Source organism: Euprymna scolopes, chromosome 19, assembly GCF_053919585.1.
Source record: "Euprymna scolopes isolate OS-2025 chromosome 19, ASM5391958v1, whole genome shotgun sequence".
Lineage (NCBI taxonomy): Eukaryota > Metazoa > Mollusca > Cephalopoda > Sepiida > Sepiolidae > Euprymna > Euprymna scolopes.
The window spans coordinates 130,991,075-131,063,163 of record NC_136500.1 but is presented as its reverse complement, the minus strand read 5'-3'; the positions used below and the strand labels follow the sequence as shown (position 1 = coordinate 131,063,163).

Genomic DNA, 72,089 nt, shown 5'->3' with positions numbered 1-72,089 from the left:
AGAATAGAATGTAAAGATAATGTCGTAATCTCTATGTACTACTAACAGAAAACGGATTTCTTCACCTTTATCAGAAACATTATTCATTCGTTTGAAATGAGGATTGAAAGACAAAATGCATCTTAAATACCTTTTTTACTCTCATTGGTTTGTTTTGCATTATATAAATATGGGGTGAGGCAATGCTTTTTTCAAATTTCAATTTTAGATTCGGGGAGGACGCATATGTGTGTGTTTTTAAAAAGAAACCCACTGCATATCTATCAGCCTATGGTACACTAACATATATTGTGTGGGGTTTTAACAGTATTTTGTATAGTTATTTAGTTTTAACTCATTTTCCCAAACTTACTTCTTCAACACAGTCCGCCACCATTTGCATTTTTAAAATACATCAGTAAACACTGTATGTTTTTCGAGCCGAATAAGCACTTCACCTCAACTAAGAACACTAAAAAATAATCCAATTAGGTAGAAAAGTAACTTATCTTGCATTTGATAACATTTATTTGTTATATATTTCGTTTCTTTTTACAACTTTTTCGAATCTATGTGTATAGTAATGCAAACTATTTGTAATATTAAAAATTATTTGCACTACAAAAATTGGAATTAAAAATATTTGCAATGTTAAATATATATTTGTAATATAAAAAATATGTTCAAATATTAAAAAATGTGTGTAATATTAAAAAGTATTTGCAATATTAAAAAGGATTTTGATATATTTAAAATATTTGCAATAATAAAACATATTCGCAATATTAAAAACTATTTTCAATATTTAAAAAATATTAGCAGAATAAAAAATATTAAAAATATTAAAAATATTGTAATATTAAAGAAATATTGCAATATTTAAGAATTATTAGCAATATTAAAAAATAATCTTTGCAATATTAAAAAATATTGTCAATATTAAAAAATATTAGCAATATTTTTAAAAAATTTCAATATTAAAAATATTTTCAATATTATAAAAAATTTTTGCCATATTAAAAACAAGATTTGCAATAATAAAAAACTTTGCAATATTAAAAAATTTTCCAATATTAAAAAATATTTCCAATATTAAAAAATATTTGTGATATTATGTTTTGCAATATTAAAATAATTGCAATTTAAAATAATTACAATATATAAAAAAAATATTTACAATATTTAAAACTGTTTGCCATAGTAAAAATAATTGCAATATTTAATAAAAAATTAAAAATATTAGAAATTAAAAATTATTTGCAATATATAAACATTTTTTGCTATATTAAAAAAGATTTGTAATATTAAGAAAATATTTGCAATATTAAAAAATTATCAATATTTAAAAAATATCTACAATATTTAAAAACATTGTCAATATTAAAAAATATTTGCAACATTAAATTAATCATTTGCAATTAAAACAAATGTTTGCAATATGAAAAAAAACTATGCAATATGAGAAATAATTTTACCAAGAAGGTATACTTTTGTTTCATGTACGTCCCAAAAGCAACATCGTTATTCATTTTAGGTAAATAAAGGGATATGCTACAACAGAACACGGACCACTAATTTGTTTTTTCGGGGTAATCGAGGTCGCCAACAACGAATCTGATAATCAAACCCGTTGCAAATTTACAGATTGCATAGTATTAATCCCTGAACCCAGGGACTATTTTCCGCCATTTTACAGCTTTTGTTTACACTACGCACAAGTGCGCGGTAACATAAACAACATCTATTGAATGTACCTTCATGTAGCAAACTGCCTTTTCCCATTGTGTACAAATATTTTGTGGAACATTTAAAATTATTTGAAAAAGAAGAAAAGCACTCCAAGTTGGGGGTAATGTCGGAAAGGCATTTTTTTTTTTCAGAACAGAATTTTCAATTTTTTTTTTCCATTAGTGGATAATTTAAAATTCGAAGAAAAAATTGTCTTAAACAAAATTTAAAAAAAATGCATTATATCTATTTTGGGGGGACGAACCCATCTCCTCCTTACTACGTTGACATCAACTGCATCAGTGTCGTAAACATTCAACATGTACGGTAGATGTATCAGAACCGGCCATTAAAAATGTCGTATATGTACTTGAATAAATCAACTTACTATATTTCGAAGCTTATAATTACTTGAAAAATGTAATTCTAACCCTAATTTTTTTTTTAATAAAGGAGCAAAGACGAAATTTTTAAAAAATAACAAGTTTAATAGCAAATTATGCAATATCTGTTTTTTAATTAGTTTTCTTTAAAAAAGATTTAAAGAAAATCAACGAAATTTTACTTACTTCGATTATAAAATATATATATAAATTCCAAAAAATCACTTGCATATAAAAAAATACTATTCAATGTGTACTTCCATTGTTCATTGTTAAGAATTTATCCATATTTATACTTATATTCCATGTCCTTTTTAAATAAAATACTTTTTTAAACAAGGATTAAAACAAAAAACGCGAACTCTTTTTTGACTGTTCAAATAAAGGGAAACAAATCTCTGATTTTTTTCGCGATTATTTTACTTGTAAACACCATAATTAATATCTCTTTTTATTGCGTGCTGTTAACTAAAATTAGTATTTGGGGGCCTCCGTAGCTGAAAGAAAGCACACATTCACTTATAAGTTTTGCCATTAAACTAGAAACCAAGTGGGCCGATTTTTAAAAGAATTCTCATAATGAAATACACGAATTTTTGATTATTATATTTTATTTCTACTTTATCGAGTTAATCTTCTATTCTTTTTTTTTTTTTTTAATATCTTAAAAAAGAAAGCATTGAATGAAATAGAAAAAATCTAAGTGTCCGGTATTTACTTGACGATATAAGTATAACATGAGCTTTCATTAAAAAAAAAAAAAAAAAAAAATCAACGTGGTTTTAAAAAAAAGGTTTTACACTTTGGACTTTACAGGAAAATTAAAAAAACACTTCTTTTTTTTATTTAAATTAAAATATTTTATTTATTGATCTTTTATCTTCAATTTGTGATATATAAAATTTTGGTGAGTAAATTAATTATTTAAATTTTAATAGACATTTCAAAATGGGGGGGGTGAATTAAAAACAAAGTTTGTCTAAAATATTATATGTAGTTTATTGGAAAGAGCAGAAAATTTCACATTGACCCTGAAAATATCGTAAAAATAAAATCAATAGAAAAATGTTGATAGATTTTTAAAGTTTAAAAATTGAAAAAAATTTCACTTGTAAAATTCAATTGATTTCATACGTAAAAAAAAAAAAAAAAATGGCTTGTTGAACGCGCACCGCACCGCACCGGCGCACACCGGCACTTTGTAAACACTGTTTGTTTTTTTTAAATAATATTTCTATTATTTTTTAAACAACTTTAATAGTTTATTTTGGAAGAATATTCCATACAGAAAATAAACAACCCACTTTTAAAAGAGAAATTACGATTTTTTGTATATTTTTTTTTTTGCAGTTTTCTGTTAGGGGTGTTGAAAACTCCCCCAAAATTGGTGCGTTTACCGTTGATGGGTTCAATTTTTCTGTATAGAGCAATTACATAAACCATTTTTCTTGAGATACGTCTATGAGAGTGGGTGGATTGTTTTTTAATAATACACGTCAATATCTGCAACAGAGAGATGAAACCTTCAGGTCATGAATGCATGTTCAGTCATAATTACAATGCAATTTTCACCCCTCTGATTCATTTGGACAGCATGAAAATGGATGTCTTTCACACTTTATATGATTAAAGACATTAAACTTAATACAAAATTTAATGATATGTCCTAGGTGGTTCAGAAATTTCGTGAAAATAGTGAATAATTCCACCCCATCTTTCCAAGCTTATAACTCCTCGAAAAATGTAATTCAAGCCCTAATTTTTTTTTCAATTAAAGGAGCAAGGACCAAGGTGTCATTAAAATAATAATAATAAAAAAATACAACGTGTTTAAAAAAAAAAAAGAAAAGGTTTTAAACTTCGGAATTTACAGGTAAATTTCTAAAAAAACACTACTTTTTTTGTTTTAAATTTGAATATATTATTTATTGACCTTTTCTCTTCAATTTGTGATATATAAGACTTTGGTACATAAATCAATTATTTACTTTTTAATAGACATTTCAAAATGGGAGGCGTGAATTATTCGACCTCCTGTCTTTCCAAGCTTATAACTCCTCGAAAAATGTAATTCAAGCCCTAATTTTTTTTCAATTAAATGAGCAAGGGCCAAGGTTTCATTAAAAAAAAAAAGCAGAAAAAACATCTAACGTGGTTAAAAAAAAGGTTTTAAACTTCAAACTTTACAGGTAAATTTCTAAAAAAAAACACTACGTTTTTTTTTGTTTTAAATTTGAATATATTATTTATTGCTCTTTTATCTTCAATTTGTGAGTAAATTAATTATTTACTTTTCGGTGAGTAAATTAATTATTTACTTTTTAATAGACACTTGAAAATCGGGGGGGGGGGCGTGAATTTAAAAAAAAAAACGTTTGTCTAAAATATTATAATCGGTTTATTGGATAGAGCATAAAATTTCACATTGACCCTGAAAATATCGTAAAAATAGAATCAATAGAAAAATTTTGATAGATTTTTAAAGTTTAAAAATTGAAAAATATTGAGTTTGGAAAATTCATTACTGTTTAAAAACTATATATATATTTCTATTACTTTTAAAACAACTTTAATAGTTTATTTTGGAAGTATAATCCATAAAGAAAATAAACAACCCACTTTTAACAGAGAAATTACTAGATTTTTATATTTTATTCGCAGTTTCGTGTCAGGGGTGTCAAAAATTCCTACAAAAATTACACATATCATATGTCCTAAGGTTGCTTATTATGCAGACAATCAAATTCCGTGGAAGGAATAAATTAATATACACTGTGGTTTGAATACTGAAAGAGATGTCAACGGAGATAACTAGTGTAAACATAGCAAAAAAAAAAAGCATATTTTGAAAGATATAATTTGGGACGCTGAAATAATCAGTAGTAGTACAATGAAAGACCGTTAAACGTAAAAATAAAAAAATGATTACATACAAGAAAAAAATTTTTTTTATTTTATTTTAAGTAATCAGTCAGCGTCAGGATGATTAAAATTTTTTTGGGTTTGTATTACTGTACACATAGATCCGAAGAAGTTGTCAAAAAACAAATATATAACAAATAAATATTATCAAAGGCAAGATAAGTTACTTTTCTACCTAACTGGATATATTTTTTGTGTTTTTATTCAATGTAGCATATTTATTCAGCTCGAAAAACATGCAGTGTTTACCGATGTATTGGACAATTCAAAATGGCGGCCGACTCTCTCTTAAACACGGTAAGTTCGAGAAAAGGTGTTATAAATAATAAACTAGACAAAATACTATTAAAAAAAAAACACCGAATATATGTCAACCTATGTCACGGTAATATATATTGAGCGAATTTCTAACAGTATTTTGTCTAGTTTGCCACCATTTTGAATTTTCCAATACATCGGTAAACACTGCATGTTTTTCGAGCTGAATAAACATATTACATTGAATAAAAACACGAAAATTATATCCAGTTTGGTAGAAAAGTAACTTACCTTGCCTTTGATAACATTTATTTTTTATATATTTGTTTTTTTGACAACTTTTTCGAATCTATGTGTACAGTAATACAACCCCAATTTTTTGAAAGATATTTTGAAATATTTAAACCATCAATGATTAAAGTTTAATTCATTTTTTTTTTTTTTTTTTACTATTCTGTAGTTTCATTTTGCAAGGTATAATTTGGGACGCATAATAATTTACGTACACAAAACAACGAAAATAGAAAACTTTTTTTTTGTAAATTTTGAATATTTAAACCGTCAATGTAATTTTCTTTAAACGAAAATAAAAAATTAAAAAAAATAAGAAATTTGTTTTTCTTTATTTTAGGTAATCAATCATTTCTGTCTATGATTAAAGTAGAAAAAAATAACAACGTTCAAAGATTCTGTACAAGGTAAAGTATTCGGGTTGGAGGGGTCTCTTAAATAAGAGAAGCATTTTTCTTTGGCTAATTGGACAACAACTTCTTGATTAATTAACAAGTTTATTTAATTTTTGTTGTTAATTAATTAACATCGTTTCATTGTAACAGGTTGTTTACTTTTGTTTTGTGTACGTTAATTAATAAGTTTATTTTTTTACTTAACATTGTTATATTTTTAAGTTCGTTGACTAACTTCGCTAACTTATTTCCTTTTCATAAATTGCTTCAGCAATTTCCGGAACTCGGCTACAGTAATCGTGTCATCTTTTTTTTTTTTTTTTTCATTTAACATTCTTTCATTGGGTAAATATTCAGATACGTTACAACAGAACACCGACTACTCTAATTTGGGTTTTAGGGGTAATCGAGGTCGCTGACAACGAATCTGATACTCAAACCGGGGGTAAATTTACCGTTTGCATGGTATTAACCCCTGAACCCAGGAACTACTTTCCGCGATTTTACAGCTTCCGTTTACGCTGCGCACGCGCGGCAGCATAAACGACGGCTTCTTCACCTAGCAAACTGCCTTCTCACATGAAGTACCAATCTTCCGCGGAAAATTTAAAATTAGCTGAAAAAGAAATAAAACAAGAAAATGAAAACACACCAAGTTGGGGAGGTGAAGGGGATAAATTGTTTTTTTTTTTCCTGGAACATAGAATTTTCAAATTTTCAAAAAGTACATTATAGCACATTTTGGGTGGAAAAAATTACGGACTGATATTTTTTAGTGACTTACAATTAAAGAAAAAGAACAACAAATTGAGGAACCTTTTTTTTTTTTTTTTTTCTCACGTAGTTTATAATGCGGTTTACAAAAACATAAGCACCATTAGCACCAAATATTTTTATGTTTTGTTGGGGATTTATAGAACTTATGTGGCTTAATAGGCGCTTCTCTGCAGTTTAGTTAGCCGTTTTTCCGTATGTAGCAACACACACCGACATTTATCGATTAGAACACCATTTAACATTTTTCGAAGATTTTACTGTTTACATTGGGGACGCGAGCGGGGGGGGGCACACCTGCCCCCTCGCGCCCCCAATGTAAACAGTAAAATCCTCGAAAAATGTTAAATAGTGTTCTAATCGGTAAATGTCGGTGCGTTACCTTTTGAAAATTCTATATTCCAGGAAAAAAAACAAAAACAATTAAATTACCCCCCCCCCCCCCGCCTCTCCTCTTATTTTTGATATGTTTATGCTGGTTATCTCCCTTAGATTTGATGATCCGTTGACGTAAGCGCCAGTTTATTTACGTATTTACATAGAGACAAATAAAGCGTGTTAATGTTCAGGGGAAGTCTCTGTTCAAAAGGACCGGTGAACCTGGTGACTCGGTTCCTTATGTAGAATGTTCCGGGTTGGTTACCTATCTCCACATAACACTTAATATCATTAAAGACATTAAATCATAAAACTTAATGTCATTAAATACATTTTAACGGCCCTCGCACTGAATATCATTAAAGACATTTGGGATTTAGGCTTAGAAATCTGAAATTGTTAGAGATGGATGCCGATCTTGGACAAACAATTTTACACAGTAATATTTGTTCTTTATTATGAAATCAATAACTAGAAGATGTCTATAGATTGAATGATATATTTTAAGCAGATGCATTTTATTTAAAACAGACTATTTCACTCCTGTTTATGTTAAATCATGTAGATTCCAAAACGAACATTTCACAACTATTATATCTTAGTTTTATCCCTTAAACAGTTATCTCCCTTGGCCAGACATTTCTCTTATAGAGTTTACCCTGACTCGACACCGGCACGTTAACCTGCGTTTTGTCCCCTAATTTTAGCTGCCTTTCTAGCCCCACATTGGCGGTAAAATTTGACATTAAGACCTGTCTCACGTTCGTATATAACAAAATATTTGTTTGTACATATCGGTGTGCTAAAAACAAATCTGCGAACTGTTTCGTTGCAAAAAAATACTTTTCATGATATTAAGAAATTACTTCTTCGAAAAGTGGGTGATTACTTTTCGATGTAAATCTAACTTAAAATGAGCACCTGAATGGCGACCTGAGTGCATAAGAGTGCATTTTTTGCGTGTTTATTGGCTAAAATGTTTTTTCGATTTCTTTTTCTGTTTTCATCTTTCAATAAAGACACAAGAAAATTAAAAAAATAAAGAAAAATCGGTATTTTTTTTACTTTAAGGCTTATCTCACATTTGGATAGTAAAAAAAAAGTGTTTTTTTTTTTGTAGTTTTCGGTGTGCTTTAAAAGAATATGGTAACCGTTTCCGTCGCAAATTTACCGTTTGCATGGTATTAACCCCTTAACTCTGGGACTATTTTCCATTTCACTGCCCAGCTTTCGTTTACGCTACACACGAGCATAAAAAAGGCTGTTAAATGTGCACTCAGCGAAAATTTTAAATTAAACGAAAAACAAGTAGTTTTCCAAATATGAAGCCATGTAATTCTATGTTATCATGGGTGGCCATTTTTGTATATGCAAGCGCATTAACCCCTGAACTCTGGGACTATTTTCCATTTAACAGCCTAGCCTTCGTTTATGCTCGCGCATAAATGAAGGCCGTTAAATTTGCACTCGGGTACCAAACTGCCTTGTCACAGTGTAGTATTGGTGAAAAATTAAAATTAGACGAAAAACAAGTAATTTTCCAAATATTAAACCATGTAATTCTATATGTTATCATGGGTGGCCATTTTGTACGCACGAGCATGCACATATAATCGATGCATAGCATAAACAAAGGCTGGGCTGTGAAATGGAAAATAGTCCCAGAGTTAAGGGGTTAATACCATACAAACGGTAAATTTGCGACGAAAACAGTTACCATATTCTTTTAAAGCGCACCAAAAACTACAAAAAACTCTTTTTCTTCTATACGAATCTGCGACAAGTCTTAGAGTAAAATAATACCGATTTTTCTTTATTGTTAAATTTCCTTGTGTCTTTATTCGAAGATAAAAACAGAAAAAAGAAATCGAAAAAACATTTTAGCCAATAAACACTAAAAAAAATGCCCCCTCTCTCAGGTGGCCAGAAAGTGGCACCCATTTTAAGTTAAATTTACATGGAAAAGTGATCACTCATTTTTCGAAAAAGTAATTTCTTCATATCATGAAAACTGTCTTTTTTTTGCGACGGAAACGGTTTGCAGATTTGTGTTTAGCACACCAAACTCTACAAAAAACATAGTTTGTTATATACGAACGTGAGACGGGTCTTCAAGTAAAATAATACCCACATGGCTCGTTTTTATCTTCTATTATCCTTCACCATTTTAAGCCATCTCGGTAAGAAACATTATTTATCCCCTTCTTAAAGACACTTTTTAATACCTTAATGTTATTTTTTGATATTATTTTATTTTAACTTCGAACTTTGTTTATTTTCATTATCCATGTGTCTACAAAACAGAGGCTTCCCAGACAGGCAGATAACAAGTGGAATGCACTTCAACCATCAGAACTACAAACCCTACCAACCGTGGACGTGTTTACACAGTGCTTAGTGGATTACAGTTTTCCCACACAGAGATAAGAACTTATCCATCTTGTAAACAGATACAACTCCAACAATAGTGGTGCCCACACCGTTCGTTTTATTCTATCAGTTTTCCTTTAGACTTTGCCTTATTACGGGCGACCTTTTCGTTCTCCCCTTCATCGATGGCAGACAACACGTCGAATCACACAAGGTCTCATGCTTCTCGCTCCTCACAGTACTCCAGCAGTTCATCATCAGCTGCCGCTGCTGCTATTGCTCAAGTGAAGGCTGAGGTGGCCAAAGCATGTCTAGCCCTCATCGACAAAAAACTCAAAATAAGGATGGAGTTGGAAAAGGTGCAGCTTGAAAAGGAAACAGCTGCCATTATGGCTGAGGTGGAGGTACTCAGGGAAGCTGCTGACGAGTTAAACGAGCGGTCTAGCTGCCACCATTTGAACCTTGACCTGATACCTACTGACCCTAACACAAGAGTCAAGGAGTACCTAGCTGACCAGACAAAGCAGCCTTAAGAGGAGATTATTGGACTCCAACCACTTTGAGAATACAAATATGACCAGTATAAACCTGGCGACCAGTCACCTCCCTTCAGACTGAGGAGCTCAGAAGGACCCACGCAATCACCTTTCACCCACCCACTTCACATGTGGAAGGCACCAAACCATCCAACAACTGGAACTTCACTGATAACAGAGATGCTTATCAGTCCCAATATATGTCAGACCTTAGGAGGTACCTTACCTCGCATTAACTGATTACTACTGAACCGCCAGTCTTCAATGATAGACCCAAGGACTATCGAACTTGGAAACGGCCTTCCCAAAGTGCCGTGAAACACCTCAGTCTCACATGTAGTGAGAAAATAGACCTTCTCATAAAGTGGCTTGGTAAAGAGTCAGGAGATTAAGATCAGCCCACCCAAATCATCCAGAGAACGGACTTAGGAGAATATGGGGCCGACTTGAAGAATGCTATGGTGCCCCCAAGATGACAGATGATGCTCTCATAAACGAGTGGATTATTTTCTGGGGCTGTCTAACAGTGATTCTGTGAGACTAAGAGCATCTGGTGATCTAGCTACTGAACTCCTATTGGCTAAGGAAGATTGAGACCTTCCTGGATACGCTTCTCTGGACACCGCACAAGGACTTCATCCCTTAATTGCCCAATTTCCATTCTCACTTCAAGATAGATGGTTATCTGCTGGCTCCGAGTACAAAGAGCGCCACCAAGTCATGTTCTCTTCATTCAAAGTGTTTGTGAACTTTGTCAGACAGCAAGCTAAGAATAGAAATGATCCGAGTTTTAGGATTAACCCACCGGTGGAGAGGTTCCCTCCACAAGAACACAAACACAGAGCAATATCTGTGAACAAAGCTGAAGTGTTCCCTACAGTTTCCAACTTTGAGAGTCGACAAAACAAGAATGAGCACATACCCATGCAATATTGCCCACTGCAAATGTCTTCCATCCATTGTTAAAATGCTGCGTCTTTCGAGAGAAACCCTTTAAAGACTGTGAAATGTTCATAAGAGAAAATGGCATCTGCTTCAAATGTTGCTCATCTACAGCACATACATCCAGGTTCTGCAGAGCTAACTTTTAATGCAAGGAGTGTGACAGCAAAGACCACAACACTGCTCTTCATCCTGGGCCACCTCCATGGATCGTCGAGGTGAGACCTACTACAAAGCACGGTGAGGAGGACGACTCCTCGGCAGCAGTCAGATTCGTCTCACAATGCACACAGGTTTGTGGTAGCAACCTGTCAGAAAGGTCGTGTTCTAAGATTTGCTTGGTGAATGTTTACCCAACCTACCAACCAGATAAGATGGTAAAGATGTATGCCATCATAGACAAACAAAGCAACCGGTCCTCGGCACGCTCAGAATTCTTTGACACCTTCAAGAGTGACGGACCGAGTTTCCCTTACTCCCTGAAAACCTGTGCCAGAGCAATACAGGCCACAGGAAGAAGAGCAATAGGCTTCCAAGTTGAATCCCTAGATGGAAAAACCAGCATCCTACTTCCCAGCCTGGTCGAGTGTGATGAAATACCTAATGATAGGTCCAGCATCCCAACCCCTGAGGCAGCATTCCACCATCCACACCTTAAAAGGATAGCTCACCTCATCCCCACCATGGAGCCTAAAACTCCTATCATGCTCCTTCTCAGACAAGACATCTTAAGAATCCACAAAGTGCGTCAACAAATAAACGGACCCCACGATGCTCCATATGCCCTCCACCTAGCCTTTGTGAGCCATGTCCAAATAACCTTGAGGCTAGAGAAAGGTACAGCACCAGTGATAGATCATACCCTACCGAAATGGAAGGTTACCCATTTCGACAGACAAAGGACGATGAAAAGGTAGCACCTTCTATTGAGGATGTCACCTTCCTCAACGTCATAGAAAGGGGGGCTGAAAAAGACAAAAACAACAGTTGGATTGCTCCACTACCTCAATAATAAGAAACTAGCAAAAAGACAATTTTTTACATTGAAGCGCAGCCTCGACAAGAAACCAGAGACACAGAGACACTTTTTTTCATTCATGGATAAGCTGCTTTAGAATGGTCATGCTGAGGCAGCCCCCCCCCCCCGCTTAGAGACGAAAAGGAATGCTGGTACCTACCCATCTTTAGTGCATACCATCCTAAAAACCTGGGAAAATCAGAGTTGTCTTCAACACCAGCGCCAAATATAATGGCGTGTCTTTGAACAATGTGCTGTTGAGCAGACCCGACCTTGACAACACTCTGATTGGAGTCCTCACTCGCTTCTGCAAAGAAATTGTTGCCGTCACTGCAGACATCGAACAGATGTTTCATTGTTTCCTAGTGAAAGAAGAACGTAGGAACTTCCTAAGATTCCTCTGGTACTGTGAAAACGACCCAACCCAAGGGATCGCCGAATACTGAATGAGAATTCACGTCTTCGGCAACAGCCGATCTCCAGCTGTAGCTATCTATTGCCTCAGGTAAGAAAGAAATTAGCCTAACTCTGATCCGGCAGTTGAGTAATTAGTCAATCGGAATTTTCACATCAAAGATTGTTTGAAATTGCCCCCTACAGTTGAGGCTACAGTCTCCTTACTCCGAAGAACATGTGACATCCTGGCCGAATCTAACTTAAGGCTACCCAAAATAGCCTCCAACAAAGGAGTTATGGCAGCAATCCCAACTGAAGACCACGCAAATAACCTAAAGGACTTTGATTTGAGCAAGGAAGAACCACCCATGCAGCGTAGTCTTGGTCTGGAGTGGCACCTTAAAACTGACACCTTCACATTCAGGGTACCTGTGATACAAAGGCCCTTTACTCACAGGGGTGTTTTATTAACACTCAATAGTCTATATGACCCCTTGGGATTTGTTGTCCCCGTCACCATTCATTGAAAATTTATTTTGAGAGAGCCGACCAATGAAAACAGCGACTGGGACTCCCATCTTCCTCAAGAAATGCACAGAACCTGGGCTTCATGGAGAGACTCATTGGAGGCATTAAATGAAATTCAGATCCCCAGGGTCTTCACAACCATGCCACCCTGAAAAGCGGTACGTAAAGAGTTGCACATCTTTTCCAATGTATCAACCAAGGCCATCGCCGAAGTGGCCTACCTCAAGGTCACTGACAACAACGGAAACTACCAAGTTGGCTTTGTCATGGGAAAGGCTAAACTTGTCCCATGACACGAACATTCAGTTCCCAGATTAGAACTCTGTGCCGCCCTCCTGCCAATCGAACTGAGTGAGCTAATTTTGTCAGAGATAGACCTGCAGCTCCAATCCACCACCTTTTACACGAACAGCAAAGTAGTCCTGGGTTACATTCACAATGAAACCAGGCGTTTTGACATGTACATTAGCAATCGTTTGTTACATATACGTAGATCCTCTCACCCTAATCAGTGGAGATACATACGCACTGATCAGAATCCAGCTGACCTCGGCACCCGCTCCATACCTGCATCTCACTTCCAGAGAACCACTTGGCTCAACAGACCCGAATTTCCCATATCTGGATGTGAAAACAACCCAGAATAAGTCAACTATGACTTAATTAACCCTAGCACACACATGGAGATCCGTCCACAAGTGCTCACCCTAACCATATCTTCTGCAAACATGTGGCTGGGATCCCTATTCTTCGAGAGATTTTCTACTTGGTCGTCAATAACCAAGCCCCTAGCCGATCTCATACACATTGCCCACACCTTTTGCAAAGCCCAAGTCGCTGCTAACAGTGAATGTAGAGGATGTCACCACTGTCGAAGGACTCGCAAGTGCGAAAACATCATCATTCGTACCATATAAGAAGAAACATATGCCAAAGACTCTTGCATCTAGTGAATAGAGAAACGCTCCCAAAAGGCAATCCATTCAAGGGCCTTAAGCTATTCATAAACCATGACATTAGTATCAGGGGCCGTGCCAGCAAGGCTGAAATTGAAACCGAAGAAAAATATCCCATTATCATCCCCGGCAAACATCACATTGGGTCATTGCTTGAGGGCCACTACCATGGACAAACCAGGCATCAGGGACGCCATTTCACCGAAGGAGCTGTCCACGCTGCATGATTTTGGATAGTCGATGGGAAGAGGTGCCTGAGCCAATACATCACCTGTCGACAATTCCGTTGTTCCATAAAGACACAAAAGATGGTTGACCTCCCTAAGGATCACCTCAGCATCAGTCCTCCTGTCACCAACATTGGCCTAGACATATTTGGTCCTTGGCTCGTCTCCTCACGTCGAACAAGAGGTGGTCTTACCAACAGCAAGCGGTGAGCGGTAATGTTCACATGCATGAGCAACAGAGGTACGCACATCGAAGTAATTAAATCGATAAACACCTCCAGTTTTATTAATGCACTCAAGTGTTTCTTTGCCATTCGTGCCCCCCTAAACATATACGTTCTGATCGCGGACCAATTTTGTGGGCGCCTGCAAGGAGTTCGGCATTGAATCCAATACGAGTATGAAGTCTATCACCAATTACTTAACAAAGCAAGGCTGCACCTGGTCGTTCAACCCCCCCCCCCACATGCCCCTCATATGGCAGGAATTTGGGAAAGAATGATTGGTATGACCAAAAAGATATTGGACACTATGTTCTTGCAGCACCAACAGAGAGTGACCCATGAGATCCTTACCACCTTCTTGGCAGAGGTCACCCCAATAACCAATGCCCGGCCTCTTGTCCCGGGATCAACAGACCCAGATGAACCTGGCACACCCTCCTCACTCAGAAAGTGAGCATATCCTTCACACACGAACACAATTATGGACCTAAATATATCCTCAAAAGTCAATGGAAATTCATCCAACATCTGGCTGAAACTTTCTGGAGCAGGTGAAGAAGAGAATACCTGTCTTCGATCCAAACACGCAGTAAGTGGAGATCAGATAAACCCAACTTGGGACCAGAGAACCTGGTGTTGCTCAAAGACAACCAGGTTGCAAGAAACGAGTGGCCCTTAGGACTGATATAACTTGTGTTCCCCAGTGAAGACTAATTAGCGAGGAAAATGGAAGTCCAGATTTCCAGAAAGGATAGCACCAAGCTCCTCCTCAGACCCATTATCGAGACTGTCCTTCTTTGTACCGAGAACTAGAAAACTTCTGACGTCTAAGATGCCATACAAAGAGTATTATGTCTCTTAGTTTTATCCCTTAAACAGTTATCTCCCTTGGCCGGACATTTTTCTCATAGAGTTTCCCCTGACTCGACACCAGCAGGTTGACCCACGTTTTGTCCCTTGATTTTAGCTGTCTTTCTAGCCCTACAGGGCTCGTCTTTTTATCTTCTATTGTCCTTCGCCGTTTTAAGCCATCTCCGGTAATAAAACTTATTTATCCCCTTCTTAAAGACAATTTTTAATACCTTAATATTATTTTTTATTATTATTTCATTTTAACTTAGAACTTTGTTTATTTTCTTTATCCATTCCAAAAAAGATTAAAAAGCCTTTCCTCGATATATATATAAATATATAATATAAAGCTGAATGTGTGTGCGTGTGTGTGTGTGTGTGTGTGTGTGTGTGTGTGTGTGTGTGGTCACGAATAGGCTCCTATATGGTTGACTATTTTAAAAAACTGATTACATATAATGATAGAAGATGTATCGAGACACGGGAATGGGTATATTTGATCTGGAAGAACGGTGGTTCATTAAAATTGTTGGGTCTGCGTTCGCTCCTGGTCCACAATGTATGGAAATAAAAAATTTAAAAAAAAACGTTTACAAGTGTTTTGATATAGATGTAGACAATAATACTTTGATAAGTATGTTTTAACTTAAATAGGGATGGTATAATAAAATTGTGAGGTATGCGTTCGTGCCTGACCTCCATAGAATGGAAATAGGCACAAACTTTAATAAAGACTTTTCATATCTATCTGCGTAAGTATACTTTGATAATTATGTTTCAGTTTGAAGAAATATGGTATAGTAAAATTATGGGGTGTTCGTTCGTACCTGACCTCTATAGAATGGAAATATGTCACAAAGTTTAACAAGTTTTTTTTTTAATATAGATCCACAGAATATTGTGATAAGTGTTTCAGTGTGAACAGGTATGGTATAATAAGTTATGGGGTTTATCTATTTAATTTTTACTTACATCATGTTTTGCTTTGGTTTTGATACCCCCAAATTCAACCCAAATTTTAAACCCTTCCATTTCATAACCTATCATACTTTCATAAATTAGAGTCCATTTTCCGTAGGCTGTTTTTGAACCCCATCAACGACAGGTACTTTTGCTAGTATTTTCATATAATAACGTAGGGTTAAAGAAGTACGAGCAAAATGATACCAATTTTAGCTCTCGCTTCACTTAAAAATAGAAGAAAAATCAGTAAATTAACAAATTTCAATGTAATTTTCAGTATTTAATAAGTGACGATAACAGAAGGTGAGGAACATATTATTTTTTAAAAATAGTAAAAAGTTATTAAAAAAAACATCTTTACGAATGTTAGAGTCTTAAGCACTAAAAATCGCATAATTTATTTTCACTTTTATGAAAATAAAGGATTGTAAATTTTAACAATAACTTTTATAAGGAAATATTACATGAATATGAAAAACATCCTTAAGCCTATATTACTATAAAACTATTAGAAAAATGTATTTCTCGAAGTAAATCTATTGTTGTATTGTGATACTGATATGACTTAATAATTATTTAATCAATATTTTAAACTAATATAATTACAACTAAAAATATTAACAAATACAATATAATTGCAACTAAAAATATTAACAAATATAATTGCAACTAAAAATATTAACAAATACAATATAATTGCAACTAAAAATATTAACAAATATAATTGCAACTAAAAATATTAACAAGTACAATATAATTGCAACTAAAAATATTAACAAATGCAATATAGTTGCCACTAAAAATATTCACAAATATAATTGCAACTAAAAATATTAACAAATTTAATTGCAACTAAAAATATTAATAAATCTAATTGCAACTAAAAATATTAACAAATATAATTGCAACTAAAAATATTAACAAATGCAACATAGTTGCTACTAAAAATATTAACAAATATAATTGCAACTAAAAATATTAACAAATATAATTGCAACTAAACATATTAACAAATATAATTGAAACTAAAAATATTAACAAATATAATTGCAACTAAATATATTAACAAATATAATTGCAACTAAAAATATTAACAAACATAATTGCAACTAAATTATTAACAAATACAATATAATTACAACTAAAAATATTAACAAATATAATAGAATTGCAACTAAATATATTAACAAATATAATTGCAACTAAAAATATTAACAAATATAATTGCAACTAAAAATATTAACAAATGCAATATAATTACAACTAAAAATATTAACAAATATAATTGAAACTAAAAATATTAATAAATCTAATTGCAACTAAAAATATTAACAAATATAATTGCAACTAAAAATATTAACAAACATAATTGCAACTAAAAATATTAACAAATGCAATATAATTACAACTAAAAATATTAACAAATACAATATAATTGCAACTAAAAATATTAACAAATACAATATAATTGCAACTAAAAATATTAACAAATATAATTGAAACTAAAAATATTAACAAATATAATTGCAACTTAAAATATTAACAAATACAATATAATTGCAACTAAAAATATTAAAAAACATAATTGAAACTAAAAATATTAACAAATTCAATATAATTGCAACTAAAAATATTAACAAACATAATTGCAACTACAAATATTAACAAATATAATTGCAACTTAAAATATTAACAAATATAATTGCAACTAAAATATTAACAAACATAATATCAACTAAAAATATTAACAAATACAATATAATTGCAACTAAAAATATTAACAAATACAATATAATTACAACTAAAAATATTAACAAATATAATTGCAACTAAAAATATTAACAAGTACAATATAATTGCAACTAAAAATATTAACAAATGCAACATAGTTGCCACTAAAAATATTAACAAATATAATTGCAACTAAAAATATTAACAAATTTAATTGCAACTAAAAATATTAATAAATCTAATTGCAACTAAAAATATTAATAAATCTAATTGCAACTAAAAATATTAACAAATATAATTGCAACTAAAAATATTAACAAATGCAACATAGTTGCTACTAAAAATATTAACAAATATAATTGCAACTAAAAATATTAACAAACATAATTGCAACTAAACATATTAACAAATATAATTGAAACTAAAAATATTAACAAATACAATATAATTGCAACTAAAAATATTAACAAATATAATTGCAGCTAAATATATTAACAAATATAATTGCAACTAAAAATATTAAAAACATAATTGCAACTAAAAATATTAACAAATACAATATAATTACAACTAAAAATATTAACAAATATAATATAATTGCAACTAAAAATATTAACGAATATAATTGCAACTAAAAATATTAACAAATATAATTGCAACTAAAAATATTAACAAACATAATTGCAACTAAAAATATTAACAAATACAATATAATTACAACTAAAAATATTAACAAATACAATATAATTGCAACTAAAAATATTAACAAATATAATTGAAACTAAAAATATTAACAAATATAATTGCAACTTAAAATATTAACAAATACAATATAATTGCAACTAAAAATATTAAAAAACATAATTGCAACTAAAAATATTAACAAATGCGATATAATTGCAACTAAAAATATTAACAAACATAATTGCTACTAAAAATATTAACAAATATAATTGCAACTTAAAATATTAACAAATATAATTGCAACTAAAATATTAACAAACATAATATCAACTAAAAATATTAACAAATACAACATAATTGCAACTAAAAATATTAACAAACATAATTGCAACTAAAAATATTAACAAATATAATTGCAACTAAAAATATTAACAAACATAATTGCAACTAAAAATATTAACAAACATGATTGCAACTAAAAATATTAACAAACATAATTGCAACTAAAAATATTAACAAATAAAATATAATTACAACTAAAAATATTAACAAATAAAATATAACTGCAACTAAAAATATTAACAAATATAATTGCAAATAAAAATATTAACAAATACAACATAGTTGCAACTAAAAATATTAACAAGTACAATATAATTGCAACTAAAAATATTAACAAATATAATTGCAACTAAAAATATTAACAAATATAATTGCTACTAAAAATATTAACAAATACAATATAATTACAACTAAAAATATTAACAAATGCAACATAGTTGCAACTAAAAATATTAACAAATATAATTGCAACTAAAAATATTAACAAATATAATTGCAACTAAAAATATTAATAAATATAATTGCAACTAAAAATATTAACAAGTACAGTATAATTGCAACTAAAAATATTAACAAATATAATTGCAACTAAAAATATAAACAAATACAATATAATTGCAATTAAAAATATTAACAAATATAATTGCAACTGAAAATATTAACAAATACAATTGCAACTAAAAATATTAACAAATGCAATATAATTGCAACTAAAAATATTCACAAATATGATGTAGTTGCAACTAAAAATATTAACAAATATAATATAATTGCAACTAAAAATATTAACAAATACAATTGCAACTAAAAATAATAACAAATGCAATATAATTGCAACTAAAAATATTAACAAATATAATGTAATTGCAACTAAAAATATTAACAAATATAATATAATTGCAACTAAAAATATTAACAAATATAATTTCAACTAAAAATTTGCAACTAAAAATATTAACAAATGCAATGCAATTGCAACTAAAATATTAACAAATACAATATAATTGCAACTAAAAATATTTACAAATATTATTGTAACTGAAAATATTAACAAATACAATTACAACTAAAAATATTAACAAATACAATATAATTGCAACTAAAAATATTAACAAATATAATTGCAACTAAAAATATTAACAAATATAATTGCAACTAAAAATATTAACAAATATAATTGCAACTAAAAATATTAACAAATTCAATTGCAACTAAAAATATTAACAAATATAATACAATTGCAACTAAAAATATTAAAGAAATTGGATAATTCTTACTGGCGATTAATTTAAAGTATTGGTAAATAGAATTGCAGAAAAAATTGAATTTATGTTGATAAATTGTATTAGAAGTAACGATTAATTTTAAATACCGGTTGATAGAATTGAGAAAAACAAAAAATAAACGTAAGTTTATACATTTTATTAGTAAATAATCATGTCCTTTCAAATTTGAAAGCTAATATATCATTAATAGATAATTTTTTCAGCTAGGTTTTAATGAATAAAATTTAAGAATAAATCCAGTCATGAAAATCGATTTTCTGAACAACATTTTTGCAAAAGTTTAATTTTTAAATCCATAGAAAAGCATTTATATACAGACGGCATCAATAGTTTTATAGTATCACTGAAATAAAGACGTATATTAATTAAAAAAAACTTATATAATAAATTTTTAAGTAAAAAATCGTATTTTATAATTATTTCTTTTTTATTATTTATTTATTTTACAATATCAAATCAATTAAACAAAATTAATATTCGTGTAATATATACTTTACTTTAGATATTGTAATTTTATTTGCTATCTTAAAATTGTTATTTATAAATAAATCATGTCAGAAAAAAATGTTTATTTACTGAACATGAATATTTACATAGCATACAAAAATATGTCTTTCTTTTTTCTTTTACATCAGTTAGAAGTCAAGTGATTCCCTCTTAGAACTAATATTACAATCTAAGTATATACTAGAAGGATCTTTTAAGAATAAACACTGTCACTTTATAGCTGCTATCTGTTTTTTTGCAATGGCCAAGTCTTTGTAGGAGTGTGCGTAAGAATTTCCTAAGATTTTTTATTAGGTCATTTTCCATATGACATAGTATAATTATTAAATCTTTTAGTTATTTGGAATAGCTTCTTCCATTATAGGCGCGGTCAATTACATAACGTTTAACTTATAGTTCTGATATGAATTCTTAGAACAAGACAATGACGTTTACCAATTGTGTTTTCTTTATATGTATTACTAAGCTTGATTCATGAGAAAAGGGCCCTGTCGGTGGGGCTGGGGCATTAGAATACGCTGACTGCCCCCCTACAGAGGGTAAAAGTCCCTCAATGGGGGTCCTGTATATGACCTTAAACTATATCCAGTTGTGAGGCCCGAGCTTGTGGGCTTTGGGGAGTGTGGAGCCACCCTTTAATTACCATTGCTCCCAGGTCCACTCTGATCCGGAATGGTAGTACCTGTTAGGGTCCCAACTATGGGTTAAATAGAAACCAACGTGAAAACAACAAATATATTCTATTAAAAAAAATTTTCTTCAAAATCTTTGGATTCGGCATTAAATAACCCGGAAAGGGTTGATATGCCGTAAAACAAAAACAACCAACCAATCATGAGAAAAAGAATATGTTTTCTTTCTGATGTGAGCTCTACGAATCAGTAAATATGATTTTCATGCCAGTTGTTCCTATCACGACCGATATTTCTTTCTGTCAGAGACGAAGTCATTTTTAAATCATTTTTTTAGTCCTAGTATATCGTTACCTTTCCCAGTTAGCTCTATTAAACCCAGAGTCATTTAAAACTGTGACATTAATAATCAGCACAGTTGTTTTAGCCTTGTCCCATGGTACAATGTCTGGCCTTAATTGTGAGTTCTCATGCTTTTTTCAATCTGATTTTTTAGAACAAGAATATCCACACACTTCATAATAGGGGTAGGCTATAGAAACAATTTTTTTCAAATAAATGCCAAAAGTGGCTTATCACCTTCATTTCTATGTAAGTAGATAGGAACAAGTGATCCTTTTCAAAACGGGTCCAAATTGGAGGGTCGCTGGCCCCAAACGTGATTTGACCGCGTCAACGCGTGAAAATGGTCCAAATTTCGCCCCCGAACACACTTAATCATTTATTGAAAGCCACAGGGTGCATTTTTTGACTATAAATGCATTTGTATCATTAAATCTAGCATTCCCATTGGCTATCCCACAAGTATAGGGCTTTTTAAGGTATCTCAGAGTCCAAAATGGGTCAAAATTACCCCAAAATTAGCCAAAAATGGTCGGAAATCACGGATTTTCCCAAATGCACCTCCCAAGCCACACAGGGTGCAATTTTTTTTACCATAAATGGCTCTATATCATTAAATCTAAGATTCTCACTGGCTATCCCACCTATATAGGGCTTTTCAAGGTAACTTAAGGGTCCAAAATGGGTCAAATTTACCCAAAAATTAGCCAAAAATGAACGAAAATCACGGATAATCCCCAAAATGCAGGTATTATATCTCATCGGGCTCCTATAAACACTCCTGTATGGCTTTTTACAGTTGGAAGACTGAAATAACAACCCTGTTATCTTATCCATTTGTATGTAGGGTATTTAGAGATCTTTGGGGGGATGTAAAAAGGGTCAAAACAATCCAAAAATGACAAGATTACGCTTTACGGTACATAACATATGAATCATTAGTTCATTCATCAATGATTTAGAAACATCGTAACTTTACTACATCAACTTCTCAGAAAGTAATTAATTGTAAATTGAACATTGAATGCCAATAAAATGCTGTCCAAAAGACTCTGAATTCATATTGTTCTCATAGTTACCCCAAAATTGATGAAAATGGCCCTCGATTCGCTATTTCTCGATTTGTAACCAATATATTGAATTACTTGATAAAAGGTATGAGTAATTAGCAAAGGAATTATTTTGTTATTTCAAGACACAGCTTCACTTCACATTACTTTAAAATCATTCAACAGTAAATATCAATATAATGCATTAAAGAGCTCGTCAATCATATCATTATTCTCTAGCACAAATACTGGTATCATGCTCTGGCAATTGGTCACTTATATCCTCCACTTCAAATTGATCATCGTCCAAATCCAAACGATTGTGCAGTTCTTGCTCTGCCAGAAACCGTTCATGTTCCATATCGACGTGGAAAGTGCCAATGAGCCATTTGCGAGAGAGAGAGACTTTTGATCGACAAAGAATCTTCGTTCATGTACATCAAATTCATCAGGATTCACATCTTTTGAAAGTATATTGAGAAGGACATGGTGCTCTCGTTTCCATTTAATCATATTCACACGTCTGGAACCCTTTGCTTTGTAGACATCTTTGTCGTAAATTTTTAGCGATCGATCAAGTTTATGTTTTATCCCAGGTATTGTAACATAACGAACATCACTTCCAAAGGCTTTCTGCCACAATTGTAGTAATCGCAAGGAGAACTGGTAAATATGATTTTTCTGTATCGTGGTACCATATTTGGCAGCATGATGTTGCACAGCTTGAACACATTCAGCCTCAATTGGAAGAGAATCAAGCAGAAGATAAGTCCAATCGTCGTAATTATAATCTTCATCAATCTGCCCTGCTATACCAGTCATGTTCATTGCATTTTACTAACTGAAAAAGAAAGCAAAGTTCAATCAAATTCACAATTAATGCAATGCAATGTTATCGTGTCTATTTAAAGATGCCATTGTATTGTTACAGAAAGAAAACATTTCCTTATTTGGTAATTTTCCATCTATAACTCAAATTAAGCCCCTTTTTGACAACCTATGTTGATTCTTAGGGACTTTTTGACTCTCTGTGGCTAAATCGGCCATATTTAGCCCCTTTTAAAGGTCCTTATACCCCTCATTAACAGTGCAAAAGTTAGGAGAGTGCCTGCTTCCAGCATTTCCCAACAGTTTCTGCCATGTAGAGGTGTTCTGTGGCCCATGGGAGGTGCATTTTGGAAAATCCGTGATTTCCGACCATTTTTGGCTAATTTTGGGGTAATTTTGACCCATTTTGGACTCTGAGATACCCTAAAAAACCCTATACTTGTGGGATAGCCAATGGGAATGTTAGATTTAATGATACAAATGCATTTATAGTCAAAAATGCACCTTGTGGCTTTCAATAAGTGATTAAGTGTGTTCGGGGGCGAAATTTGGGCCATTTTCACGCGTTGACGCGGTCAAATCACGTTTGGGGCCAGCGACCCTCCAATTTTGACCCGTTTTGAACAAAATCACTTGTTCCCATCTATTTACATAGAAATGAAGGTAATAAGCCACTTTTGGCATTTATTTGAAAAATTTTGTTTCTATAGCCTACCCCTATTCATAAGAATGTGGCTTTTCTCTTTTTTGTTTCATTTTACTTCAGTCGAAGTTCTCAGAAATCAGGGGGCCCACTACCTGGGGCTAACACTTGAACTCTATATGAGATACATAGATATTTGAATGTTGCATTTAAGTTCTTTATCTCTGAAACAGTGAGTTAGTTAAGAAATTGAAAACATAATTTTCCTCTCCCCAATTAACCATTTTTATACGTTGTAGTATATCTTTCATTTTGGTCTCTTGGTCTTACTGGATCCAGGACAAGAATTTATCTAGTCTGGTGGAGTATCCAGCTTCATGCTATTACTTGAGGTAACATCACTTGGAGAGGTGCACCATTCCTCGTAAAAGCTACTGTGGGTTAGCCATAGTGAGGAGATCTTATATGGGCAGCGAATACTATGTGATTTCGAATATTTGGTCAGGGTTTTACTTTTATGGAAAAAGTATCCTCATGTAGGTTGTTCTGACAAACCCCTGTACAGAGAGACCTTCGACACTCAAGGAAAGTGTCTAGTAGGCATTCAAGTTCTCCTCTGTCTAGTAGGCATTCAAGTTCTCCCCAGTAGGCATTCAAGTTCTCCCCAGTAGGCATGAGCAACACTAATTTCTGAGAACAAGAATATCCACACACTTCACAAATATGTGGCTGATCCCTATTTTTATTTAACTTCAGTAAGTTTTAAGAGATCAAGGGGCTCCCCTCCTGGAGCTAACACTTATTCTGTTATGATTTAAATTTTAAGAATAGATGTTGTTCCCTTTATGGCTGCTATTTGTATTTCGTTACAGCTTGGTCTTCCAGGGATCGCTTCTAAGTATTTATGAAAATTCTTTATTATTAAACCAGTTGCTCCTATCACAACCGGTATAATGTTTATTTCCTTAAGAGACCATGTCGTTTTTATATCATTTTTTAGGTCCTGATATTTTGTTACCTTTTCCCGTTCAGCTCTGTTAAGGCCAAAATCATTTGGAACTGTGAAATCGATAATGAGCGCAGTTCTTTCGGGCTTGTTCCATATTATAATAACTTGTTTGATGGCCTTGTCTTTTATGTATCTGCCCGCCTGTATGTATTTGTCATAGAACATGGTCACATTTCTGTTTGATGTTATTGGTGGTGGTTCATATTCCCAGATGTTCAGCGATCTGTCAAGTTGCATTTCTCCACAGATATTCCAAGGGAGATACTGACATGCTTTGGTGTGACGGGCAGTGTAAAAGCTATCTGCCAATTAGCATGATTGGGCATGCAGACATTAGGTGGCTTATGCTCTCAATTACTGAGTGGCAAAACCGGCATTGGCCATTTGCTTGTATTATCTTCGAGATGCTTGATTTTGATGAATTTGTACATGAAACGCATATTTCACAATATTATCTTCGAGATGTTTGTTTTGATGAATTTGTACATGAAAAACATATTTCACGATATTATCTTCGAGATGTTTGATTTTGATGAATTTGTACATGAAACGCATATTTCACAATATTATCTTCGAGATGTTTGATTTCCCTCACTCTTTCTGAGAATTTATAACATTAGAAATAAATATTCGCTGTTGTACAAACAATTGCAATAAAAAGATGATCCAATAAAGTTCAGTAAAGGCTTTCAAGCTGGAACATCTGTAAATAAAAGAGATAAATAGATTCAATAGTTTTAGTATTGCCGTTGAAAAAATATAATTTAGAATATAATTAGAATGAACTCACCACCTCTAGATTAATTTAGTATAAAACGTCATGTATAACATAAAATAATCAAGTATCTTCTAGCAGGACACAGACCAGGCAATAAAAGTGTGGCATAGCTTATAGTCTAGAGACAATTTTACATAGAATTTTATAGGATTTGCATCATGATGGAAAAACAAGAAACATTGATTATATATATATATATATATATATATATATATATATATATATATATATATACAGAGTGTCTGCAAAGTCTGGCTACATTATGCAGCCAGACTTTGTGGGCACCGTGTAGATTATGCAGCCAGACTTTGTGGGCACCGTATAGATTATGTAGCCAGACTTTGTGGGCACCGTGTAGATTATGCAGCCAGACTTTGTGGGCACCGTGTAGATTATGTAGCCAGACTTTGTGGGCACCGTCTAGATTATGCAGCCAGACGTTGTGGGCACCGTCTAGATTATGTAGCCAGACTTTGTGGGCACCGTGTAGATTATGCAGCCAGACTTTGTGGGCACCGTGTAGATTATGCAGCCAAACTTTGTGGGCACCGTGTAGATTATGTAGCCAGACTTTGTGGGCACCGTGTAGATTATGTAGCCAGACTTTCTGGGCACCGTGTAGATTATGCAGACAGATTTTGTGGGCACTGTGTAGATTATGCAACCAGACTTTCTGGGCACCGTGTAGATTATGTAGCCAGACTTTGTGGGCACCGTGTAGATTATGCAGCCAGACTTTGTGGGCACCGTGTAGATTATGCAGCCAGACTTTGTGGGCACCACGTAGATTATGTAGCCAGACTTTCTGGGCACCGTGTAGATTATGCAGACAGATTTTGTGGGCACTGTGTGTGTAGATTATGCAACCAGACTTTCTGGGCACCGTGTAGATTATGTAGCCAGACTTTGTGGGCACCGTGTAGATTATGCAGCCAGACTTTGTGGACACCGTGTAGATTATGCAGCCAGACTTTGTGACCACCCTACAGCCATCCACATACAATACTGTACGATGTCTCAAAGCTCATCAGTGCAGCTAGACAAGCAACTACTAGAAACCAGGTTTGAAACTTGACCGCCTAGATGACGGCTCTTCTGTTAGCAACATTGTCCAAACGCCTAAGCTTTATTTGTTTACACAAAGAGCATGACAGTTTGGTTATCACTTTCCAATATGGTCAATCGAAGATAGACATCATTATATTCATCAACATAGAGTACTGTTTCACTGTATCACATCTCATCCGTGCGGCTAGGGTTCTCCCACTTTTTTCGAAGTATAAGGATCTGACAAAAAGATTTCCCACTATTTCAGTGGTGCACGAATCGTTTTTCATATTTAATTTGCATTGTAATCCACAGCAACTGCAGGTGTTTTATTGACATAGTAAAAAGCCCTTTCAGGTCAACAGACATCATTTAGTATTCCTGATTCTTCTCTCGTATATTCTCAGAACTTACCGCAGCACAAATATCATGCCAAGCATTCTGCAGTCTGAGTAAAAACAACACTGTTACGCAGGATATATGTTATCCAAAAGGAAATCTATGATTCTATTGATTATCAGATGAGCCAGTATTTTATTTATAAGCTATCTATAACAGTGAATTTTATCATGATTATCACATACCTTTTGTTTCTCTTATTCGAGTAAATGTGGTTTATCTTTAAAATCTTGTAGAACAGATCCTGGTCTCTATATCTGTATATGAAGTTATTTGTATAGAGATTTCTTGAAGTTCTTTTTATAGTCTTGAAGTACCATATTTAAATGCCTTCACTAGAATAGAGTCTTTTCCTGGGACTTTGCCAGACGATATGCATTTTATAGCTCTTACAGTGTCTTCGAAAGTGAACGCCAGTAAAAGCTCAGAAACCTCCTATAATGAACTTAACAAGTTCTTCATCAAATTAAAATGTACAATAAGTTTAACACTGATTATTAACATATTAACAGAGGGTTGTGCCACGATACATTTGTTCACATCACATTTAATTTTCTGCATGTTCATACACTCAGAGAAATCAGAAACAGGGAGGGTTGGCTGGTTGGTTGGGGGGCAGTCGGCGTATTCTAATGCCCCACCGACAGGGCCAAGAAACAGGGAGGGATTAAAAAGGATTTTAATTAAATATTTTTTCTTTTCTTTTACAATGAAAATGACCAGATGAATAGTAAAAAAATTAAATAAATATCAAATAAATACACGAATAAAAATTTTAACAGAGTAAATATACCATCGAATGAATAAATTAATTTAAAACATGCAATTAATAGAACAAAATGCGATTAAAAAGAAGAAAACTTATGCACGAAAAAAATGAAAATGAACTTTGGAGATTTTGATCTTAAACACCCATGCATAAACAATTGGCCATTATTGGACTGCAAACGTTCTTAAAATGTACGGTTATATTACTGCTTCTCTAGAGAAGTATCAAATAACATCATATCAATTGAAATGGATGGTTCTCGTCTAGGAGAAGCCCCATGTTTTGACAAGCTTCTGGGTTTGTCCTTTACTCCTGATCTGAAATGGAACATGTAGATCAAGTCTGTTACCAAGGTCGCTGGAAAGATGGTGGGATCCTTCTACCGCTTCAGAAGATACCTCACTACTGATGCAATTCTATATATAAAAGCAAAGTACGCTCCAGGGTGGAATACTGCTGTCATATCTGGGCAGGAGCTGCTAAAAACAGCCTATCCTGCCTTGACAGAGTACAAAATAGATTTCGTGGTTAAGTGGGGGATGCCCTTTTCTCTACCCTGCAACCTCTCTCCCACAGAAGAGACGTTGCGAGCCTATCCTTGTTTTATCGTTATTTCCATGGCAGGTGCTCGTCTGAACTCCAATCTCTGACCCCCCCTCACCAATCTTTCATGAAAAACACCCGTCTAGCTGAATCCACTGTGAAAAATTCCACCTACTCTTTATCTGTGCCTAAATTAAAACGTAGAACAAAGCTTCTTTCTTAGAACTGCACGCCTGTGGAACTCTGTTCCACCTGCCTGCTTCCCACCTGACTACAACTTGGATGTCTTCAAGTCCAACGTTAACAAATTCCTAATGAAACACCCTCTTAAGTAAACATTTCATTAAATCTCCACACTAACGTACTGTACTTGCAATAACCCTTATCCCTGAGTGGCTTCCGAGCCTTGATAAGTGGTGACCACTGTGTAAAAAAAACAAAAACAAAATGATTTAAGGTAAACGAAAACGGCTTCTTTATAATAGAACAATTTTTTAAAATTTGTTTCTTAATTACTCTCTTAGCATATGTTACGATCTTTTGTTTATTAAGTTGTTAGTTTAAGTACAAAATAGTAAACAACGTTTATAATGGATGTCTAAAGAATAACTTTATTATTTAGAAAGTTATTCCAAACATGTACAAGGAGGTCTTTGGTGAAAATACATCTTTGAGAATTTCTATGAAAAGAAAACATTTCAATTATTATAAATATATTTGCAATGAAAACAAAATTCAAATTTCCAGTGAAAAAAAAAATCACATTCAACAAAAAATACGGCGAGCTAGATTTTTATATGTGTTAAATGCTAGGTACGGGCAAAAATGGACGGACAAAACTGGGAGACCTAGTTTTGAAAGCTGATTTATCATATTTTTTTTTGTAGGTTTCCAACTACTTTTTGATTGTATTTCAAAGATTAAGGACTAAACTTAATTTCCAAAAGGAAAAAAAAAAAAAAAAAATACATATCTGTACACGTGAGAAAAAAAAAAAGTTATGAAAATGTTATGGATGTTCCCGCGAAGCATCATGTAAGAATAGCATAAACGATGGCGGTGAGGTGGCATAAAATAGTGCGACGGTCCAGGGATTAATACCATGCAAACGGTAAATTTGCGACGGGTTTGAATATCAGATTCGTTGTCAGCGACCCCGAAAACCTTAAGAAATCCAACTTTTATTGGTCGGTGTGTGTCCTGTTGTAGTTAAAGTAAACATTTACCCATTAAACTCTTCTGCTGGTCGCCATGGAACTCAACGCACAACCGAAAGTGCAAATAAGTTAGCAAGAATGTCCTTTCTATTGTTTTATTTCTTGTAATAATATTATTTAAAAAAAAAGAACAGAATACGTTTATTTTTATTTTTGTATTATAAATGTCTGAAAAAAAGAATACAATGTTTTTTTTTAAATTTTAAAATAACCGTTTTTTAATAGAATACAATGTTTGTTTTTTGTTTTAAAATAACTATTTTTTTAAATAAAATACAATTTTTTATTTTAAAATAACTATTTTTAAAAATAGAATCCAATTTTTTACTTTAAAATAACTTTTTTTAAAAAATAGAATACAATGTTTATTTTAAAATAATTATTTCTTAAATAGAATACAATGTTTTCTTTAATAAAAAAAACTATTTTATAAAATACAATACAATGTTTTTTTTATAAAAAAAAACAAACTATTTTTAAATAGAAGACAATGTTTTCTTTTTTTATTTTGAAATAGCTATTTTTTAAATAGAATACAATATTTTTTTCAATGGTTTCAATCTGTTTTTAGTATTATACAAATATATTACTTTATTAAATATTTATTGATCAAGAACGATACAAGGAAATAGGGCAGATCACTTGAGTTGACTGCCTTTAAATGGTAGAATGACTCAGAAATTGAAGTATCTTTTTACATTAAGCGTTAATCTCCAAAAGTCCCTTCACCTTAAAATTCTACCAAATATTCCGCTTCATAACTATGTAATCACCTTAGTAATGTAGAATTTATTTTTTTAAAGATAGAGGATTTGAGCGACGGGTGTTACTCGATATTTTATAATGTTTTTTATTTTGCGTACGTCTGTAAACATTTCTTTCTAAACAAATACTCCATCAAAGGCCTTTGATATGTCGAGAGCAATTGCCCTAGAAAGTTTTATTTAAACTTTTGATGCATCCTTACAAATAAACAGACTGATTTAACATCTATAGTAGCTATCGAGTGTTGCCAGCATCTCCATTTAAAAATTTAGTAGCTTGTCTATGCTGGGATTTTTTTCATATTGGAAATCAACCCAACATTAACAGGCGTTATTCCTGGCTCTCGCATTTCAATCTTGTTTTCGCCAGTATTTAATATCTATTTAGTCTTTTTTATTTTCTCATCATTTTGTTCTCGCTGGGATATAGAATCCAAGTGGATTCTTCTGATCCCGTTTAGATGCATGTTACAGAATTAGCAATAACCGAAATGAGGGGAAATAGAGAGCTTACCTCAGATACGTCTGTTGTGTTTCGGGCTGAGCGGAAGAGAGAGTTCCAAGATGCCGTCCATAGGTTTTTATTACCGTTGCCCCATGCAATTCTCGTAGAATCGCGTCTGCTCTCACGCGATTATGCAAATATATAATTCCTGGCCGCTATAAAGGCATGACGCTGGAAAGCAGTGAGGCAGTGTCCTGCAGATTGTGTGTAGGTGGTTCTGGCGATTGGATTGTTCTTTGTGACGAACGACGTGTCTGCGAGAAGTGAGTTTTTTTCTGCTTTTTTTCTCCTTCTTTCTCTACGGTACTATTTCCTACCTATGTACTTGATTTTTTTTTTTTTTTGCCTACTACATTTTGCTTCAATACAGTTATTCGAATATATTCATAATTTGGTTTACTGGTTTCTGAGTGTAAATCCTTACAATTTTCACTTGTAATTAAATCAGTTGATTTTCCCTATACAAAGGAAATACAAGTGAGTAATTAATCTTTGATGAATAAAAACAAATTGATTATTTGTCCCTAACGTTCAATCTTTGAATTATAAATATACACAATAATAAATAATATGACGGTAAAATAATTTTATACTATAAAAATTATTAATCTGAGAACTAGTTGGGTGATCTAATTAGAAATAAAGAGAAAACAAAAATATACAAAACGAGTCAACATGTAAATGATAGTAACAAATATGGTACTAATAGAAACTAAGAAATTAAAAAATCCGTAGATGAAACTATTTCTACAAAGTTTAAGATAAAAAAAAAATCATATTTGGAATGACATTTTCTTTTATTTGAAACTATTTCTACAAAATGTAACGTTAAAATCAGCTTAAAATGTGATTACATGATTATCCAATATATATATATATATATATATATATATATATATATATATACATATATATATATATATATATATACATATATATATATATATATACATATATATATATATATATATATATATATATATATATAAATAAAATATCGAGTAACACCCGTCGCTCAAATCCTCTATCTTTAAAAAAATAAGTTCTACATCACTAAGCACGTGTGTTCAAAAGTTTTGAATTGAACTTCATATATATATATATATATATATATATATATATATATATATATATATATATATGTATGAAGTTTAATTGTTCAAAAGTTTTGAATTAAACTTCATATATATATATATATATATATATATATATATATATATATATGAAGTTTAATTCAAAACTTTTTAACACACGTGCTCTTTTAGTTTCTCATAAAAGTATACCTTACAGACCTGTTTCGTAAAGAATCTTCAACAAACAGTAAAAATATATTATCACTGTATTCTTAATGTAGCGAACCTTTGAGCCGGTTTTATGGAGAAAAAAAATAATGAAATCAAATCTTTCCAACAAACAGTAAAACGCATATCTGCGATGTCGAGAGTGTAATTCTCATTGTTGGTCAGGTGTTTATCTTTTATTTATTCATATATTTTCAACCTTTCGTATACAAAATGATTCTTTTACATATTTTATTTTCTCCATTTATTAATTACTAGCCTGGGTGCCCGGCGTCACTCAGGTGTTTGGAAGTGTGTGTTGAGCAAAAAAAAAAAAATGTGGTAGTAGGCAGGCAGGCTTGAACCCAGGAATATGGTAAGAGATGTTAAAAAATGGTAGTAGCGTGGAGAGGAAATCAAAACAACAGTAGGCAGCCAGGGTGGAGAGGTGTTAAAAAAGTGGCAGTAGGCAGGCAGGTTTAAACCCATAACACGAAGGTGGAAAAGAAAATGAAAAAAATATGATGACTTAGCCGATGTCTCCAGGATGCGACTGGAAGTCAAAACGGTTGAAATTAATTGAAGTCAATGAGAAAAGTGACTTGCTAAAATATCGCAAAAAAAAAAAAAAATCGACCCCTTCCTGCGGAGTTTAGGGTGTAATAATTGATGATTTTGGCTGATTTTTTAAAATATTTATCATCCAAAGCGTCCAGCTTCAAAATGATTCCGATCTTGTCAGGATCCGTCACATCTGTCGAAAGTTTTTGTGATGCATACATATCTACATACATTTAAACAGGCAGGTGAGATTTATATCATAGATCATGGAAATATTAAATAACTATTAATTACAATAAATCTCGAGAAGTTTTGCCAGATTATCAAAGGATATAGTTATTTTAGAAATAAAACTTTTGACTTTTAACTTTGACTAAAAAAATATGTTATTATCTGTCTTTTATTATTATTTAAAAAAGAATATGCACACAGTAAGAGGTGTAATGATATCACTGCTCTTTCGTTTCAGTAACTTTTATATAGACTCTTGTTCCGGTTTCTTGATCTAACTTTTTGTATGCACTCACGCATGCGCATAGCAATCTATTAATAAAGTGGGACGCCATTATTTCAGTTCATTTCTTACCAACCAGACACACGTGTTCCAAGTCTCATTATTACACATCCATGCACAACACAGCATGACATGGTGGCAAGCAGTATTATCATACAACACATAATCTTATAATGTCATGGACAAAAACAATGGAAAAAAGAAAGGGTAAACAGTGAGTAAAAAAGAAGAAGCAATTTTTTTCTCTTCCCTTGCACGAATTACCGCACGTTTGACTTTTTTTTATATTTCTTTTTTTTTTCTAATCTCCCACGCCGCACAAATTGTCTGTACTTTTTTTCACACTTTTATATTGTAATGGCCACAGTTTCAATGCAAGTCCCTAGTTTTGATTGGGGCTTGACATGTATTGCCGGATCGTTCAAACTATTTCGACAACGAATGGAACCTTATTTCACTGTCAAAGCGACGAAACACAGGGATTAAAGTCCCTCTAATTCTCGCGACCAGCGAAAAATGTTTACACCAGTATAACAGTTGGTCTATGTCAGATGATGATCGCAAGGATCCGCAAATGATATTCATTGCATTTTTATGAGCAGCTAGAATCGGCAACAAATCACCACGTTTGTAGACTGGAACTCGGAAAATACCAGCAGAAACCAAATGAAACAACAGACATATTCATCAACAGATGTCGACTGTTGGCAAAGAAATGTGATTTCAGTACCGACGAATTAAACAAACGCCTCGTCGAGTTATTAATTGCCAACACACATATACCCGAACTGCAAAAGGAACTGTTAAACAAACTGAAGGGTTAAAGAATCAAGGAAGCTGTTAGATTAGCCCGTTCAAATGAGGCATCAGCAGTTTATGTCAACTAGTTCCACCAGTTACAAGGATCACCACAGATAGCCACAATAAACCGTGATACACAGCAATGACAAGGGATTGACCAAAAACACGCAAAGAACACTGCCCTGCCATAAATGACATATGCCACGTATGCGGCAAAACAGGCTACTGGGCTACAGTTTGCATCTCAGGGAAGCACAAAACCAAGAGACAAGGAAGGCCCTGGCATAACAGTCATAACCAACAACGGGAGTTTGGCTAGAAAATAAACAGCGTTGGCAAACACAACAACCAAGCCATGACTGAAATAGACACAGCAATGGAGAACCTCACCTTTAGCTTCATCACAACTAACAGCGGAAAGTCAGCAAACTTGAAAGATCTTCGAAATGAGGCATTTGTTGATCTAAGCATCAAGCTGAAGGACCACCCAGGCACTCATACCTTCAACCTGAAGGTAGATACAGGGGCATAAGCAAATATATTGCCTATCTGCATATTCCACAACATCTACCCTATAGCAGTATAGACACAGCTGGAAACCCAACGTCCAGATCACTCACCTCAACACAATGTCTACTAACAGCCTACGACAATACCAGGATAAACTGTTATGGTACCACAACTATTAGATGCAAGTATAAAACCTACCCATGGCTGGATACTCAATTCTATGTGGTTGATGTACCAGGAGCAGCCATATTGGGCATGCCAACATCAGTAGCTCTTAGGGTACTGACAACGAACTGTGCCATCTCAGCCAATACCAACCCATCATTAAGTGTAGCTTACCTAATGATCACTACCCTGACAGATTCGACCGTCTTGGTGAATTTCAGAACACTCACAAGCTTGTTGTCAACCCCAATGTACCATGCCACATAGAACCACCAAGAAGGAGACCTATAGTCATGCACGGAAAAATCAAATCGGAACTCGACAAGATGGAATCCCAAGGAGTCATTCGCCGCATCAACGAACCCATAAACTGGGTAAGCTTTCTCACTTATGTCGTCAAACGTGGCAACATCTTGGCTGACGAACTATCGTGCTTACCACCACCTTGTAATGCAGACCCTATCAGGCTTGATATCTGTGTTGATTCAGTTTGTTTTTCCACTGATCACATCAATCAGCTGAGACAGTGTACAACAGCGGATCCTCTGCTTAACCAGCTGAGAGAAACCATCATCACGGAATGGCCAGAGACAATCAAGCAGCTACCCACTGACATCAGAGCATGCTGGTGTCTAAGAGATCAGCTCTCATGTGTTGTTAAATGGCAGCATTTTTTACATTTCGGTTGTTTTATACTGACATATCTCTGCAATACTGCCTTGAAGTTCTCATATGAATACGTTAAAGAAAAAACTAAGCATATACTTTGCAAGAAAATGCTTTTATTAAGTGTTTTTCTGATGTGTCAGCAAGAATATTCACATTTGCTTTTTTCCAGTTTGAGTTTAGACTTTTACCAATCATGCTTTTCTTTTGTTTCTTTCAGTAAAAAATAATTTTTCAGGACACGAACATGTATACACTTCAAAAGAATTTAGCTTTTCTCCAGTTATGGTTCTCATTAAGTCAGGATTTCAGAACAAGAATATCCACACACTTCATCAGAATATGGCTTTTCCCCAGTTTGAGTTTTCATATATGGCACACTTACTTTAGAGAATAAGAATATCACCACTTTTTCTAATCAATTTGTTCAAACTAGGGATGGAGCATCCTTCCGGATGCCAGGCATTCTCTCGATAACTCAGATATTTGAACCAAAATACTTTTTCATGAGTCCAAGCGATCTTCTAAGGAGTCCAATGTCTTTTCATGTCATACATAAGACCTTCAGATTTCATTATATTTTCTTTTTCAGCTATGTAACCCAACATCATTGGAAACCCTAACTTCTATATAGGCTGCTTCTTTCTCCTCTTTGTGGTATAACACTATGTCAGGGTTTATGGCTCCGTTTCCTTGGTATGTAGCTGTAAGAATTAAATAGTAAAAGGAATGGTGTGTGACTTATTTGCGACTGTTTTTTCTGATATACAGGGTGACCCCTAAAAAAACACAAGCTAAATTGAGGCCATCTAGAACATATGCTGTAGAACGGAGAAAAAAAGGCCAAAGACCCTAGTGCTTTGATGTGATGTTTTGAATATAATAAACAAGTTATGACCAAAGTTTCATTTAATTCAGGCAAAACACTAAGAAACGGGGCCTAATTAGAGTTGGGGCCCGTTTGTTTTGGTCACCCTGTGTGTTCTAATAATTTGCTGCTGCATTCGATATTTAACTTTTTACAGATCGTTCAGGGAAGATGTGTTCCTCAGTGTGAATTCTCGTATGAAAAATTAAATTAGATTTTTTCAAAAAAAGAAGATCCACACACTTCACAATGTGATTTTCTACAGTGTGAGTTTTCATGTTTCTTTTACACTGGGTTGTCAATACAAGATTATCCACATACTTCAAAAGATTGTAGCGTTTCCCCTTTTTGTTTTATTTTTTCTTCAGTCGAAGTTCTCAGAAATCAAGTGGCCCACAATCTGAGGCTAACACTTAAACTCTATGTGAGATACATAGATATTCAAATGTTCAATTAAAGTTCTTTATCTCTCAAACAGTGAGTTAGTAAAGAAATTGAGAACATACTTTTCCTCTCCCCAATTAACCATTTTTATATGTTGTAGTATATCTTTCATTTTGGTCTCTTGGTCTTACAAGATTCCATGACAAGAATTTATCTAGTCTGGTGGAGTATCCAGCTTCATGCTGTTACTTGAGATAACATAACTTGGAGAAGGTGCACCATTCCCCCTAAAAGCTAATGTGGGTAAGATCTTATTTGGGCATCAAATACTATGTGATTTTGAATATTTGGTCAGGGTTTATTTCTATTGAAAAATATCCTCATGCCAGGTTGTTCTGATAAACCTCTGTACAGAGAGACCTTAGAGACACGAGGATAGTGTCTAGTAGGCATTTAAGTTTCTCTCCTTTCCCCCAGTGTGAGTCTTCATATGTCTCAGTAATGATGAATTTTGAGAACAAGAATATTCACAAACTTCACAAGAATGTGGCTTTTCCCCAGTGTGAGTTCTCATATGTCTCAGTAACGATGATTTTTGAGAACACGAATACCCACACACTTCACAAGAATGTGGCTTTTCCCCAGTGTGAGTTCTAATATGCCTCAATAACGATGATTTCTGAGAACAAGAATATCCACATACTTTACAAGAATGTGGCTTTTCCCCAGTGTGAGTTTTCATATGCCTCACTAAATCTGATTTTTCAGAACAAGAATATTCACAAACTTCACAAGTATGTAGTTTTTCCCCAGTGTGAGTTCTAATATGTCTTAGTAACGATGATTTTTCAGAAAAAGAATATCCACACACTTCACAAAAATGTGGCTTTTCCCCAGTGTGTGTTCTTATATGGTTCACTAAATTTGATTTTTCATAGAAAGAATATCCACATACTTCACAAGAATGTAGCTTTTCCCCAGTGTGTGTCCGCATATGCCTCAGTAACGATGATTTTTGAGAACAAGAATATTCACATTCTTCACAGGAATATGCCTTTTCCCCAGTGTGAGTTCTCGTATGAGTCAGTAAATATGATTTTCGAGAAAAAGAACATCCGCACATTTCACAAGAATGTGGCTTTTTCCCAGCGTTAGTTGTCATATGTATAAATCAAAATGTTTTTTAAACAAGTATGTCAATACATTTCACAAGAATATGTTTTGTTTCTGTTTTATTTTACTTCCGTAAGTTTAAAGAGATCAAGGGCTTCCATCCTTGAGTTAACACTTGATTCTGTTACGATGTAAATTTGTATCCAACACTTCTTTAAAGAATAAACCTTGTTCCCTTTACAACTGCTATTTTTATTTTGTTACAGCTTGGTCTTCCAGGGATTGCTTCTAAGTATTTCTGAAGATTCTTTTTTATTAAGCCAGTTGCTCCTCTCACAACCGGTATAATGTTTATTTCTTTCAAAAATAATATCGTTTTCAGATTATTTTTAGGGCTTGATATTTTGTTATCTTTTCTCGTTCAGTTCTATTAAGACCAAAATCATTTGGGACTGTGACGTTAATAATGAGCGCAGTTCTTTCAGACTTGTCCCATATTACAATGTCTTACTTGATGGCCTTGTTTTTTATGTATCTGCCCGCCTGTATGTCTTTGTCATAAAACAGTGTCACTTTTCCATTTGCTGTTATCGGTGGCAGTTCATGTCAAGTTGTATCTCCACAGGTTTTCCAGTGGAGGTATTTACATACTTTGTTGTGACAGACAGTGTAAAGACCATCTGCCAATAAGATTGCACACCCAGATATTAGGTGACTTTGGATCCGAATTCCCTGTGTGAGTTCCTATATGTCTAAATAAGCTTAATTTGCAAAAAAGATTATGAAGAAACTTCACAATAATATGGCTTTTCTCCAATGTGTACTGTCATGTTTCCATAAATTTACCCAGGAACACAATTATTTATGTAGTTATAAATAATATGGAATTTTATACTTGCATTTGTCTGAATTAATGGATATTTAAAAAAAAATAATCACAATGAACTGTAATGAATTCGAAGACACGAAGTAATAATTGTTCATAGAATAATTTAAGAAAATAATGATCCATTTAAATTCAATAAAGTTGTTGAAGCAGGAACATCTGTGAATAAAAAATAAATAAACCTCAATATTTTTAGTATCGTCGTTCACATATTAGTATTCTGTTTATTGTCAATATTATTAGATTGAAGTCACAACTCCTTGAATAATTTAATCTCAAAAAGCATATTATGCACATTAGGAAAATAACTGGATAAATATTTAATTTGACACCGAACCGCTCAATATAGGTATTGCTTAGGATATAAACAAGTATATCTGGAATTTACATGGGGAGAAAGTGTTTGTAAATCTATTTTCTCTTATGTGCAAGTGAGAAATTACTTTTAGCTCAAGCTTCACACTATTAGCTGCTGTAGATTTTTAGCATATTTTTCTTTCCTTTTCATATTCAATGATAAAAAGATCTTATATTAAAGTAATTAACACAACAATTATGTACACATTGATTTCAGTTTATGTCTGTACCTCGCTGATCCCATAGTCCCTTTTCAAATACTGCACTGGTCTTTGCAATTCTATAATTAATCTCATCACCCAGTAAACAGGATGTATTGATTTTGCTTTCCAGATTTAAAGGATTTCTCATGATTTGGATTTTTGCAATCAACATTGATATTGATTTCAGGGAGGCAATGTGCAAGTGCATTACGTTTCACTTTAATAAATTGTTCCCAAGTTTGCTTGGGCTAATGTACTACTCAATTTGCTAATGCTAATAGTCAGTCCAAACGGCTTTGTTGCGACTGATTGTTGAGTGATTGGGCTTTTTAATGAGATGCACTAATGAGAAAATCATCAACATAAAAGAGATCTCTGATGATGACTATTCAGGCAGGGTTTTTTGCCTTGAATCGCTGATGATTAAGTTCTCTTCAGTAGTCCTGAATTGAAATTTAGATTCTGCACAAGAGTCACTAAAGGCATGAGTCCAAATGTTCACATTACATTGCGCATACATCTCAGAGACTTTCAAGGCAAAAGAAACTGTGTAGGATAAGAATGCACACACACATATAACAGTGAACTGTACGTAAAACGAAAAATAAACCATAAGTAAATGATTCAATAAATAAATAATAAATAAACATGCAAACATCATTTTTAACACATGGACTATGTGCCTACATTAAAATCGGCTTTCCATGTGGTATGGATAGAGAAGATCCTAAATTATCTGATATGTGCTTCTGGGTGGTATTTGCTCAGACTGTGTTTCTATTTGCCCTCTATCACTCCAACAACAGCGGAGTTACTACTTTAAGAGCATATTTGAGAAAATTTACCACATCCTATCTGTTCATCATTCAGCTAACATTCACGTCTGTAGAGACTTCAGTGTTCACAATATGAAATGGTTAACCCACTCAAACAAGACAGATGATGAGAGGAGGTTCTGTCACGATTTCTCCATTGCTTACGATCTCATTCAAATTGTTCGCGAACTCACCTGAACTGACGGTCAGTATGCAAGCCTCCTAGACCTTTTTCTAACACCTTGCCCTGAGCTATGTTCACCTTCCATTCTGTCTCCACTGAGATCTTCCAACCACTGTGTTGTATCAGTTAAAATAAAAACGAAATGTAGGAATGTAGTAAGTGCTCAGATGTACCTCTCCATCATACAGTATATTGATACTCTACGAATGACTGGGGTAGCATTTGTACATTTATATCAGATCTACCTCTGCATTCCATGTTTAAAAAGGATGTCTCCTTTATAATATCAGACCTAACGGAATTATTAATTGAAGGTATAGACTGTTTCATACCCTCAAAAAAATTCCAGCAAAAACCTAATAGCTACCCATGGTTCTCTCCAGAATGTGCTGCTACCATTGCACACAGAAATCACTTTTTCCATTGCTTCCAACATAACAGATGCACTGCAACTAAAGCCGCTTTCAGGATGGATAGCAACCACTGTAAAAGAGTAATGAAGAATGTGAGAGAGTTGTATGCTCAGCTCATCAAGTATAAAGTAGCTCTATCCCAACTATCATCAATGGACCTGAGGTAATCTCGTCAGCATCAGACAAAGCCAAACTCTTTGCCAAGAACTTTACAGCTAATTCTACCTCATGCGATCGCCCCCTTATATTTCCTCCTGTATTAGAAAACATGCTATGAAACATACAAATATCTGTGCATGATGTTACCAAGCTAATCAAAATCCTTCATTCCAGTAAAGCAACTGACTCTGACAGCATTGCAATTATAGTGTGGTAAAAGCTTCAACCAGAACTAGCTCCCATACCTACAAAGCTGTTTAAGCGTTGTCTTAAGGAGAATTGCTTCCCAACACTCTGAAAAACCTCATGAGTATGCCCCATATTTCAGAACTCAGGTGATCAGTCATTTCCCTCTCAGTACAGACCAATAAGTCTCCTGTGCGTCATGAGTAAGATGCTGAAATCTGTTAAATAAAGAAGTAGTCAATCACCTTAGCAAAAATAAACTTCTTAGTGACATGCAATATAGTTTCCGTTCTGCTAGATCTACAGCAGATATACTTATGGTTATATCTCATAGGATTAGCAAATCTCTAGATGGAGGCTTAATTTCTAGGGTAATTGCTCTTGACATATCAAAGGCTTTTATAGGATATGGCGTGAAGGTCTAATTCATAAGATCTCCAGCTATGGTATAAATGGAAATGTCTTTTAATTATTAAATCATTTCCTTCTGATAGGCTCATAAGAGTAGGGGTTGATGGGCAGAAATCAGAAGCTAAGAATATTAATGCTGGAGTCTCTTAGGGGCCTATCCTGGGCATAACTCTCTTCCTGATCTACATCAATAATCTTCAAAATCACATCCTTAGATCATTCATAGACATTTATGCTGATGGCACTACCATCTATGGCAGCACATCAAAAACTGTAAACAACGAAGTTCTCTCTGAGCCTCTCTCCTCTGATCTTGAGCATGTGGTACAATGCGGGGAAAAATGGCTGGTTACTTTTAATGCATCTAAAAACCAAGCTTCTATCTTTACATCATCAACGCTCTGATCCCCATCTGGAATCAATTGAAACGAATGGCTCTCATCTTGGGGAGGCTCCATGTTTTGACAAGCTTCTGGGTTTGACCTTTAATCCTGATCTGAAATGGAACACATACATCAAATCTATTGCCATGGTTGCTAGAAAAATGGTGGGATCCTATATCGGTCTGGGAGATATCTACCAGCTGTTGCAATTCATACGTCCAAAGGTATAGTAGTTGCCACATCTGGGCAGGAGCTGCTAGAAACGGCTTATCCTGCCTTGACAGAGTTCAAAATAGACTTTGTAGCCTAGTGAGAGATGCCTTTTACTCTTCTTTGCAACCTCATTCTCACAGAAGAGATGTTGCGAGCCTGTCTCTGCTTTATCCTTATTTCCATGGCAAGTGCTTGTCTTAGCTCCAATCTATGGTGCCCCTTTGCCAAACATTCATGAGAAGCACTCATCTAGCTGAAAATACTATTTTACATTTCTAACAATTACTACGGTATAGTCTCTTTACTGTATACTCTTTAATTCTTATCCTCGAGTGGCCTCTGGGCCTTGATAAGTTGTGACTGTAAAAAAAAAAGTCTATTTCTCAATGTACGTGGAGGTTGATCGCTAGCCCATTTCCACAATGTGGTCTACTTCTGAATGTTCTGCTCATACTCCATGGAGAAATCAGGCTCGGTAATAGTGATCACAGCAAAATTGGTCTTCCTGTAATGTGAAAAAGTTACTTCATCAGCACTAGACACAGCTACTCCTCCCAGTCGCTTGATTGCATCCAGCCAAAGCAATAAATCAAATTCCAGTAAGTATCCATAAAAAACTAAGATTCTATGCTAATGCTCCACTTTGCACCAAGGTTCATTTGCACCACTCCATAGTAGCTAAGTGTGCTTCCATCTTCTCTGAGCACAGAGGTCACTTTCCTTATAATGCAACTTGCAGACTAGTGACTGTGTGCATCGAGTATCCACTACAGCTGTACATGGTAGTCCATTGATGTGGACAGTTATAACTGGTAATGCACCATCTGCATCTGTTTGGGGGATGAGATTGATGCTGACTTTTCGCCTCCTTGCTCATTTCCTGGACAAAATCAAGCAATGTACCCATGCCACTGACATCAATAGCACGCAATATTTTTACGAGGCTTGACACCAACATCATTTACCCTATAATCGAGTTTATTGAAATTATAACACCACCGTGAAGTATCTGTCTCTTTGGGTGTGATTTTTATTGACCGTGCAGCTAATGAAGCTTGCTATGGAACTCCTGTGCAGTTCTTTAACATGAGATCTAGGTTATCCATTTGAAGGTTGGTTGTTTTTGTTTTACGACATATCAACACTTTTCAGTTATTTAATGCCGAATCCCAAACTTTTTTAATAGAATATATTTGTTGTTTTAAAGTCATTTTCTATTTAACCCATAGTTTGGACCCTAACAGGTTCTACCACTCCGGGTCAAAGTGGACCTGGGAGCAATGGCAATTAAAGGGTGGCTCCACACTCCCCAAAGCCCGCAAGCTAGGGCCTCACCACTGGATATAGTTTTAGGTCATATCCAGGACCACCATCTGAAGGGCGCTCATAACAAGGCAATTATGCTGCCGAACAGGACCTCAAAATATGTCGACCATTTCACCTGGTTGGAGGCGGCATGCTTGCAGACTGCTTCAATGCAGTGAAAGGATCAAAATCAAAAGAAAACAGTATGTACAGCGTTTTCTTCATACAATAAAAATCCACTCACTGTTCCTCTAGGTGTGTCAGAAACTTTGTGAAAAATATTGAATAATTCGACCCCCTGTGTTTCCAAGCTTATAACTACTCGAAAAATATAATTCAAACCCTATTTTTTTTTCAATTAAAGGAACAAGGACCAAGGTTTCATTTAAAAAAACAAACAAAAAAAAACAATGTGATTTAAAAAAAAGATTTTAAACTTCGGACTTTACAGGTAAATTTCTAAAAAAACACTACTATTTTTTGTTTTAAATTTGAATATATTATTTAGTGATCTTTTATCATCAATTTGGGATATATAAAACTTTGGTGAGTAAATTAATTATTTACTTTTTAATAGACATTTCAACATGGGGGTGTGTGAATTAATTCGACCCCCTGTCTTTTCAAGCTTATAACTACTCGAAAAATGTAATTCAAACCTTATTTTTTGTTTTCAATTAAAGCAGCAAGGACCAAGGTTTCATTTAAAAAAACAACAAAAAACAAACCAAAACAACAAACAACGTGGTTTAAAAAAAAGGTTTTAAACTTCGGACTTTACAGGTAAATTTCTAAAAAACACTACTTTTTGTTTTAAATTTGAATATATTATTTATTGATCTTTTATCTTCAATTTGTGATATATAAATCTTTGGTCAGTAAATTAATTATTTACTTTTTAATAGACATTTAAAAATGGGTTGCGTGAATTAAAAAACGTTTGTCTAAAATATTTTAATAGTTTATTGGAAAGAGCATAAAATTTCACATTGACCATGAAAATATCGTAAAAATAGAATCAATAGAAAAATTTTAATAAATTTTTAAAGTTTAAAAATTGAAAAATACTGAACTCGAAAAATCCAATTAATTTCATTAGTTTTTAAAAAAATAAAAAAAATAATATTTCTATTACTTTTTATACAACTTTAGTAGTTTATTTTGAAAGTATAATCCATAAACAAAATAAACAACCCACTTTTAAAAGAGAAATTACGAGTTTTTTTATATTTTATTTGCAGTTTCATGTTAGGGGTGTCAAAAATTCCTACAAAAATTCTGATCCACCTACTGTTCCTCACTTAATAATATGGGTAGAAACCCGTACAATAAATGGGATGCTGACATTTTTTGAAAAGTTTTGTCATTATTAACGATATTTACATGGTATATTTATTAAATTGTTAGGTGAAAGTACAGAATAGTTAACAGCACATTGGATCTGATCTCCCCAAATGTAATAAATAAAAACCGATATGAGCCCCGAAAATTGGAAACTGCAAACAATTACATGTCTCATTGGCCATGAAGTTGTGCTCATTTTGCATAAAAAATTTATATTGGAAAGTTAAATTCTACTCTAAAATATTAAATATTTATTATTATTATCATTATTATTATTATTATTATTATTATTATTATTATTATCATTATTATAAGGCTTTTGAAACACAATGGAAAAAATGGATTTTATTTTTTTTAAGAGGTAAACTATGCAAGAGTGTAGTGATTAAACAAAATATGTTTTTCTAAATTGATTTTCTGTTACTTGGGTGCTCATTTTATGTAAACATTATAAAATCAACTGATCTCCATTCTAAAATCAAAAATGTTTTAAAAAACGTAAAAAACGATAAACGGAATGTTCAAGCAACATAATAGATAAGCGTAGACATTTTTTTTTATATTAAAACAAGAAAATATCGAAAAAGCATATTCATACATTTTTTTTATCCAAGTCTGACAAAGCATGGCGGAATCAATATTTTTATTGGATTGCAGTAAAAATAAAATGATTTTAATGTTTAAGATCATTTAAAAAGTTATTGACGTGCTTATTGTACCACACTATTTTTAAAAAAATATTTTCAAGTTAGATTAAAGTTTTATGCTCTCTTTATTTTTTTTAAATCAAATTGTTGGGTACAGAATAGTTAGTGCGGCAAGACTGGAGTTTAGGTGGAAAAATAATCTCGAACCCTTTACCACATAAAAGGAATGAAACTCCCGAATCTCCATTACGTTACTATGCCAACACTATAAAAGCAATGATATCGGTATTTCAGAATTTTTCAGTTTTAAATAAGCAGAACTTCATTTTTAAAAATAAACATGAAAACATCCTTCTTCTTTTTTTTTTAAAAAAAGGAATAAACACTTATTTTGTTGTAACAATGCAGAACTTTTTAAATTTTTCAACTATTTTAAAAGAATAAACAGTTTTTATTTATTTTAAACAACTTTTTTGCAGCATGGTACCATAAATACATAAGTACCAAACTTTTATAATTTTACATGGTAAATTTTTACTTAGTTTACATCCTAATATTTTTCTTTAAAATTGGTAGGCTTTCGGATATGCTGAAAACGAATACTGCATTTAAATTTTCCGCAAATAATTAGTTTTATGAATATTGAGCAATTTTTTTTATTTATTTGTTAAAAGTGGTGGCCATAGTTTTTATCTTTTAATTTTACACAACAGAAGTAGATATTTTACATAATTCTGAAAGAAATATTGTTCATGAACGTTTTTCCGTTTTAATTTTTAACAAACAATATAAACCTTTATACAATTTAATTTGGAAAGACGGAAAAAGTAATAAATTTCAAATTTTTCCCCAAAAAATTGAAAATAATTAAAAGAGAATACACATGAAAATTAATAAATTGCAATAGAAGACGCATGTTTAAACTACTCATATGATTTAATAATAATCACATGATTCAATTTTGAATTAAAAAATTTCACATTGCTTAAAATTCTAAAACGTCCTGTTTATATTGTTTAAACTTAAACTTAAAAAAGTTCTTCATAGTTTAAAATTAGAAAAAAGTTCTATTTATATTGCTTTTAATTAAAATTTTAAAAAAGAAGGTTTTCATAGGTTACAATTATGAAAAGTTCTATTCATATTTAAATGTTTTATATGTTCCGTTAATTTAATATTTCGGTAAATGTTTACTTTAACTACAACAGAACACCGACCAATAAAATTTGGTTCTTTAAAGGTTTGCCGGGTCGCTGACAACAAATCTGATATTCAAACGCGTCGCAAATTTACCGTTTGCATGGTATTAACCCCTGACCCTCGCACTATTTTGTGCCAACTCACCGCCATCTTTATGCAATTCTTACATGATGCATTCGCGCATGGACGCGCAGAGTAAGGTGACTTGTCAGATCGCGGAATAACTTTTTAGCAGACATTTAAAATAAAGTTTTTTTTTTTTTTTTTTTTTTTTTTTTTTTACACAGTGATCACCACTTATCAAGGCCCGGAAGCCACTCAGGGATAAGGGTTATTGTAAATACTTCACGTTAGTGAGGAGATTTTATGAAGTGTTTAATTAGGGGGGGGCGGTTCATTAGGAATTTGTTAACATTAGACTTGAAGACATCCAAGTTGTAGTCCGGAGGGAAGCAGGCAGACGGAACAGAGTTCCACAGGCGTGCAGTTCTAAGAAAGAAGCTTTGCTCATGAAATCCGCGTTTTGATTTAGGCACAGATATAGAGTGGGGGAAATTTTTCACAGTGGATTCAGCTAGACGGGTGTTTTTCGTGAAAGATTGGCGAGGGGGGACCAGGGATTGGAGTTCAGATGAGCACCTGCCATGAAAATAACGATAAAACAAGGATAGGCTCGCAACGTCTCTTCTGTGGGAGAGGGGTTGCAGGGTAGAGAAAATGGCATCCCCCACTAAACCACGAAGTCTATTTTGTACTCTGTCAAGGCATGATAGGCTGTTTTTGGCAGCTCCTGCCCAGATATGGCAACAGTATTCCATCCTTGGCCGTACTTGGCTTTTATATAGATAGAGAATTGCATCAGTAGTGAGATATCTTCTGGAGCGGTAGAAGGATCCCACAATCTTTCCTGCGACCTTGGCAACAGACTTGATGTACGTGTTCCATTTCAGATCAGGAGTAAAGGTCAAACCCAGAAGCTTGTCAAAACACGGGGCCTCACCCAGACGAGAGCCATCCATCACAATTGATGCCAGCTGGGGATCAGAGCGTTGATGATGTAAGGATAGGAGTTTGGTTTTGGATGCATTAAAGGTAACTAGCCACATCTTCCCCCACTGAACCACGCGCTCGAGATCAGAGGAGAGAGAATCCGAGAGAACTTCGTCATTTACAGCCTTTGATGTGTTGCCGTAGATGGTCGTGTCATCAGCATAGATGTCAACGAATGATTTAAGTATGTGTTTAGGGAGGTCATTGATGTAGATCAGGAAGAGAGTTGGGCCCAGGATTGACCCCTGAGGGACTCCAGCATTTATATTGCAGGCCTCCGATTTTTGTCCATCTACCACTACTCTTATGAGCCTATCAGAGAGAAATGATTTAATGATTGAGAAAACATTTCCAGTTATACCGTAGCTGGAAATCTTGTGAAGTAGACCCTTATGCCATACTTTGTCAAAGGCCTTTGATATGTCAAGAGCAATTGCCCTAGAAAGGAAGCCTTTGTCAAGAGATTCACTAATCCTGTGGGATATAACCGTCAGCACATCTGCGGTAGATCTTGCAGAGCGGAAACCATATTGTGTGTCACTAAGAAGGTTATTCCTGCTGAGGTGGTTGACTATTTCTCTATTTAATATTGATTCCAGTAACTTACTCATAACACAGAGAAGACTTATTGGTCTGTATTGAGAGGGAGATGACTTATCACCTGAATTCTTAAATACAGGGCAAACTGATGAGGTCTTCCAGGGGGTCGGAAAGCACTTCTCCTTAAGGCAGCGCTTAAATAGTTTCGTAACTATGGGAGCAAGTTCTGGTTGAAGCTTTTTTAACACTATAATTGGGATGCCATCAGGGCCAGTTGCTTTACTGGAATCTCGGTTTTTTATTAGCTTGGCGACCTCATGCACGGATATTTGTATGTTACCTAGCTTGTTCTGTGTTATAGGAGGAAATATGGGGAGTTGATGGCCTTCGTCGCATAGGGTAGAATTAGCTGCAAAGTTCTTTGCAAATAGTTTGGCCTTGTCTGACGCTGACGAGATAACCTCTGGTCCATTGATAATGGTTGGGATAGAACGCACACTTCTGTTCAGGATTCTATTTGTTATTTGCCAAAACTGGTGGGAACCAAGCCGCTGATCAGCTACCTTGGATTTAACAGACTGGGCATATAGCTCTCTTGCATTTTTTATTACTCTTTTACAGTGGTTGCTGGCAGTCCTGAAAGCAGCTTTAGTCTCAGTGCATCTATTACGTTGGTAGCTATGGAAAAAGTGATTTCTGTGCGTGATAACAGCAGCACATTCTGGGGAGAACCATGGCTGGCTGTTAGGTTTTTGTTGGAATTTTTTAGATGGTATGAATTGGTCTATGCCTACAATTAACCATTCGGTCAGATCTGATACTATAGAGGACACTTCCTTTTTAAACATGGAGTGCAGAGGTAAATCAGATATGAATGTACGGAAGCTATCCCAGTCAGCCATAGAGTATCGGTATACAGTAGGATGGAGGGGTACGTCTGAGGGCTTCTTACATTTCGTTTTTATCTTAACTGATACGACGGAGTGGTCGGAGGATCCTAGAGGAGAATGAACGGTACATGAACATAGCTCAGGGGAAGTTGAAAGAAAAAGGTCTAAGAGGCTTGCATATTGATTGGGTGTATCGGGCACACGGGTGGGTTCGCGAACAATCTGAGTGAGGTCATAAGCAATGGCAAAATCATGACAAAACCTCCCCTCATCATCTGTCTTATTTGAATGGGTCAGCCATTCCACGTTATGGACGTTGAAGTCACCACAGATGTGGATGTTAGCCGAGGGATGTGAAGACAGTATGTGGTCTATTTTCTCAGATATGCTCTTAAAGATAGTAACTCCGCTGTTGTGGGGCCTATAGAGGGCAAATATAAATGCAGTGGTGTTAGCAAGTGCAACCCTGAAGCACATATAGGGTAAATTAGGATCTTCTCTAGAGATATCCCTGCCACATGGGAAGCCATCCTTAATGTAGGCACATATTCCATGCCCATGGCGATCTTGGGAGTCAGATTTAGCTGTTAAATTGGAGTATCCATTAATTATGAACTCATCTAGGGAAGTGGTCGGCCCTATTCCAGTTTCACATAGAAATAATATGTCCGGTTTCATCTCCTGTAATTGGGTTTCAACCTCTGGAAGGTTGGAACGTAGACTCCTGATGTTGGAGAAGGAGACCTGGTAGTAGGGGTCTACGCTGGAAGATGGGGTTCTAGGTTTAATCGAGTTTTTATTCTGGAGATATTTCATGTTGAGGTTTTGGGATTTGTGGAATAGGTCGGCATACTTTCAGAAACAAAAAAATGTTCATTTTTTTGTGTTACGTAGTTTTTAATGCATTTTAATTGATCTAAAAAATTAAGTTTTCACGAGTGGTTTACAAAAGCATTTTTATTTTTTGTTTTTTTTCTTTTTTTGGAGGGGGGTTATTCAATTATAGAACTTGTACAAAAGGTGCTTCTGCAATTTAATTTACCTTTTTTCCGAAAGTAACGCCCCCCCCACCAATTTACTGTAAGTAACGTGCCGACATACATCGAGCAGAAGAACTGTTTAATTTTTCACAAAAATTCTATTTACATTGGGGGGGGGGGCGACACCACCCATCCCCCCCTGTCCTGGCCCCTCCATCGTCCCCCCCCCTCCAATATAAATAGAATTTTTGTGAAAAATTAAACAGCTCTTCTGCTCGATGTATGTCAGCACATTACTTACGGGAAAAAACGGTAAATTAAACTGCAGAAGCACATGTTAAATGTTGTACATTGAATACCCCCCCTCAAAAACAAACAAAAAAACCCCGAAAAATACAAATGCTTTCGTAAATCGCTCATAAAAACTTAATTTTTTTAGATCAATTAAAAAAGCATCAAAAACTACGTAACACAGAAAAATGAACCACATTTTTTGGTTTCTGAAAACTTGTTATTTCAAATGTCTGCCAAAAAATTATTCCGCGATGTGACAAGGCACCTTACTACATGCGTCCATGTACGAACGCCTCATGTAAGAATGGCATAAACGATGGCGGTGAGTTGGCACAAAATAGTGCGGGGGTTCAGGGGTTAATACAACGCAAACGGTAAATTTGCGACGAGTTTGAATATCAGATTCGTTGTAAGCGACCCCGAAAACCTATAAAAAAACAAATTTTATTGGTCGGTGTTCTGTTGTAGTTAAAGTAAACATTTACCAATATTTCTATTTCTAATACTTTTATCATTATAAAAAAAGGTATTCATTCTTTAAAATTATTAAAAAATCGTTGACATTGTTTTCATGGTAACGTAACGGTGACTACAGTAATTTCGTTCCTTTTATGCGATAAAGAGTTCGAGATTATTTTTCACCTGTCGTTCGTTAGTGATTATGCAATTTTGTTACCACGCTATTTTTTAATAGTTTTTTCAGGTTAAATTCAAGATTCACGATCTCTTTTTTTTTCATTAAATTAGGAGGAAGCACAAAATAGTTACAAAATGCCCTACCCTCCTCATGTTAAGAACGGCTTATAAAATAATAACGTTATTATTTCAGCACGGTAACAAAAGGTACCGAATAGACCACACTCTCTTCACATAAGAATGAGAATGACCTCTAAATAATGAAGTTAATATTTCAACACGAGACAATAAGTATCACTATTGAATGTAAGATTTAAAAAAAATATTTTTAAAAATTCCTTACCTTTCATTCGAGACAGTACAAAAAAAAACAAAAAAAAAACGGAATGAATTATTTTGTCTATTGTGTTCAAAACAGAAAATTTGTTTTGTTTGTTAAGATTTCTTTCGTAAATTGATACAACTTTTGTTTTGTGTGTCCAATTCATTAATAAATAACATATATGAAAAAAAATAAAAGAATCAAAATTAAAAGATGAAAAACACGATTTAAGCGTGAAATTCAAAGGAGGAAGGTTTTTATAACAATTTACCTTACTCTATTAGCATAAATAACCACAATGCTATTGTTCTTCTTGATTGTTGGAAGACCATCCTCACCTCCGGCAGCTACACTCAGGTAAGCTATGTATTATTTACCACAGAACAATGAATTTAGGTCAACGTAACACGGTGTAATCATTATTTCGTTCCTCGTGTAAAAATGTCCGTTGTTAGTGTTGAGAAGACTTGAAGCACTTACCTGCGACTCTCAGGAAGAGTGGCAGCAAAAACCTTTTGTGTGGGCGATGCCTCTTTTTATATTGGTAGATGTTACATTTAACTTATTTGATTGGCTAACTGGATTATAAGAGGGGTGGAGTGAACTGAATTTTGGTGGTGATTTCAGTTTGGGATTGGAGTTGAAGGAAATTGAATCGTTACCCTTATGACCAGACCGACAAGGTTCTACAATTTTTACCTAGTCACAGGTCGCAACAAACCATTGTTGCAAAATCCTTGTTAACCTCTACCTTTCAGTGGAGAAATTTTCCACACTTTGCAACATTGATCTGCAGACCTTGTGCATTTTTTTCCCCCCTTTTTTTCTTCTGTTATTTTTTTATTATTATGGCCGCGGAACAAATGTCTTCCCTTGAGGATTCCTTAGGAATGCAAGAAAAACCGGATCACCTTCTTGAGGCCCTTTTGGATACGGAGGAAAGATATAAAAACATTATCGGATACACATTAGAAAAATTAAAGAAAAGAGTCGCAGTGGATGCATGTGCCTTGAAGAACACCACAGACAACATAAACGAGTGGCTTTCTAAAGTAGACCAAGTTCAGGAAAGCTTGGTTAAATTCCTTCCTAGAGATAGGGTGGCACCGCATGCTTATGACCTTATCAAATTCAAAGAGGAGGTGAAAAGAGATTTACAAAACTTAACTGCAGAGGTTCACAAGGATGATTCTCCTCCCTTCATGCTCCCAAATGTAATGCAGCCATCTCAAGTTGACACCTCTATGTTTAGGCCTAAGGTCAAATGCCCTAGTTTTGATGGCCTGGACTTTGAGAACAAATTTGCATTGAGAGATTTTCTCACTAGATTTGACTATTGCACTTCGGGATTAAAATCAAGGAGAGAAAAATTAACCTACCTCAAGACTTGTGTTACGGGACGTCCGTTTCGGCTAATACATCATCTAGAGGAGACATCCAATAATTATGATGCCGCAATAAAAATTCTTAAGGATAATTATTGGGATGAAGAGGGCATTAGAGAGGAGATATTCTCTAGCCTATTCAAACTGTCCACCCGAGGCAGGTATGATATTGAATACCTTAAAAACTATTTGTCTCAGGTTAAATACGAGTTGTCGGAATTGGACTCTATGTTGGGATATGGATTTATGGAAAGAAATTCAGGCGGAGGGGCATTAGCGGCTCATATACTGTTCCAAAGACTGCCCAACCGTCTTAAGGAAGAATTAGTGAGGTCTGTAGGGGCACCGCATCCATCTTTAACTTCTATTTTAGCTACGGGCATCAGGATCTTAAAATCCTGGAAGGCTGCACTCCCTGAAGCAAACCAGAGAGATTTGGATTATGGTAGCTCTCGTAGATACATTTTCCGTATCCTAAGATGACAGACCTGCCTAAACATAGAGTAAATCTGTTAAGGCCATTCTTACATACAGGGATAGATTATACAGGACACCTGTGGGTTCAAAACCAAAATCTTCAATCTAAGGTTTACATTCTCATATTTACATGCTTGGAAATCAGAGCGGTGCATTTAGAACTGGTTGAGGACATGACAGTACACACATTTATACTGGCCTTCATCAGGTTTTCAAACATGTGGGGCTTGCCTTCTCACATATATAGTGACAATGCAAAGTCATTTCTTGCTGGAGTTAGTTTACTAAATCAGGCCCTAACTTCTTCCGAATTTGATGAAAAATTTGGGCAGTATAATATAAAGCATGTTAAGATCCCTCTTCATTCGGCTTGGTATGGAGGAGTTTGGGAACGCATGATTAAAACATTAAAGGAATGCCTCTATAAAACTGTTGGAAGGTCTATTTACAGTCAATCTGAGTTGTGGACAGCCATTTCAGATGTCCAACGGGCAGTGAACAATAGACCGTTAACCTATGTGAGTTCGAATGACTCTGGATTGGAGGTAATTACGCCCAATCACTTCTTGCGCCCAGATCAAAACCCTGGACTTCTTCTTAGAATGGAGATTCAACCAATTAATGAAGGGGAACTGCCGTCCAGACAGATATTGTTGGAATCTTTGAAGAACCGGGATGAGCTGCTCAAGGAGTTTAAACGGATATGGAACGAGGATTACTTACTCTCTCTTCGAGAACGTAATCAAGATCGTTATCCAACTATATCTAATAAGGTACGACCTGGAGATATTGTGACGATAAAACTTCCAAACAAGTCTCGACCCTTCTGGGCATTGGGGAGAGTAGAAGAATTGTTTCCGGGAGACGATGGTATGGTACGGTCGGCACAGATACGACGGGGTGATGGGAGTGTGAGAACATATTCTCTTAAACATCTATATCCGCTAGAACTACATGCGGAATATGAACCACAAGAGGATGGTCCGGAACCTAGTTATGATGACTGGGAGTCCATAGAAGGAATTTCTTGGTCAGAAACCAGTTTTGAGGAACCCACTTTAGTACAGGAGAGTGAGCAGGTTTGGATTTGTCCCGGATGTAATAAACCTGATGACGGATCGGCCATGATCTGCTGTGATCAATGTGATAACTGGTTCCATTTTAGATGCGTTGGGATCAGTGCAGCTCCGCCAGATGAAAAGGATTGATTTGTCACCACTGCTCTGGGGATCAAGAATGAGGAATATGTATATTGAGAAGGCTTTACAAAATCAATAACAATTGATTTTGTTTTCTGTTGAGTGGGAGGGTGTTGAGAAGACTTGAAGCACTTACCTGCGACTCTCAGGAAGAGTGGCAGCAAAAACTTTTTGTGTGGGCGATGCCTCTTTTTATATTGGTAGATGTTACATTTAACTTATTTGATTGGCTAACTGGATTATAAGAGGGGTGGAGTGAACTGAATTTTGGTGGTGATTTCAGTTTGGGATTGGAGTTGAAGGAAATTGAATCGTTACCCTTATGACCAGACCGACAAGGTTCTACAATTTTTACCTAGTCACAGGTCGCAACAAACCATTGTTGCAAAATCCTTGTTAACCTCTACCTTTCAGTGGAGAAATTTTCCAATATTAAGTGTGTCGAATTGCTATTTATTTCAAATTTACATTTTATTTGTCAATGTGTAAAACTTGTTGGTGTTTCTTTAGCAAATATATTTTTTAAATGAATATGCCGATGTTAACATATTACACGAGGTATGATGTGCCCTTGATAGGAACTTGGCTACCTTGCCACTGGGGGCAACTCCCCGGGCAAAGGTAACGGAAAACTGTCATGGCGATCTGAATAAAGGCACGTCATCCCGTGCTAAGTTCTTACTACATGAAGTGTCCTGTTATTATTCCCTCACATAAAATATCTCATATTTTAATTATACATGTGTCAGAAGTGGGATTTAATAAATAAATAAATCTTTAATAGAACAGCCCATCCCCATCCCTAGGTGTATCAGAATTTTGGGGGAATTTTTGACACCCCTAACAGAAAACTGCGAATAAAATATACAAAACTCGTAATTACTCTTTTTAAAGTGTTTTTTTTTTATTTTCTGTATGGAATATACTTCTTAAATAAACTATGAAAGTTGCCAAAGTTGTTTAAAAAATAATAGAAATATTATTTTTTTATTAAAAAAAAACAAAAAAACAGTGTTTACAAAGTGCCGGTGCGCGTTCAACCAGCCATTTTTTTTTTTTTTTACGTATGAAATCCATTGAATTTTACGAGTGGAATTTTTTCCAGTTTAAAAAGTTTAAAAATCTATCAACATTTTTCTATTGGTTCAATTTATAGGATATTTTCAGGGTTAATGTGAAATTGTATGCTCTTTCCAATAAACCGAATATAATATTTTTGACAAACGTTTTTTTTTTAAAATTCACCCTCTCCCTTTGAAATGTCTATTAAAATTTAAATAATTAATTTACGTACCAAAGTTTTATACATCACAAATTGAAGATAAAAGATCAATAAATAAAATATTCTAATTTACCCCCCACCCAGTGTTTTTGTTTTTGTTTTTTTTTTTGAAATTTACTTGTAAAGTCCAAAGTGTAAAATATTTTTTTTTAAAACCAAGTTCATTTTTTTTTTAAATGAAAGCTCATGTTATGCTTATATCATCAAGTAAATACCGGACGATGACAGCAATTTTTTTCTATTTCATTCAAGGTTTTCGTTTTTTTTTAGATATATTTTTTTTTAAATCACTAAATAAAGTAGAAATAAGATATAATAATCAAAAACTCGTGCATTTCATTAAGAGAATTAAAAAAAAATCGGTCAACTGGATTTTTTTTTTTAACGGAAAAAACTTATAAGTGAATGTGTGCTTTTTTTTTACAACTGCGGAGGCCTAAAAATAATAATTTTGGTTAACAGCACGCAATAAAAAGACATATTAATTCTGGTGTTTATAAGTCACCGTAAGATAATTGCGAAAAAAAACATCAGATTTCTCTCCCTTTATTTGAACAGTCAATAAATCTGAGTTTGCGTTTTTTTTTAATCCTTGTTTAAAAAAAGTATTTTATTAAAAAGGGAGATGGAATATAAGTATAAATATGGATAAATTCTTAACAATGAACAATGGAAGTACACATTAAATAGAATTTTTTATAGGTAAGTGATTTTTTTTGGAATTTATATATATTTTTATAATCGAAGTAAGTAAAATTTCGTTGATTTTCTTTAAATCTTTTTAAAAGAAAACCGATTAAAAAAAACAAATATTGCATAATTTCCTATAAAACTTGTTATTTTTTTAAATTTTGGTCTTTACTCCTTTAATTGAAAAACATAGGGTTTGAATTACATTTTTCAATTAGTTATAAGCTTTGAAAGATACTAAGTTGATTTATTCAAGTTCATATACAGCATTTTTAATGGCCGATTCTGATACATCTAGCCCATCCCAAGTCAAGAATGGAGACAACTACATGGTGAGTCTGCATTCCTTTTAAACCCATACCCTCACATTTACACCTAAATTGTTAACGCCTCATATATTTTACATATTTTGACAAACAATAACTACTGAAAATGTCTAACCCACGTGAACCCCACCAAAACAGACAGAAATTGACCCAGTAGCGTTCATGATGCAAATGCAACAGAAGCAGCTCGCCATGCAGGAGCAACTGACACAACTCATCGCACATTTATTACCTAGTGAGCAACACACACCCACACCATTTTCGCATTATCTGTGCATTAAACCAGACCGCTCAATCATAGAACCAGGCCCGTCAGACAATAAATGGATCATCTTATAAGAGATGGCACAACTCACCGACCTGACAGAAACCCGAAACGAGCTACGATCCACATGCAGTTTGTCTATTAACGAAATGCTGTTCAATTTCATTGGCCCAGATGCTTTAAATAATGCCACAGAGAAGCAGCTGCTAGGATACATCAAATCTGTTGCAGTGAAATTAGTCCACCCTGTGCGGTACTAGCAACAATTTTTTGTCATGAAGCAAGGTGATGGGGAGACTATAACATCTTTCATTTCTCGATTGATTGTGCTTTCGAAAGACAATGTGATTGCGACAACCTACAATGTACAACCTCATTCCTCGAGGATATGATCAAATCCCAGATCATTGCTGGCTTACGGGACATTTCCCACCAAAGCAACATTTTGACAGAGATTAATTCATTACTAAAGCTAAGTGAACTAATCGAACGTTTGTTTACTCTAGAGTCTATTGCCAGAGCATCAACCCACTTCCAGGCAGCTGAAACCCCACAAATAGCCCCAATCAGATCTGCGTCAACACAAAAAATTACTGCCACAGAACAAGACAAGTAATGAGAACAAATGTAAAGGTTGTGGTCGCAAAGCACACCCAAAGTGCTGCAGGCAATGCCCCACTTGGGGTAAATCATGTCACAAATGTGGAAGAGAAAACAACTTCTTGAGTATATGCCACAGCAAAGCATTGTCTAATGCCATAATGATGGATTACTCTGATGACAACCAAAATGATGACACTTATTTCATATCAATCATGAACATGCAGCCTGGGTGACAAAACAAAGAGGGAATTCCGCATGGGGCATGGACGAACAACCAGTTAACACCGGGACGACCAGAGCCACCTCCGTTCATTAATATTACAATCACATTGAACATGATGGCTCACAGGTACCTTGGACAATTAATGCATACTGAGGTGAAACCACGATTCACTCAATTAACTGCAATGGCATATACTGGGGCCCAAACCAGTATAGGTGGAGAGGATATATTGAAAGATCTCAGGTGCATTTCCAAACATCTATTACGCACTAAGCATCGATTATGTGCTATAAACAACAACAACTTGCCCATCATAGGAGCCTTAATCACCACATTAAAACTTGGTGATGTAACATGCTTGGAGAAAATATACATCTGGCGAAAGATTAGGGGCCTATATATCTCATATAACTAAGGATTATTGACAATGACTTTCCAACACAAATTAGGAGTCAAGTAGCCACAACAAAGATAGACTGTAAACCGGCTAACTGTACATAAGCTCCCTGTGGTTCCCTATCCAGATCACCTTGTCCACCACCACCAGACAAGCTACCATTCTCTGCAAACCCTGATTATCGCAACAACCTAGAAAATTGGGCAAGTGTCACTTCGCCAGCAGTGCATTCAACAAGTGCATGCAGCAAAAGTTGCAGATCATGACAGGTGAGCCATTCACCATTACATTTTTAGACAACTACCAACCCAAAGCTGTTCACAAGCCAATCCCCGTCCCCCACCACTGGAAAGAAGCTGTCAAATCCCAGCTAGACACCGACTTGGCAATGAACATAATTGAACCAGTGCCAGCTGGGACACCAACAACGTGGTGTTCAAAGTTCTCAAAAAAGATTGCAGCCAACATAGAAAGATCAACTTGCAGAATTTGAATGCAGCAACAGGACAAGAGACACATCACACACTTTAGCCCTTCAACCTTGTCAATACAATACAATACCCCTAGGAAAAAAGAAAACCATCCTCGATGCAGGGAATGGATATCCTAGTGTTCCCCTTGTTGCGGAAGCACAGGACGCCACCACCTTCATAACATAATGGGGCAGATACCGATATTTTGCAAGCTCCTTAAAACTTTCAAGCATCAAATGGTGGCTACACAAAAAGATTTGTCACCATTATGGAAGGTTTTCCTTGTGTGACCCGTTGTGTAGACAATTAAATTTTATGGGATGATTATATAGCAATATCCTTTTAACACACTAGTAGATACGTCATGCTTTGCGCCAAAAATGGGATCATGTTCAACCCAGATAAATTCCATTTTGCACTTGACAATGTGGAGTTTGCTGGTTTTGACATCAGCCTGACAGGGTATAAACTCTTTCAAAAATTAGTTGAGAGTATCAGAAACTTTCCATCCCCTAAAAAAAAACAGGAGTCAGATCTTCCTTCGGTCTGATTAACCAGGTTTTGTATGCTTTTGTCCAAGCACCCATCATGCCACCTTTCAGGGAACTACTTAAGCATAACAGCAGGTTTTACTGTGATGATATTTTGGAGCAACTCTTTCAACAGTCTAAGCATAAAATACTAGAAATCATCCAAGATGGTGTTCCAACATGCCTGACTAAAAATGGAGTCAAATGGGGATAGGATTTAATCTACTCCAAAAGTATTGTGGGTGCGCATCAACAGTGGACCACCTTTGTGGGTCAGGATACTGGAAAGTTATATATGCTGGTTTCCGATTCACTAGGCCCACTGAAAGTCGTTATGCACCAATTGAAGGGGAATCTTTAGCCATAAATTTGGTTTGGAAAACTGCAAAATGTGTGTTCTGGGCTGCGCCCACCTGATACTCGCCATTTACCACAAACTCCTTGTGCCGATATTCAATGAAATAAAAAAAAAATCCAGAGTATTGGACATCAGAGAGCAGACACTGAAGTACAGATTTAAGGTAGTGTCCATACCAGGCAATGCTAATGGTGGAGCAAATGCTGTCTCGCATCCCTTATGCACCTATCACCAAAGTCACAGAAGCTGAATCGAACAGCATTGACAAAGCATTACAAGCTGCAATAGAGCCTCGGTACAACCAGGAAACATCACCCATGAAAATGGCATGTATACAGCAAGAGGCTAAGGTAGATAACCAATACGTGAGCCTCGTAGATACGATAGAAAATGGGTTCCCTGAATGTAAGGACCATCTGGATCAAAACCTTAAAGAGTTCTGGTATATGCGGAATGACTTGTACATTATTTAATCCCTAGTGTTCAAGGAAAGCCGCATATTAATCCTAAGACATTACGTTGTGAACTCACTGACCAGCTTCATATTGGCCACCAAGGGGTCAATAGCATGAGAAGCAATGCTTAACAACGTTTTTATATTAAAACTAAACTTGTTTCCTTCAATAATTACAAGAAACCTTTTCTACCACCAATAGCAATGACCAAAGACTCATTATCTGAAAGTACTTCTTTTAAACTCCTGGGCCTAACGTTCATAGGAAACATGAGTTGGAACAATTACATTGAGAGCATTGCCAGGACCGCTGCAAAGAAGGTAGGCTTTCTCTACCGTGCTAGAAAGCTACTAACACCCAAAAGTATCCTGTACCTTTATAAGGCCACCATTTGCCCATATATGGAGTATTGTTGTCATATTTGGGCTGGTGCATCTGCTACTAGTCTCTCACTCCTAGACAAGGTTCAAAAGAGAGTCGCCAACCTGATAGTTCCTGAACTATCATCTAAGCTTCAACCTCTGTCCCATTGACAAAAGGTTGCATCACTCTGCCTTTTTTGCAAGTATTTTAATTGTGAATGTTCCGACAAACTGCAAGCACTTGTATGCCCTCGACGTGAATACCCCCAACAAAACCGACAAGCAGCTTAATCCCACCCCTACACAGTAGAGATCCCTAGATGTAAGAGAGCTTTCTATTAATGTATTTTCTTCCCCAGAACTGCTAGACTTTGGAATTCCCTGCCGGGTCCCTACTTCCCCAACTGTACTGACATGCAGAAGTTCAAGTGTAACGTGAACCGATGTCTTGCTGCCAAACCCCCTACATAGTACCCCTGTTCCTTATGTCCCTGATAGTAGTCCCCTACATCAAAGTGGCAATGCGCCTTGTTTGGGGTGAACATGTAAAAAAAAAAAAAAAAATAATAAAAACATCTGCAACCAACAAAAACAATACAACACAAAGGCCGAGAAACTAGGTCTACTCGTCCACAACAAACGACTGCTGGCTTGATTTAAGGACTTTCAACTCGAATGACATTTTTCTCTTTTTTTTTTTTTGTAAAATAAAAAAATAAAAATAAAAAAAGGAAAGATACATGCTAACTTATTTCTCGAGTTATGTGCCCTTGATAGGAACTTGGCTACCTTGACATTGGGGGTGGGGGCAACTCCCCTCGCAAAGATAACGGAAAACTGTCATGGCGACCTGAATAAAGGCACGCCCGCCTGTGCTAAGTTATTACTGAATGAAATGTCCTGTTATTATTCCCTTACATAAAATATCTCATATTTTAATTATACAACTGCTAAGATGATAAGCAACATTATTGTCTTTAGACTGACATAAGGATTAAACTCCTCGGCTTTATATTCAGAGGCAAAACGAATTGGCACGCATATATTGAAGGCATTGCCATGTCTACTACGAAGAAGGTGAGCTCTAACTTCCGTGCTAGAAAGTTAGTCACAACTGAGAGTATGCTATACATTGCCAAAACCACCATCCGTTCATTCATATAGTACTGTTGCCACATCTTGGCTAGTCCATCTACCATTAGTTTCTCAGTCGTAGACAAGGTTCAAAACAAGTCGATAATAATAGATGGTGAACAATAGACTAAATTCAAACCTCTCTTTTTCGCCGAAATGTGTCTGTGATACATTACAAGTATTTTAATTCACTCCAGAAAAAAAAGATAAAACCAAAAAAGAGGAGAAAAGCATAGTTTGTAGGTACGTGCAGAATGAATGCCGATGCTCGAAATGTATACACATTTTGACCCCTCCCTTTACTTAAAAATTCACAAAAAATCAGGAAATTAACGAATTTTAATGAACTTTTCAGTATTTATCAAATAATGATCAGGAAATATAATGAACTAATTATTGTTATTTAAATCTTAGTGGAAATGTATTATTTTGTTTAAACAAAGCTATAGTTTTCAGTAGTAAAAAAAAATGAATGCATTTATTTTTGCTTTTTTATGAAAATAAAGCATCGTACATTATAACAATTAAAAAGAAATTGAATTTTTACAAGAATATTACGAAAAAAAAACCCCTTAAGTCCGTATTAATGAATTCGATATAACTTGAAGAAGAATTAATTTCTCGAACTACCGATATTATCATTAAATTAAGCACTGTTTATTTACTATTTTCACACAGACTGTGGAATAATCGGAATTACCTCCCTTGGACTGTTAACCCTCTTTCCTCTTATTGAACTCTTTTGGAACGAGAGACAAAAAAATGTAATGTAATCGAGCCCCACGCTGGCTGTAAGAGTGAGTCAATAAATCCTTCGTATTTCATATTTCTCTTTTTGTTCTGTTCTCATACTAAACCCTTCAAAAGCTTACATGGAGTCAGAAGTGAGATCAAGAAAAAAAAAGGAAAAAAAAAAAAAGAATTTTATATATAAAAGAAAAAAAAAGAAAGACATCAAAACAGCAAACAAACCCGGACAACCGAAGTAAGTTACAAAAAAAAGAAAAAAAAAAGAAGAGTTTCGTCAGAAAAATAGTAAGTTTGTTTTATTTTTACAAAAAAATAAAAATAAAAAATAAAAATAAATAAAATAAAACTATGGCTCAAAGAAATTTCAACGCCAATATACCGCCCCCGGCAAAAATGTCTCTGTCAGGAAATGTTGCGAACAATTGGAGGAAATTTAAACGAAATTTTTTGAATTATTCTGTGGCCAGTCGATAGGTGTATCAGAATTTTTTTAGGAATTTTTTGACACCCCTAACACGAAACTACGAATAAAATATATATAAAAAAAAAACCCTCGTAATTACTCTTTTTAAAGTGGGTTGTTTATTTTCTTTATGGAATATACTTCCAAAATAAACTTTTAAAGTTGTTTTAAAAATAATAGAAATATATATATATTTTTATAAAACAGTAATGAAGTTTACGAACTCAATATTTTTCAATGTTTAAACTTTAAAAATCTATCAACATTTTTCTATTGATTCTATTTTTACGATATTTTCAGGGTCAATGTGAAATTTTATGCTCTTTCCAATAAACCGAATATAATATTTTAGACAAACGTTTTTTTTTTTAATTCACGCCCCTCCATTTTCAAGTGTCTATTAAAAAGTACATAATTAATTTACTCACCAAAGTTTTATATATTAGAAATTGAAGAGAAAAGGTCAATAAATAATATATACAAATAAAATTAAAAAAATAAAGTAGTGTTTTTTAGAAATTTACCTGTAAAGTTCGAAGTTTAAAACCTTTTTTTTTTTAAACCACGTTCTTTGTTTTTTCTTTTGTTTTTTTAATGAAACCTTGCCCCTTGCTCCTTTAATTGAAAAAAAAAAATTAGGGCTTGAATTACATTTTTCGAGTAGTTATAAGCTTGGAAAGACGGGGGGGGGGAGGGGGCGAATAATTCATGCCTCCAATTTAAAAATGTCTATTAAAAAGTAAATAATTCATTCACCAAAGTGTTATATATCACAAATTGAAGAGAAAAGGTCAATAAAGAAAGACATATTCAAATTTAAAACAAAAAAGTAGTGTTTTTTAGAAATTTACCTGTAAAGTCCGAAGTTTAAAACCTTAAAAAAAACAACACATTGTTTGTTTTTTTTTGTTTTTTTTTAATGAAACCTTGATCCTTGCTACTTTAATTGAAAAAAAAAAATTAGGGCTTGAATGACGGTTTTCGAGGAGTTATAAGCTTGGAAAGACGGGGTGGAATTATTCACTATTTTTCACGAAATTTCTGACACACCCAGCCAGTCGATTATCAAACGAGGTTGATTCAGTATATCAGACTTCTGTTTTCCTTTCTATAATCGGTGAGGAATGTTTCGATATTTTTGAAAGGTTACATTTTAATTCAGAGGAGGATCGAAATAATCTTCCAAACGTCTTGCAAAAATTTGAGGACTTCTTTGTTGGAGAAACGCATGAAGTGTACGAGTCATACAAATTTCATCTTCGAAAGCAGGAACTGGAAGAAAATATAGAAACCTATATAGCGGTTCTACGCCAGCTTGCAAAAAGTTACAATTTTGGACAATTAACGAACAGATTAATTAGGGATGAAGTTGCTGTTGGGGTGAAGGATTATATTTTAAGGGAAAAATTTTTAGCCGATAAAACCTTAACTCTAGATAAATTCCTGCAGATGGGTAGAGCACATGAAACCTCAAAGCAACAGTCACAAGCTATATCCTCAGCAGAACCAGATACACAAATAAACCGTGTATTTAGAAAAAAGAATTTTCAGTACAATAATAAAATGACTAAAAGAAAGTGCATACGATGTGGATATTTTACCTCACACGGCAGAGATGACTGCCCAGCGATGCATGCAACATGCAGTAAATGTAAAAAACTAAGACATTATGCAATGGAATGTAGAACAAAATCGGTCAGGCGAGTTGCAAAAGAAGAAAATGACTTCCTAGGGTCGATCTCATTTGGGAAACATTAAAAACGGTGAAGAGAAAGGAAAAATTGACTGGCGAGCCAATATAAAGGTCACCACCGCAAAGAGCAGCAGAATAGTCAACTTCAAGTTGGACACAGGCGCTGATGTTACTGTAGTGCCAGACCGGTTCTTTAGGAAAAATTCTCCTATAATAAAGCAGGCGGATAAAAGAATATATGGACCAGGTCAGAACAAGATAAAGGTGATTGGAAAAGTAGATGCTACACTTTGTTATAGAGAAAAAAATCACTGCAAGAGTTGTACATCGTTAAGGACTTGATGGAACCATTATTGGGTGGACCAGCAATTAAAGCTTTGAACTTGTTGAGCAAAATCAACTCTATAGAAGGTAGAGATCACCAATACAAAAAATCTTTTTTCAAAAGTATTTACAGGACTAGGAAAACTGAAGCATGTTTATAAAATGCATTTGGATAAGAATGCTCAACCTTTTTCAATTACAACTCCCAGACGACTAGCACTTCCTATAAAACAAAAAGTCCAGAATGAGCTTAAAAGATTAGAAAGTGAAGATATCATCTGCCTAATCGAAATGCCTACTGATTGGTGTGCCCCTATTGTAGCAGTTCCAAAGAAGGATGGTAAAATCAGACTTTGTGTTGACTTCACTAAACTAAATGAAAGTGTGAAGCGTGAACATTTCCAACTACCTTCTTCAAACCAGTTAGTAGCTCAACTTGATGGAGCCAAGATATTTAGTAAACTGGATTGCAACAGTGGATTCCATCAAATTATGTTGCATGAAGATTCTCAGAAGCTTACCACTTTAATTACGCCATTTGGAAGATATTGCTATAAGCGCCTACCATTTGAAATAAGTTCAGGCCCTGAGATTTTTCACCGCGAAATGACACACATTTTATCAGGAATACCAGGAGTCATCTGTGACATAGATGATGTTCTTGTCAGTGGAAGAAGCCAACAGGAACATGACCGGCGTTTAAAAATAGTGCTAGAGAGAATGGAGGCAGCAGAAATAACATTAAATGATAAATGTGTATTCTCTGTAAGCAAAATTAAATTTATTGGGCAACTCATTTCAGAAGAAGGTATCCAAATAGACACAGCGAAGATTAACACAATCATGAACATGACCAGACCACAAAACGTGTCTGAACTGCGACGACTGCTAGGGATGCCAAATCATGTTGGTAAATTTTCTGAAAATTTAGCAGAGACCACAAAACCACTCAGAGATCTCCTGAGGAAAGACAATGCATGGATTTGGGATGAGCCTTAGGAAACTGCATGTAAAACACTAAAGAAAAATCTGAGTTCTGCACCGGTACTGCTCCATTATAATTCTGATAAGCCAACAAAAATTTCGGCTCATGAATCTTCCTATGGCTTGGGAGGAGTACTGCTCCAGAAATAAGGGAATGACTGGAGACCTGTATTTTATGCATCGAGAGCACTTACTGAAACGGAACAGAGATATGCTCAGGTTGAGAAAGAAGCCCTTGCAGTCACTTGGTGTTGCGAAAAATTTGCCGACTTTTTTATTGGGCTGCATAAGTTCATAATTGAAACGGATCACAAGCCATTATTGGCATTATAAAAAACAAAACGGCTTGATGAACTAACCCCAAGAATACAGCGTTTCCATATGCGCTTAATGAGATTCACCTATGAAATCATGCATACCGCTGGGAAAAATCTCATTACAGCAGACACTCTATCTAGAGCTCGAAACAGCCTACCAACCAAACATGAATTTGAGCAGGAGACAGAGACAGACATATTCATCTGTTCAATTATACAAAACATCTCTGTTACCGACAGGAGATTGAAAGAAATAAGGGTGAAACAACACTCTGACAAAATCTGCAGTCAAGTCATGAACTATTATAAAATGGACCATTGGCCTGAAACCGCTACACAAGACCCTCAGCTAAGACCTTACTGGTTTATAAGGCAGGACCTTACAGTCTGCCAAGGACTTTTACTGTAGCAGAACAGACTAATCATCCCTGCGGATCTTCAAAAAGACATCTTGGATCGTCTTCATGAGGGATACCAAGGTATAGTGAAATGTAGAGCCTTGGCACGGAGTAATGTTTGGTGGCCAGGACTTTCAAAGAAAATAGGGGAGAAAATAGAAAAATGTAGTGTTTGTGAAAGAGAAAAAAGATATCCGCCAGAACCCCTACAACCAACCAAGTTGCCAGACTACCCTTGGCAAAAAGTTGCGATGGATTTATTTGAATTGAATGGCCACAAATACCTCATAGTTATAGACTATTATTCAAGATGGATAGAAATATCACATCTTGAAAATACCAATGCAAGTTGTATCGTAAACCACTGCAAATCAATATTTGCTAAGTACGGTATACCTGAAATGGTGATAAGTGACAATGGACCTCAATTTATATCTAAAGACTTCCTGGAGTTTGCAAAAATATATGGTTTTATTCACCTTACCAGCAGCCCACACCATCCTCAAGGCAATGGCGAAGCAGAACGTGCTGTTCAGACAGTCAAAGATATTTTTAAAAAGTCAAAGGATCCTTACATTGCTTTACTTAATTACCGTACTACTCCACTATAGCATGGCCAAAGCCCTGGAGAATTGTTGATGAATAGGAAACTCAGGACTCGCATTCCAGCACTTCCTCACCAAAATGAAAATTATCAACAAAGTGTCGAAAAATTCAAAGAAGCAGACGCTCGGATCAAAATGAAACAAAAGTTGTATTTTGATAAACGTCATAGAACTAGAGAACAGACCCCTGTTACCCAAGGACAGGCAGTTTGGTTGAAAACACCTAAAACGAGCCCAGCCAAAGTGGTAGATACTGTTACTCCAAGATCAGTCCTCGTTGAAACAGACTCAGGATTGTTTCGTAGAAACAGAAACCATCTTCAGAAAAGAAATGAGCACATCGATTTTCCTCAAATAGCTGCACCAACAGAATTGTCTGCCTTACCAAATGCATCCAGAGACATTCTTGAGTGTAGCTACAATAATTTAACGGGGCAAACTAACCAGACAGATGTGCAGTCAACTGTACACGAGGATATCCAATCTTGTAACCCAGAAAGTCCCAAAGTAAAATATACAAAGAGTGGTAGAAAAGTTCAACCACCAGAGAAACTTTCACTATAGATTTGGGACTTGAAAGGGGTGGAATAATCGCAATTACCTCCCTTGGACTGTTAACCCTCTTTCCTCTTATTGAACTCTTTTGGAATGGGAGACAAAAAAATGTAATGTAATCGAGGCCCACGCGGGCTGTAAGAGTGAGTCAATAAATCCTGTCGTATTTCATATTTCTCTTTTTGTTCTGTTCTTATACTAAACCCTTCAAAACCTTACACAAACAATTATAATTGCAAAAAAAGTTCTACTTTTTTTAAATTACAGTTTTCGCATAATTTTTATATGTAACATTTTAATATTTTCCTTGCACGAATGTGAAATTTTCGGCATGACATAATTTTTATATAATCTTAAACAATAATTTACAAAAAATTTAATTTAAAAAACAGGAACATAGAAACATAATTAAATTTTTAAAAAATGGTAAAAGTGATACAAACGTTCAGGATAGCAATGTACCGATGCAAGTATTCCAAGTCTGGGGAAAAAGAAAACTTGCACCCCCTCCTCCTTTAAGTTGCATGACGTCATTTTCAAACAGCCTTTTGACTGGCTGAAATTTTGCGCTTCCGTATAATCCGTGTTTACAAAACTTCCATTTGTTGCGATTTTGCGAAAGGCATAACCTCTCGCAATTTTTAGCTAATTCAGCTATTGTTTGTATAAACAAGGTGTTTTTGTTTATTTTATTTTATTTTTTTATTTTTATTTTTTTTAAATAATAATAATAATAATAATAATAATAATAATAATAATAATTATTATTATTATTATTATTATTATTTATTTTTTTTTTTTTTTGTACAAACAAGGTGTTTTATTATTATTATTTTTATTTATTTATTATTTTTTTTTAATTCAATATCTCAGGACTTTGCTTTACTTTAAAATAGACCCAGAAACCTAATATTGATTTTTTGCTGCTAGTGCAGAGTGATCCGGATCCGCGCTATTTTTAAAATCGTATTTCCAAGTTTAATTAAAGTTTATGATATGTTTTTTTTTTAAATTCAATTGTAAGGTTGAATAGGTACAAAACACCCCCCCCTCCTCATGTTAAGAATGGCTTTTTAAATAATAACGTTCTTATTTATGTCCGGATCCGGATCAGATCACTCTCTGCAGTAGTGCAGTAGTACCAATTTTTGAAACGATTTTTACAATGAATTTATTCAACTTCAAAATTTAACTGAATTGGTTAGCTCGCCGTGAAAACATTTTTCATAATTTTTTTTTTTTTCACGTGTACAAATATTTTTTTCCTTTTGGGAATTAATTTTAGTCTTTAATCTTTCAAATACAATCAAAAAGTAGTCGGAAACCTTAAAAAAATTATGATAAATCGGCTTTCTAAACTAGGCCCCCCCCTCCGCATCTTTGTTCGTCCATTTATACCCGTACCTAATAGTCTGAGCAGAAGTGACTTTTATTAAATCACAATTCAGCGAAGATTAAACTCACCTTTTTGGCCCAAATCTATTTTTGACTTCGCTGTTTGTGTAAATTCTTCTACTTTTTTTTTTTTTTTTTTAAAGTTTTTTACATGAAATATTCAGTTTCGCATTTTTTAATGTGGCTAACTTGGATTATTCTGACTAATGTTCTCATCTTAAATGTTAACTGTAGTTCGACTAATCCAAGTAATAAAATGTCAAGTCTTAAAAAATAAACCTGATTGGTACTAGGACAGTTTAGTCAAGACATTAAAAAATGAAAATATCGAAAAAAGTTTAAATTGTATGTATCCGTTATAGAACGAAGTTCTCCTTAAAAAAATTCACTTAATTTCATCAAGTAGTTTTTTTTACAGCGGAAAAACACGTTTTTATAAGAGCGCGTTGAAGGCGACCATCTTGGAAAAAAAAATTGTTTGAATTTTAGAAATGACAAAGGGAGATAACTCCAGTTAAAGCGCTGACACCCCTCCCCATCTCTAATACTAGTTTTTTTTTTCCTAAAAATCGAACATTTTGTTCGGTATCATAACAAATTGTTTTTTCGTTGTAAAAAAAAAAAAAAAAAAAAAAAAAACCACTTGATGGAATTAAGTGAAATTTTTTTTTCAGAGAACTTCGTCCCATAATGGATAAATACAATTTAAACTTTTTTTTTTTTATATTTTCATTTTTTAATGTCTTGACAAGTACCACCTGATTTTCTATCTTCATATATTTTATTTTTTTAATCAATTGGACACACAAAAGAAAAATTAGTGCTAGTGCACTTACTGATTGATATATCCTGCGGTGGGTGGCCGTAATAAAAGGATATTCAAGAAAGGTATTCCACCAGGGAAATAAATGGATAAAGAGGTTCTGAAGTAATAAAGAAAATTAGAGAAGTTTATTGAGAATATTTACAGAGACAGCATGTTACATTTTAAGTGTTCCCGCCCAGGGAAGGCTCTCTCAACCGGTGACCGGTGATAATGTTCTTTCGATAAAAAGTTCCGGTGGTGAATTGCTCATCTCGCCATAACACCTCCCCCAAGACAATTTCTCCCAAGAGAATTTGACTTAATATCGTTTGCTTTTTGGCTTGGGGCTCAGCCGGTTAACTTTTCTTTTCACCCTTGTACTTTTTCTCCTCAATATCGTTTGAGTGGGTGGAGTTGGTGGAGAAGCTGGAACTCTCAAATCTAGAGTAAGTTCTGTTAAGGGTTGGGGAATATTAAAAGAATCATACAAAACCTCTAGAGGCAACTCATTTTCTTCTGCCTGTTTGTAGTCACCAGTGTGTCGAGGTCTTAGCTGATTTATATGTCTGCGACAGTCGAATTTATTACTTCTTACAGAATATACCACAGAGAAGAAAAAAAAAATATTGTTCAAAAACAAGATGCTTATTTTAACAGAAAATTGTCAACACATAGGAAAGTTCCGAAAAAAAAAATCACCGTTAAAATAACACGTGACAAAATTTCAAGAGACTCTTTTTTCATCTACTTCAGCAGACACAGGTAAACTTCTTTAAAAAAAATTTCTTTATTAAATAACCACAGATTCCTCAGTATTGTTCATTTGTTGGTTTTTTTATCGTATTAACCAAATACAAAAAACACGTAAAAATATCTCTCATGAAGAAAGTCACAATTTACACACACACACACACACACACACGTTATATAACGTCAACTCTTTGGGAGTTTAAAAAAGAGAAAAACGGAGTTTAACTCGTCAATAATATAAAAATTATTTTTTACTTGCGTAAATTTGTGGCAGACACCAGTCTTTCGCTTTCTAAGAAGCTTTGTCTTCAATTAAAAGTGAACTTTGTGAACAACAATTTTCAGAATGTTCTCGGTTACCACGTTTTTTTTTTTTTTTTTTTTTTTTTTTTTTAGATGAATTTACAGTTCGTATCTCATCTTCGTCGCCAGTTGATATATCCTGCGGTGGGTGGCCGTAATAAAAGGATATTCAAGAAAGGTATTCCACCAGGGAAATAAATGGATAAAGAGGTTCTGAAGTAATAAAGAAAATTATAGAAGTTTATTGAGAATATTTAGAGACAGCATGTTACATTTTAAGTGTTCCCGCTCAGGAAAGGATCTCTCAACCGGTGACCGGTGATAACGTTCTTTCGATAAAAAGTTCTGGCGGTGAATTGCTCATCTCGCCATAACACTGATCCACGCTATTTTTTAAATCTAATTTTCAAGTTTAATTAAAGTTTTATGGTATGTTTTTTATTCAATTGTAAGGGGTTCTGGATATGACCTTACACTATATCCAGTGCTGAGGTTCCAGCTTGTGGGCTTTGGGGAGTGTGGAGCCACCCTTTAATTACCAATGCTCCCAGGTCCACTCTGACCCGGAGTGGTAGTACCTGTTAGGGTCCCAACTATGGGTTAAATAGAAATCGACGTGAAAACAACAAATATATTCTATTTAAAAATTTTTATCAAAATCTTTGGATTCGGCATTCAATAACCCGAAAAGGATTGATATGCCGTAAAACAAAACCAATCAACCAACCAACCAAATCAATTGTAAGGTTAAAAGTATAGAATAGGTACAAAACACTCTCCCCTCCCCATGTTAAGAATGGCTTTTTAAATAATAACGTTATTATTTCAGCACGGATCAATAAGTGCACTGCACTAGTACCGAAAAATTTACAAAGAAATTCCCAAAAAGCCTTAAAAAATTTTCAAATATAATCTTAACGTTTAATAGGAAAACAATTCGACACACTTAACTAATAAACGGATATTTTTTACAGAAGGTGCGAAATAATGATTACACCGTGTTAGGATAACTTAAATTTATTTTTCTTTAATAGCTGATTTTTTTTTTTCTTTAAATAATTTCACGTTTAAATCGTGTTTTTATCTTTTAATTTTGATTCTTTTATACTTTCA

The 72,089-nt window shown here is 34.3% G+C and overlaps 1 protein-coding gene and 1 long non-coding RNA gene across 2 annotated transcripts; one reads left to right on the top strand and one right to left on the bottom strand.

Moving 5' to 3' along the window:
• Nucleotides 1–32,598: 32,598 nt before the first annotated feature.
• On the bottom strand, nucleotides 32,599–51,872 carry LOC145239977 (uncharacterized). The gene is made up of 2 exons (XR_013862448.1): nucleotides 51,747–51,872; nucleotides 32,599–39,102 (listed from the first exon to the last, which is right to left on the bottom strand). It is a non-coding gene; the product is annotated as an uncharacterized LOC145239977 (long non-coding RNA).
• A 1,683-nt stretch (nucleotides 51,873–53,555) lies between these two features.
• LOC145240364 (uncharacterized) lies at nucleotides 53,556–54,545 on the top strand. The gene has a single exon (XM_080103944.1). It carries the CDS (start codon nucleotides 53,556–53,558, stop codon nucleotides 54,543–54,545), a length of 990 nt encoding a protein of 329 aa, XP_079960070.1.
• The last annotated feature ends 17,544 nt before the right edge of the window (nucleotides 54,546–72,089 follow it).

Bases quoted from the DNA above. Each gene is read 5' to 3' on its own strand.
- LOC145240364 (XM_080103944.1), top strand. From the start codon at position 53,556: ATGTGGGGCTTGCCTTCTCACATATATAGTGACAATGCAAAGTCATTT.